The sequence below is a fragment of the Lynx canadensis genome, chromosome F1, assembly GCF_007474595.2.
Source record: "Lynx canadensis isolate LIC74 chromosome F1, mLynCan4.pri.v2, whole genome shotgun sequence".
Classification (NCBI taxonomy): Eukaryota; Metazoa; Chordata; class Mammalia; order Carnivora; family Felidae; genus Lynx; species Lynx canadensis.
In genome coordinates, this window is record NC_044319.2 from 2,340,628 (window position 1) to 2,402,580 (window position 61,953).

At 58.0% G+C, this 61,953-nt stretch overlaps 1 protein-coding gene and 1 pseudogene across 1 annotated transcript; both read right to left on the reverse strand.

The window, feature by feature from the left end:
• Positions 1-1,630: 1,630 nt before the first annotated feature.
• On the reverse strand, positions 1,631-40,034 carry PARP1 (poly(ADP-ribose) polymerase 1). Its single transcript, XM_030302223.1, has 23 exons — positions 39,878-40,034; positions 35,377-35,542; positions 26,943-27,058; positions 25,868-26,082; positions 23,793-23,892; positions 22,023-22,139; positions 21,421-21,597; positions 18,712-18,856; positions 17,973-18,113; positions 15,623-15,865; positions 15,399-15,467; positions 15,059-15,191; positions 13,228-13,423; positions 10,079-10,207; positions 7,863-7,946; positions 6,363-6,485; positions 5,667-5,795; positions 4,837-4,935; positions 4,259-4,411; positions 3,777-3,904; positions 3,066-3,127; positions 2,394-2,508; positions 1,631-2,148 (listed from the first exon to the last, which is right to left on the reverse strand). Exons 1-23 carry the CDS (start codon positions 39,995-39,997, stop codon positions 2,067-2,069), a joined length of 3,042 nt encoding a protein of 1,013 aa, XP_030158083.1. The 5' UTR covers positions 39,998-40,034; the 3' UTR covers positions 1,631-2,066.
• Positions 40,035-47,900: 7,866 nt separating this feature from the next.
• Positions 47,901-48,075, reverse strand: LOC115505767 (annotated as a pseudogene).
• Positions 48,076-61,953: the final 13,878 nt, after the last annotated feature.

Here is a 61,953-nt window from a genome sequence, read left to right on the forward strand (position 1 = left end):
AGGTTCCCTTACAGAAAAAAACGTGAATTCCAAAACGCAAATCTCTTGAAGACCTCAGTTATGACCGGGCGCCTGGGGGGCTCCGTGGGTTAACGTCTGACTTCGGCTCAGGGCACGATCTCAATGTCTGTGGGTTCGAGCCCCGCGTCGGGCTCTGTGCCGACAGCTCGGAGCCTGGAGCCTGCTGCGGATTCTGTGTCTCCCTCTCTCTGCCTCTCTCCTGCTTCTGCTCGGTCTCTCCCAAACATTAAAAATAAATAAATCCTATCAGACCTAACATCCCCTTAAAAAAAAAAAAAAAACCACCACCAGTGCTGATTACAGGGAACCCCTTGAGCAGTCACTCCAGCCTGAAACTACTCTGTCCCATCAAGGACCGTGAGGGTAAAACTGCCTTTCCCTGGGCCGCCCGGGGTGCCGAGGACACAGAACAGTCGGGATCCAGGAAGCAGGGCCTGACTGAATGGCTCTCATCGGCAGCGGGCCTCTGGTCAAAGGCGCCAAGGGCTTTCGGCTGGTCGAGGACTCTACTGTTATCAAGTTGACTTGCTCGCGTGGCCCTCAGGGAACCGTGTGGAGTCACGACCGCGGCTACCGCGGGACACAGCCCCGGCCACACACAGCCCATTACCGTGGCTCCGTGTAGCTCAGCTCCGGGAACACCTGCTTCGCGTCTCTGCCGTCGCGGAGGACCCCTGCGCCGTCTCCCTCACCAGACCCGTGTCTAACCCAAGGTTTCAGACCGCGGTCCCCGCGCCGCCCACTCCCCGTTCTCCTTCCGCCGGAGGTCCGTGTGTCACGGCCCTCCCCCCCCCCCCCCCCCCCAGCATCACTTCCGCACGCCCCGCGGGTCGGAGCCGCAGGCCACCGGCACGTCCCGCCCCGCGACGGGTCCACCGCCAGAGAAAGCAAGCCGCCTTCCGACGTCTGGAGTTTGCTCTTCGGCCACTTGGACGGGGCACCGCCCAGGCCGTTCCGGGGTCCCACGGACACAGGCACCAAGTCCCCTCCGGTCTTCGCGGACCTTGTACCGTGAACAGTAACCAGACTGTAGCCAGAATGAGACGAAACGCGCGGACACAGACGCAGAAGCTGGTCCCGCTTTGAGAGTTACGACGAGCCCTTGGGGGTGTCAGTGATAGTCTCCACTCGCCAGACGGGGTGCTTTGGGGAGGTTCGGGAATTTCAAATGCAGCTAAGTCGCTACGCTCTATTTTTAATGTTTATTTATTTTTGAGAGAGAGAGAGAGAGAGAGAGAGAGCACGAACAGGGGAGGGACGGAGAGAGAAGGAGACGCAGAATCCAAAGCAGGTTCCAGGCTCCGAGCTGTCCGCACAGAGCCCCACGTGGGGCTCGAACTCACGAACGGTGAGATCACGACCTGAGCTGAAGGCAGACGCTTCACCGACCGAGCCCCCCAGGCCCCTCTACGCTACAGATTCTAAGAGCTTCCCCGTCCGGGTGTCTCTAGAAAAGGAAAGCACTTTTTTTTTTTTTTGGTGAAAGTATAAGAAGAAATTGTTGATCTCCCTCCTCCTGGTCTCCCCACAGAACTCACACACGGGGGGGCGGGGAAGGGGGGACAAAGGTCTAAAAAAGAAAGGCAATTGATGCAAAATAAAGAAAATCTAAGTAGTATGAAATTAGTTTTTATTTTTACCTCAAAATAAACGCTTAACATTTTTCCAAAACCCGAACTAAAGGCAGACGCTTAGAAGTGGCGGAAGATTATTCTTTCCTCCCCTGGGGAAACCAGTAAGGCCGGCGTTCTGACCGGGCCTGGCTCTTCCCGCGGGACTAATCTGGACGAATACCTGGCCCCAGCCTCTCGTGTATCGTCAGCTGTCGCCACCCGGCTTCTGGCTGGCAGGACCCCACCGCCCGTCCCACCCCCAGACCCACACAAACAAGGGGTTTGAAAAGCTAGGAACATCGTTTCACACGTGACCAAACGCTCACAGAGAATCCTTTCTGAGGGGATTTAGGAAGGTTCGTGCTCTCGGCCGCCGAGCGGGGGCGCACCGGCCCCCGCCTCCGGCTGCGCCTCGGCCACACGTCCCCGGGCTCACCACAGGGACGTCTTGAAGTTGAACTTGAGCTTCAGCAGGTACTTCAGATTTACCTGAGCGACGTCGTACACAATGTACCTGGAGGGGGTGCGTCAAGGAGCACGCGGTCTCACGACGGAGCGAGCACCCGCGGCTGCCAAGGTCACACCCCGCAGACCAGGCACCCCGGACGCGGAGCGCCCGTTCTCTCCCCCAGGGCAGGCCGCCGAGGGCATGTCGGCCGGAGGGTCTCCGGTCAGGCTGCGCCCGGGACGCTGGGCGCGTGAGGGACCGCTGCCCCCTGCGCGGACAGCGTGGCCCACGGCCCACGCGGAAAAGGATACTCGTTATACAGCAGACAGGTATCGTTAACGCCCGACGGGATACCCGTCCCAAGGGGAACTTCTACGCCATCCATGGTGATGCTAGCTGAAGGGTCGGGGGTCGTCTTGCCCAAACCTGCAGAGAAGGCCGGAGTGATATGGATTGTGAGGACAGAGGCGGAAAATGTTTCCAGGAGAGGCGGTCCATGTTACGTTGGGTCTATGCGCTCGTTTTAAAGCCACACGCAAATTCCGTGCTCTGTCCTTCTTCTGGATAGAGAAGCCTGTAGGTTACGTGCCACGTTCCCGGGGCACGAGCCTTACCGAGTTCAAGAACAGCCCCCCCACCCCCCGGGATCCTCTTTCCGCTGAGCAGAACTGCAGTCACCTCCGCCTGGCAGGTGGAGGCCCCAAATCATCAGGGGCCATGAACCGCGCGATCCAAGACGCCCCAAACCCCACTGTGTGATGAGAGGTCACGAGATGCCCTCGAGCCGCAGCGGAGTCAGGTCAGAACCCAATGCCCCTGCCTGCTGCCGCCCGCGCCAAGACCCTCCTTTGCCGTCTGCGACGCCAGCCACAGAGCGTGAGCGGAGTTTCTACAACAAGCTACGGGAACACAGCCTTCTGGGGGGAGAAAGCGCCCTCCCGGTGGTGTCCCAGGCGCCCGGGGCAGTTTCGGAGCCACCCTACCTTTAACACTGTGCTTGCCCTTGGGTAACTTGCTGATATGCGCGGCATGCTTTAGCTCGTACCTATTCAGGAGAGGTCAGTGTCAGCGGCCTCCACGGCCCGAGGGCTCCCACCCCAACAGTCTGACCGGTGGGAAGCCACGTGAGAACCGACAAGCGCCCCGAGAACCCAGCGCGCCTTCGCTGCCGGAGCTCCCTCCCAGCCCGGCTTCGGAAAGCAAGGGTGTGCTTTTCGTGCATCGACTGCGTCCGCGACCACGGCTCCGGGGCCACTACGAAGGAGAGGGTCTGTCTAGAGCCGCGGCCGGCCGCTCTCGAGGCTTCTCTGCCCGGGCCACGATCCCCAGGCCCCCAGCTCATTACCGAACCCTGCTTTCCGTGTGACGTCCGCAGAATCAAGGCTGACGCCCGACCCACACGGGACCCACCAGATTTTCTCTGCGGGGTACTTGAAACTGGGATGGACTTGGACAAAAATTCTAAACACCAGTGGGGTGTGCGCGCTACGGGGTGACCATCGTCTGTGCGAGCCAGCCCGGCTTCTTGGGGCACAGGAAGGTGGGCGCCGCCGGTTCCCGAGGCCAGGCTGGATCCCCGATCCTGGGTTTTGTGAGGCGCTCCTGGGCCTCCCTAGTTCACTCGGCCAGAACTGGTTCCCCCGTCGTGGTGGCCAAGGGAGTTCTGAGACCCGCCCGAGGCCAGGCTCACTCACATGTTTCCAAGGGCAACTTCTCCCAGCAGGATCAGGCCTATGGGGTCTCCCTGGGACGTGTGGCAGTAGTTGGCACTCTTGGACACCATGTCGGCGAAGTAGATCCCTTTACCAAACATGTAGCCGGTCTGGAGGGTTGGAAAAGGGACACTGAAACCTGCCAGCCGACATCCGGAGCACCGCCGACCGGGGCCAGGCACCAGGGACGCGGGGCCGCTACATAACCTCCGGACTCCCCTCTCCTCTCCTCTGAACTGGGCAAGAACCTCACGGGGCTCTTGTGAAAATCCAACGAGTCTGTGCGCATTCGGCTCAGCGCCTGGCGCGTGTCAACGCCTCATAACGTCGGCCGTTACTCTCACCTCCTCCCGAGAGTCAAACGCGGGGCTCAGGGTCTGGCAATGGCCACCTGGCGGCCGTGGCGGAGCCCAAGCCCACCCTTAAACGAGGCCCCGCCCCCGCGCCCCGGGCCAGGCACGTACCACGGGCGCTTCAGGCGGGGCGATGCGAAGCCCCTGCGACAGGATCCCGGCGAAGTTGGTGGTCCTGGATCCGTGCCACAGCAGCCGCCGGTTCCGCAGCTGCTTGAACGGCTTATAGCGCTGGCTCTCGCCTTCACGCTCGATCTTAAAAATCTGCCCGAGGAGAAGGACGCCACTTGTTACTCCGCCTAACACACACCCGCCGGCCACTGGGCCCTCCCCCCCATCCCCCCCATCCCCCCCATCCCCCCCCCCCCCCGCCGGAGGGCGCAGCCCGTTCCGGTAGGACAGGTGGTTCGGTGGGGTGGGGCATGGGGCGTGAGCCCACCGCGGACCCTCGATGCGTGTCTGATACAACTTCCCGATTCCCAAACTTGGCTTTGGGCCAGAAAACGAATAAAAAAAGAAACAAAACAGGAAAAGAGTAAGAAGCCACCCTCAACCGTGAGACCACTACTGTCCCTGCTCGACAAACGAGTCGCTTCCTCCCGTTACTCGTTACTCGAGGCGAAGTCAACGATTCTTTCCCACCCAGACCCACGCTGGAGGGAGCGGGCGGGGGAGGGAGAGGTTCTTACGTCAACAACTTCCAGGTCATAGGCGTTGTGCGTGGTCGCGTGAGTGTTCTTCACGTACTTCCTGATGGTCTCCGCTTCCTCGGAGTCTCTGTCCACCACCTAGAACATCGTGTCTTGGAATCAGAGCGAGGGAGACCCCGGAGAGCCCCCGACGGAGTAACGGCCACATACGAGGCGCCACACACGGCTTCAAACACGCGCCGTGGGAAAGGCTGGGTGTTCTAGGAACCCTGGTTCCCTCCGCTTAATTAAAATAGAGAACGAGTCCCGCACCAAGAACCAGGCCCACAGCATTACGGTCAAGAAGGTGCCCCCGGGACCCATCGAGGGGCGTTTGGTGGCTTATTCTACCTGGCCCTACAGACGCGTTTTGTCCCAAGCGGGAAGCAAACGCTCTTTTCAGGGACGTAAACACCCCGTTCCAGGCTCACACTTACAACCCTGCCGGGCCCGAGGCAGGGGGACTTCTTCTGCCCAAGCCCCGGCCCCCCGAAAGTTGAGCGGCCTGCGGCACAGTCCCTCGGCCCCAGAGCACGGACCCGGCACCGTACGTTTGTCACGGCTGCCGTCACCTTCTGCACCTTCTAGTGGTGCGTTCACACCACGCAAACGTCCAAAACAGACCCTCTCTAGACTGAGGAAGAAGGAACTTTCTGGAAGGTCCCTCAAAATCCTATAGCAGAGGCCCTAGCCTGGAAGGCTGCCCGGCCACCAAGGTGCCTGTTTACAGGTGAGCTGCCCCGCGGTTCCGTACGGGCCACCGGCCATCTGCTTCAGGGCCCGCCGCTCCCCGGGGACAGAGGTCAGGTGCGCCAGAGGGGGGCTGTTACCTTGATGTCGGTCTTGAGCTTCTCGTAGTTGACATCGATGGGGTCCTTGCTGCTATCGTCCGAGCCACCCCTGAGCAGGCTGTAGGCCACTTCGATGTCCAGCAGGTTGTCCAGCATCTCCACCTTGGCCTGGAGGAACAGAAGGCTCACGTCGGGCTGGCACCAGGGTGGGGGGACCTTCCAGCTGGGTGTGTGTGGGGGGGGGACAGCCTGTCACCCACCCGCCGCTCCGTGAACACTACTGAGGACCCTCCGGGATGCCGGGGTGGGGTGGGGGCGGCTTGCTCCCCGGGGGAGGGGACGGCCGGAAGCCACAAGCCTGCGGCGAGAACGCATTTCCAACCCCGCACACGGACAGGTGGGGACAGGTGGGGACAGGTGGGGACCGGGGGCCGGCTCCCTGAGGCAGGGAGGGAAAGCAGGGGAGCGATGCTGTCAGGAGAGGCTGTCCTGCCCCGCGGCTCCTTCCGCCAGCCCCGCGTGGCGCAGCCAGGTCAGAAAGCCCATCTGTTTTGCCCGGGGTCTGTCTCCACTGACGTGGGAAGAAATCCCACTTTGAAGCGAGGGCCCCGAGGTCCTCCCGGCACTGCCCCCGGCCCTCAGGGGTCACGACACGGAGGAGCGGCGGCAGGGAGTGACACCCAGGTGCATCCGCGCCCAGCGGACCCGGGGCCCCCGCCGGGACCCGCGAGCTACCTGCACGCTGTCCGCGTTGTTCAGGAGCGGAGGCTTCTTCATCCCAAAGTCGTGGGGGATCAGGGTGTAGAAGCGATTGGAGAGATCCAGGATCTGGGAATCACTGCTGCCCTGGGACACCGCCTTCAGGGGAGGGAACAGAGGGCACACGGACTGAGGCGGCAGCTGGGAGGGCCCCGCATGCGGCAGGTCCGAGCCGGCTCCGGAGTGGCCCGGAAATTTCCAAGACCAGCTAGAGTTGGTGCCACTCCACCCTGAGCACAGGACCCCTCCCCACGTGAACTTCCGTTTCTAGGAAGAACTGTGCACCTGTGGACCTGTCACACCCCACCGTCACGTGAGATGTCAACGGGAGCGGCCAGGTGACGACCTCACGGGCACCCCCGAGACACTCCTCTTTCTGAAACGCCTGGGATTTTTACACTATAAAACGTTGAAGGGAAAGACCCCACTGCTATGAACTCTGGCAAACCCCCTTACCCACCGACCTTCAGCTTTAAGGCAGGGACTCGTTTCTATCACACCTGGAGGTCCAGATGCAGAAAGGCTTAGCTCCCCTACTGCCGCAATGCCAACTAGAGCCCCGTATGCAGGAAGTGCTCAATAAATGCAGACACGGAGGAGCTGGACCACTGGGACACTTGGCAGACACGGCAGGGGGGGCACGGGCGGCAAAGGGGCGACGATGTGGCCCCCGCAAGGCCCCAGGCCGCACGTGTGCTTCTCACTGGGACACAGGCTTCCCCGATTCCTAATATTTCTGTCTGTAGTTCGCTCTGCTTGGTGGGGGGGCAGGGCATCCCAGCCTTTCCACCGGGGGTTCTGGAATAGCAAACGCTTTCATGTCCCAGCCGGCGGGCGACAAGGAAAGGGGCCAGGGCTTAGGCGCAGCTGCTAGCTGGATTGAAGGGCTCCGGTTCAAGGGCTCTTTTCCGGCACTTTCCGCTCTTGGGGTCCGACTTTAGCTTCCCGGTGCTCTTCCCTCACAGGTCAGGCCTGCACCCTGCCCATCAGGGCACACAGGGAGGGACCGGGGACCAGGAGGGTGATGTCCAATGAGCACGAACGAAACGGAGAAAACATTTCGCTCTCTGGTTGATGGTTTCCTAGCAACCGCAAAACAATTTCAACTTCTCGTTTTTTTTTAGGATTTTCAGCGATCTCGTGATCTCTATACCCAACCTGGCGCTTCTACTCACGACCCCGAGATCAAGAGTCGCACGCTCCACGACTGAGCCAGCCAGGCGCCCCCAATTTCAGCCTGACTCCGAAGCGCACACAAAATCAGGTCGTTTTTATGAGGCGGGAGAACCAAACACCTAATCCGGTTTCTAGACTTACGTATGCCATCACTGAAAACACGGCTAACTCATTAGTCTCGCACCCACCTCTGGCACGTAGCAGACGCTTGTGACGCTTATCTGAAGAAACCTAAGCCCCGTGCGCCGCGGCGTGGGACGTTGCTAGCCGGGGTGCAGAGGCCTGGGAGGCCCTGCCTACCTGCTGGACCTCGCCGAGGATGGAATAGGCCGCCTGGATCTGCCTCTTGCTCAGCTTCCCCAAGGGCATCTTCTGAAGGTCAATCTGAGGACACAGGGGGCGTTTTCCCTCCGAAAGCTGCTCAGCGGTGGAGACGGGACGGTGGGCAAGTACCCCGTCTTCCCGGGAGATCGGGGACCCAGCGCTACAGCTCGCGGCCCCGCCCACACCCGGGGTCTGTGTGCGAGAAGGATCTCGCTCGCTGCAGGCAGAGCCCGGATGAGGTCCCCCCGGCCCCCGCGACTCCCACCAATCCCCGTCGGGAGGATGAGGTCCCCCCGCACGGCTAAGGCTGCTCCCAGCTGAGTGGGAACGTAAAGCGGAGGAAAATGTTTTTCCCAAAGCACATGCTTCTAAGCATACGCGTTTATGTTCGAATTAACGCTGTCCCTTTTCGTCAGTTACCCCGGAAGGTCACACATTTTTCCAGCAATACCACTCCCGCTCACACCGCCTTGGGAATGACCGACACAGGTGTTGAGCTGTCGCGGGAGGACCGGGGACGCGGCTCCACAGGGCCCACATCTAGGGACGCACCTGCCCTCGGCCCCGCTCTCCCGTCTGTATGAGGGACCACACTCCTCAGAGGGCACCCGCCCCCCCCTGTGAGACACTGGGCCTGTGCTCCTTGCTCCCGCGTCCCGAACCCTTCCGAGTCCCCAGGTCCCACCTGTGCCCGCGGGGCCGAGCGGGCATCCCAGGAACGGAGCCCCCGCGGTGACTAACGGGGTACGAGGACGTGCCAGGCACAAGTGGGGCGGCGGCCACGGCGGCCAGTAATGGCCTTCCCCCATGGCACACACTTCTCTCCCCTCCACCCTGGTAGGGGTGGGGCCGGTTTCCGGGAGGTTGAGCAGCCGGAGATGGGTCTGGGGGAGAAGGTGGGCGATCTACCCCGAGGCCAGCACAGGGCATGGGACTGAGCGCAGCATCTCCGGTCCGACCAGAAACGGGGGCTGGAAGCCGCTGAGGAAAGTGGCTCCGAGGGGGGCCGGTTCTCTGAAGCGAGCGGCACCCCGACCGTGGGGCCCTGGTGCTCATCTGAAGAGACTGGTCTCCTGGCCTGCACCCCTCAAAACCTACACCCCGGCCGTGGGGACGAGAGAAACCGGGGGCCCAGCCCTACCGACCCGGCCGGGACAGCGAGCCACAGGGGACACGAAGGCGGGCCCCCCCGGGACAGAGCTCCCAGGCCGCCACGTTTTCCCATCTACCTGGGACCCTATCCCATGTGGGCCTCCCACTCCCCACACACTCCCCACGGGCTCTCTCCTCACCAGGGGCCCTGCTCTTCCTGAGAAACTGAGTCTCCCGTGTGAGAGAAAGCCAGCCCCAAACCGGCTTTTCCCAGGGAGACGCCTGTTCCGCCCGGAGTCGAGAAATCCCACGAACCAGAGCACAGGGAGCCAGAAATGACCCACGGGCGCTTCTTTTGAAACATTAAACAAACGGAGACAAGACCCTCTTCCCTGGGCGCCTCCTTGCTCCTCCTCATGCACCCCCGACCCTGTGAGCCTGTCCCCAAGCCGCCACGCTGGCTGGCCATCCTGACAGAAGGCGGCTCGGGGGTCTACGGGAACAGGATGGGACAGCCCGGCCGCTGGCAAACCCACCAAGGAACCTCCAGGAGAACGAGACGCGTTCTCGAACAGCCGCTGGGCCGAGCCCCACAAGGGGATCCGCGCTCACCCCCGGGGCAAAGCGGAGCCAGGCTGGAGAACGAACGGGGACACCCGGCCGCACCCTCAGAGCCCCCGGCCCTGCCCCGGGCAGCGGGAACACGGCAAACCCACCCCTGCCCTCTTCTTGGAAACAGGAGGAGTTCTGTCCCGTGGCACCCGTGGAAAGTTCTCCAGCCTCCTCAGTACTGCCCGATTCTTTCGCCGTAAGCAGACGCACCCTGGGCTTGCAGGACAAGTGTGCTCGGCATCGAGGGGCCTGGCGCGAGGGGACGGGGCCCAGGGCCGGCTCCCTACATACCACAGGCCTCACAGCAAGTCAACCATCTTCTCAGGAGCGCCAGCGGCCCCGTGTCGGCCTCGGGCTGAGGATCGGGCTCCCGACACGAACGCTCCGGGGCCCCGCGCCAGCCCCTGCGTACCAGCCTGCGAGCTCCGACCCGGCGTCACACTCCCAGCGCCAGGGGCAAAGCGCAGATCAAAGAAAGGCGCGGTCACCTCGTACTCCACCATGGCTTTCTTCATGCTCTCCACGTCGAAGATCATCGTAATGAGGTCCTGCACCGGCTTGGGGAGCTTGGACTTGGTGCCGGGGTTCACCGTCAGCTTCTTTACCGCCTCTTCGTCCTGGAGGGAAGAGGACCGGTGAGAGACCCCAGGCGACAGGCCAAGAGGAGCGGCGGTGGCGTCCGAGCCGCAGAGGTGGCGGGATCCAAGCACCAAGGGCACGGAAACTACGGCGTGGGGAGGGCCGCAGCGGGAGCACTGGGATCGGACGCCCCCCAAGCGCCCCTAAGTCCCTACGGCCGCTCTAGACCCTTCCTCCGACCACCGCGGCGGCACCCAGCTCCGCGCAGCCTGACCCGCAGGCACACGCGCCCCCCTGGTGCCCTCACCCCTTCCTACTCGTCACCTCCTACCCGGGAACCTGTCCAGGGCCCGCCACAGACCAAGGGGACACCGGACCAGTGCTCCCCCCCTTACGCTGCCGAACCCCAGGGCTGAGCGCCTACAGCCTCCCACGCAGTCCCAGAGGATCACGCTCGCAGACCCACTCCTGCATGAACCCTCCGCCCTCCCCGCCTCACCCCCGCTCCCTGGGATCGCACTTCCCAAGAAGCTAAGGGCACAAAGCTTTACTCCCGCACAAAGCCTGGAGAACCCGGGCTAACTCAACACCACGCTGCACGGAGAGCGCCTGAACGCTCGTCGCTTTCGAATGAGGGCAGGGACCGCGCGCCCTGTCCGTCAGTGTCCCTAGTATCTGAGTGAGCCTAACTGGCACCGGACACCGATCCTGGAATCCGCGTCATCCGCGTTGTGTTCCTGCTCCTGGCCGCTGCTGTCCACACACGGCGGATCCACGCTTCCCGCACTCGTAACTTCACCAGAAAGCAAACCGGCCACGCGTTAGAAGCCTTATTTATCTGCATTTACTCCGTAACCCGGTGCCTCCGCCACCGACGGGAACAACCACAGAAACGTTTATGTAAACATTCGCGCAATTATAGGCGATTCGCAGCCTGTGAACCGTGACCTCTGACCACCTGCGCGGCCTCAACAGATGCTGCTCTAGATCAGCGCGGCCTCGTTCAGTAGCTGCTGGCTCTGAAATGTACTCAGTCGGAGCTGAGACAGGCTGCAAGGGCTAAAAATACAGCGAATTTCAGAACTTTAGTTTCAAAAGAAAAAAGGAAGAAAAACAAAAGGAAAATAAAGTACTAAAATTAGTTTTACGCTTTCTTTTTGCTTTTTAAAACGTCGCTACTGGGGGGGGGGGGCAGTGTGCCTGGGTGGCTCAGTCGGTTAAGCGTCTGACTCTTGATCTCCGCTCAGGTCATGATCTCAAGGTCGTGGGATTGAGCCCCACACTGGGCTCTACGCTGCCAGCCTGGAGCCTGCTTGGGATTCTCTCTCTTGGGATCCCCTCCCTCTCTTTGTCCTCCCCCGCTTGCTCTCCCTGCTCCCCTCCCCCCTTCTCCCACGCGACCTTCTCTTTGTCTCTAAATGAAACAAACAAAATGCAGCTACTGAGACAGGTACGACGTGGTCGCGCATCTGGACAGCGGGGAAACGCTCCAGGTCTGTCCAGGGAAGGAGCGGGTGGTCTCAGCACAGCTGGCAAGGCAAGGCTCCAATTTTCTGGTGGGGACAAGTGCCCATGGAGGGAGGGGAGCACGGAAGACATACACCGTGATCTTAACTGCACTTAATTCTGGGCGATCGTGATTTTTTTGTATCTTCGTCACTCTCAAAAATTTCTAAAATGTATTTCTGAAACCAGGAAAATTAACCAGTAGGGGGCACTGCCGAGTCAGACGATCTCTGCGCTCTCAACCTCAACGCGACACACCAGTTTAATTCTAATAAAGATATTTGATTGTCATCTCCACTCTCAACGTGAGGCTCGAACTCATAACCCAAGAGTCACACGCCCCACAGACTGAGCCTGCCAGGCTTCGCTAAATTCTATTTTTAATGGTGAGAGCTCATGGCACTCTCTAAGCTAGAGAGCTCCCATCTGAGACACTTCAGGCCTCAAAGGCTGGGAATCAAAATCTCTACTTATCCATAAACCTTTCCTTCTGTGAAAAGAAACGTCTTTCCTTTAAAAGTGCAGCTGACCCTTGGGATGCCTGGGTGGTCAGGTCGGTCAAGTGTCTGACGCCTGATCTCAGCTCGGGTCACGATCTCACAGTTCGTGGGTTCGGACCCCACGCTGGGCTCTGCGCTGACAGAGCGGAGCCTGCTTGGGATTGTCTCCCCCTTCTACCCCTCCCCCGCGTGCGAGGGCAGGTTCTCTCTCTCTCTCAAAATAAACACAAACAAACAAACAAACAAAAAACCACAAACTTCACGTGGATCCGTGACCGCACTGGCAGACTGCGCGCTGTGCCCCCAGACCCCCACGCTGGCCAAGGGTCAAGCGTAACAGATTTCTGCATAAAAAACAGGGTAAGGCATTTTGCCAGAACGAAGGTCCAGATGTCCACAAACTACCAAGCAAGGCACAACGGAAGACTCTCCGGTGACCGAACAGGTGAGCTACCAACACACGACAGAAACCGTCAGGAGATAACGTGGGGCCCAAACCATGACCCAGCAGAGCCCAAGTCACTGTAACTCTACCTGGAACTAAGCCAGGTCACGCAACAGAAGCCACACCCGCAATCTCCGCGGCGGCACACCGTCCTCACCTAAGCTGCACCTCACCCTCGAGGGCGTGCATTTCACCTGTGAACTGCTGCTAGGTTTTAGCAGATGCTTCTTCTGTGTCCACTAACTCGACCGCACGCCCCGACCCGTCCGATCCCTCTGCGGTCCGCCCGTCTGCGCGCGCTGCCCCGACCTCCCGTTCCCGGGGGCCGGTCCCACTCGGGGTGCCGCACAAGCCCTCCCGCGCCGGTAAGCGTGCCGCGCTCACGCTCGCGAGGCTTTTGGCGTTTCCTGGCGACTTCGTCCGGTTCTGCTCTCCATGTGACGCTGGCCGCGTCGTTCCGTTGGGGAGCGCTCCCCCCTCTTGATCGTTTGGGAAGGGCCGGTGTTCACTCTGAGCGTCCAGCAGCACTCCCCAGTGACGATGCCACCCGCCCGGGGCGTCCCTCCCTCTCGCTACAACCAGACGGCGCCGGACCTTCCGCGATTACCTGGCCGTAGTCGATCTCCAGAGGGTAGAACTTTTTGGGAAACTTCGTGAAGGTTTTGGCCTGCCAGGCGTTGCCGGTCTTCTCCTCGTATAATTTCATAAAGTGCTCGATGGCACCGTCCTTGGATGGCACCTGCTCCAGCTTGTTGCTGCCAATCACGGTGCCCACGCGGCCCCAGGACCTGAATATCCAGTACCTGGGGCGGGGGCGGGGGGGGGGGGGATCAGACAGACCTGTGGGTCAGCCACTCACACTCAGGGCTCTCCCCTTCCCTGATGTCCTGCTTGGACGCAAAACGACACGGAGAAGTAAAGGGAACTATTACAACAGAGCACCTTTATGTTTTATGCAACTGAGAATCAGAAGTTTAAACACTTGCATCTGGCAGCCAAGCTTGTGGAGCAAACCCCGGGCTTCACCAACTTTTACATAAAACGCCCGGTTTTGCTCCTCAAAGAAACACAACAAGCTTTGTCGGGGAGTCCTGCGGCTCGATAGATGCAACTGCTGCTGACGCGCCCGAAGACACTGGGACCGCTGGGCTCGGATGGGACGGCACGTGGGGATGACGGGGGCAAGCCGGCCGAGCCTACAGACCTGACCACCCCTCTCCGTTTCCACGTCAACCGGGGTACACGGCACTGGGTCCCCTGGGCGCGCCGCTTACCTCTGGGGGACTTAACTATCCTCAGGGGAAAGAACACGTGACCTAACTTTTACATCACGACATACAAAGACGTAATCAGAACCCCAAACGCAAGATTTGTATGCGCTTTCAAAGTAAAACCAAAGAATTCAAAGAAAACTTGGGGCTTCCTGGCAGTTTTCTGGGCTGTGGCCCAAAGGCAGAGAAATTCATCCTCTGCTCCGTTTCTTTCCCTGGAAACGCTTGGGAGGCGCTCTACTGAGCTGTCCTGAAAAGCCGTCCCGACCCAATAGCCCACGTGGCCCCTTCACTGTGAGCCCCAGTGAATCTGGGCCACCAGAAAAACACGTCCACCAGGGGAGGTGGGAAGCCACGCGACGTGGGGCTCATTTCTTCAGAAAATCTGAGGAGCCCACTGGTCTCTCTCAGGGTCACTCTGGGATTCACTTGGTGGGTGAGCGCTCTGATGAAAGCGGGAACGACCGGGAGACAGACAGACGGACGCCGGCCAAGATGCACTAGGGGCTGGCTGAACTGGCCCGGGGTCGCTGTGATCACAGGGCCTGCCTCCCAACCAGCAAAGCTTCCAGGCCCCCTGGAGCGCCGGGGGTCAACGGCGTCCGTGTGCCAGTAAGGACGGCGAAGCTGACCCCCGAGAGGAACCAGGGGTTTTAAGGAACACGATACAAGGAAGTTCGTGGGGCGCCTGGGGGCTCAGCCGGTTGCACGTCCGAACCTTGGTTTCGGCTCGGGTCGCGATCTCACAGTTCGTGAGTTCGAGCCCCTTGTCAGGTTCTGCGTGGACGGCAAGGACGCTGCCTGGGACTCTCTCTGTCCCTCTCTGCCCCTCCCCTGCGCGCACCCGCTCTTTCTCTCAAAATAAACGAACCTTAAGAAAAAAAAAAAAAGAGCGGGTTCGGTTCTCGCCCAACTTTACCTGCTTCAAGAAGCTTTCAAGTGCATGTAAAGGGATCGGGACTCGGGAATCTTTGAGGGGCCGTGAGAAGTCTTGGGAGATGGAGTGCCAGCTCGTCCCCCGAAGTCGGGGGCCGGACGCTGGGGGGCCAGGCCGTCTGGGGCGACGGTGGCTTCCCTCCCACCGAAGGCCTAGCCACACCAGTGCTCTCGGCGAGGAGGCTGGCTCCGCAGTCCCCGCAGGGCCTCTGTCCCGTCCCCAGGACACACCTGCTTTCCTTGTCGTCCTCCAACAGCTGCAGCTTGTAATAGGAGTTGGTTCCCTTCACGATGTCCACCAAGCCGAGGGTGGCGCTGAACACCTTCCCGCCTTTCTCCAGGACGTGCGCAGAATGTTCCAGACCTGTCATGGAGGAGAGGCGCCTGCTTTTCTCTCCGAGGGGCTGAAGCGCGCGGGGAGAAGAGGGTCTGCGGGTGTGGGGTTCACACCCACCGCCTTCAGGAGGCTCCCCATGAAACACAGGTGTCCTCAGGATCGGGGGAGCCCGAGGAGACAGAAGGGCCCAGGCACCACGTGGCCCAGCCCGGCCTCCCGCCCGCTCACGCTCACCAGAATCGGGATCGACAGCGGCACCACCTTTAAGGGTTAACTTCATTCTCTTCTCAGATTTGTTGACGCCTTGGAAAGGGACATAAAGGTTCAAGCACGAATAAAAAGTGCCTGGGAGGCGGCAGGGGCAGGGCAGGGCGGGGCGAGGGGTGGGGGCGGGAAGGAGACGGGGCCATGGGGGCGGGGATGGGGGCGAGGGCACCCAGGGGCCCGGGAAGCCTCACCTTCTTCCTTGGCGGGGCCCTTGCTCTTCTTGGGCAGTGCGGCCCCCGACTTCCCTTTGGGGGCCGCGGCCTCCACGGGCTCCGCCTTCACGTCGGCCCCCCAGGGGGCCAGGACGTGGGCCGAGAGCAAATCCTGCAGGCTGCTGGTGGAAGCGGATGCGTCCTGGAGGAAGTCCTCAGACACCACGCGGACGCCGGCTTCCCTCACCTCCTCCATCTTCTTGCTCATCTTCTCCACCTCCTCTGTTCAAGTCGGGGGAGAGACAGCCGAGGCGTCAGCGGGGACACGCACGACGCCACGGTCGACGGAGCCCGAGCCTCCGACACGGGCACCGTGGCCCCGTCCTCGTCGCCTAGCGCTCGGGGCCGGGGCCGCCTGCTGCGCGGTCGGCAGCGCCACAACCGGGCAAGGAACCCCGAGCCCGCCTCTGCCGGGCCGCCCTCCCCCAGCGCACCACCCAGCGCACCACCACGCACCAGGCCACATGCGGGACTCGGGTCACTTCCCCTGTTCTGCGGGGGCCCCCGTATTCCGTCCCGGTTTCCCATACGCACAGGGGCTTTTTTAGTTCCACTAGTCCTGCTGGTTCGTTTCTGCGTTTGGTGTCAGGTGGGAGAGAACCGTCACCAAGGCCGAGTCAAGACCCGAGCTCACCGCCTGGGTTTTCTTCGAAGACTTTTATGGCCTCGGGCCTCACGACACCGTAAACACGCGCTGCCGTCTGCGTCCCGCTAACGCCTCGGCCGTTTCTCCCGACTTGAACAGAGAAGTGGAGAAGACGGGCAATCGAACAAGACGGAGGGGAGGGAAGCCGGATCTGTAATCCACTCGGAGATTTTTGTGAGTGGGGCGAGCTAGGGATCCAGCTTTCCCGCTGGGTTGTCTTGGCTCCTCTGCTGTAGGTGAATCGACCCTTTACGCCGGGTTTACCGCCGGGCTCCCCGGTCTGCTCCGCTGACCGACCTCTGTGAGGTTTCAGGCCGGCCCTGTGTGGTTTTGCTTCCTCCGGCTCTGTCCCACGCGGGACAGCCTGAAAGCGAGCGCGCGATGCCTCCAGTTTCGTCCTTCTCTCAAGACTGCTCTGGCTCTCTGGGGTCCTTGGTGGTTCCACACAAATTTTAGGACCATCTGCTCCATTTCTGTGAAAGACACCCCTCGGGTTTTGACGGGGAACCCGTGCGTCTGTACTGCCCTGGGTAGGAGCTGAGGATCCCACGGGGCTCCCCTGCACACAAAATGCTCTCTCTGGAAGCTTCTAGCATCCTGTCTTTAACTTCTGCCATGTTAACTAGAATGAGTCTCGGTGTAGGTCTCTCTGGGTTCGTCTCTGGACCCTCTGGTCTGGATGTCGGTTTCCTTCCCCTGATTGGAGAAGTTTTCAGCCATTATTCCTTCGAGAAAGATTTCTCCCTCTTTCGGGGCATCTGGGCGAATTAGCCAGTTACGCGTCCGGCTCTCGAATCCAAGCCCCACACTGGGCTCTGCGCTGGGCAAGAAGCCTACTCACAAAAAGATCTTTGTCCCTTTCTCTTGGTCTCCTTCTGGGAGCCTCTAATGCGCACTGAGTCCCTCTGATGCCACTCTGCCGTCCCTCACGCCATCTTTCCTGGTTTTCCTTTCTTTCCGCCGCTCTGAGCTCCACGGTCCTGTCTGCTTCACGGACTCAGACATCGAGCCCGCGAGCTACCTTTCTGTTCAGATACGGCCTCCTGCAGTTCGGTGACTTCCGTTCAGTACTTTCGAGCGTTATCCCTGCTTCACCCACTCTTCTCCCAGTTCAGCGAGCACCTTAGACCCTCATCTTGAACCGCTGACCAGGCGAATTGCTCACCTCCTTTTCGTCGAGACTTCCGAGGCTTTACCTTGTTCTTTCACTCAGAACACCCCATTTCTTCCTCTCACCTCCCCGGGCTTCCAGCCGGTGGACGGACAAGAACCTCTCCTGCTCTTGAGGGGCGGCCCCCGTCGTTCAGCGCCGTCCCAGCCTCGCTCTCAAATCCGAGCCTATCTGAGCGGTCGTTACTAGGAGCTGACGGCGGCCGGGGCTGCACCGAGGCCATCAGAGTCCCCCAGGGGAGGGTCCCAGGCCGGCAAAGAGCAGCCGGCAGCCCACAGCCCCGACAGAAGGCCCGCAAACATGCACACGACCCCACGCCAGCTTCGCCAAGTACCCACGCTGGCTTCCCTCCACAAAGCACCTCGACAACAGTGCTGAGCAAAGAGAGCCAACTCGGAGTGCCCCATGCGGCCTTGCACCTCACCCCTCCCTGCTCCCCGCGCCACCTCACCACCGTTCCCAAAGCCTCAGGAGGTGCGTGCACACCCGTCCCACATCAGGATCGAACTCACTTTTGGTGCTGATGCACAGGGATGCCTTGCTGGCCGTGCCCGTCAGCTTTCCCCCGAGTTTCTCGATCGTGGCCTTCATCTCATCCTTGTTCCGGGACAGCTTCCCCAGAGTCAAGATCTTCATGTTGGACAGCGGCTTATCTGGAAGGGATGCTGTCGTCAGGTGGCAAGGTCCCGGGGGGGAACCGGACAGCCCGGGCTCCCCTCTGGTCAGCATCCCCCAAGGGCAGAGTCCGCGAAGGCAGAGGCCCAGGGCCGGCAGGGAAGTGGAGGACAGAACACAAGGCAAGGGGGGCAGCCACAGGACACTGCCCCCCCCCCCCCCCGCACCGCCCCCGGGCAGACCGGCGAGGCTGTGCGGGGACAAGGGCCCAGGAGGCTGGTGGTGGGACCACGTGGGCCCCCAACTACTTTTCTGCTTTTCCCACCTCACGTCTGAAACCGCAGCTTCTTACACGACACTCATTAACCCCATGGGACGAAGCAGCTCCGTCAAGGATGGTCACTCAAAGCTCGGCCCGCGCGACACCGAGGGAAGTAACCCTCCCACGCTTTGGGTGTCCGGCACGGACCCCAGAACGGGAAGCCCCAGACAGGGTTGGGGTGGTTGTGCAAGGCGGTGCTGGCCCGGCCCTCCCTAGGGCGCCCCTCCCGAGCGTTCCCCCTTGTGCGGAGGGGAGCAGGCCGGCACAGCACCCAAGGGACCTGGGGACCCTCCCTGAGGCCGCCCCAGCCGTACCTGATGGGGCGGAGCTGTTCACGCCAGTGGGCGCCGAGGTCGCGGAGGGTGGGGGTGCTGGCGCCGGGGCTCCGGTCTCGGGTGGAAATATTCGGTCCTGTTTTTTGATCTTCAGTTTTTTGAGATAAGAGATTTCTCGGAATTCCTGAAATCACGTAAGGTTCAGCTAAGAAACCGGTTCTCCTTTGAAACAACCACCCGACAGAACAAAGGGGATTCGGTTCGTCTAAACGAAGCAATTTTTTTTCCCCTCTCGCAGCAAGGAGCGACCTAGGAGACGTGAGGCTTCCGGCACGAAGTACACAGTTATGGCAAATATGGCACTGGCTTCTGGCGCTTCCACGTGGATGATAAAGCTGCCACGTGGACGCCGTAAGCGGTTTCCTTAAATAAAACACGAAGCACGAACCCCTCCCCCGTCAGCTGACCATGTGGTGGGGGGGCCCACTGCTGGAGCCTCACCCTCAAGGGTCACATGCCCCTCTCCCGACGGAAACCCTACGGGGACTGTCCACACTGGGAAAGAGATTACTTCCCGAGAGGAAATCAGGCGATTCCTCTCCCTTCCTAGGAAGGAACGAGGCCGGGGCACCTGGGGAGGGGGGGTCAGGGGGTTGAGCATCGGACTTTTGACGTTGGCTCAGGTCGTGATCAATCTCACGGTTCACGGTATCGAGCTCTGAGTCGGGCACCGAGCTGACAGTACGGAGCCTGCTTGGGACTCTCTCTGTGCCCCTCCCCCGCGCACTCTCTCAAAATACATACTAAAAAACAACAAGAGAAGGGACCATGGCCACAGAGAGCCCGATGACGGTGTCCCCACGGATCCTGTCCCAAGCAAGGTCCGTCTCCATCCCGGGCGACTTACAGCGGCCGTGCTCCTGCGTCACTCGCTCAAGGCCCCGTCCCTGCTACCCCCGGGTTCAGTGAACGCCCGCGGACAAGAGAGGACGCAGACCGCCTCCCACACACTGGGCACCCGGCATGCCACGTCTCACAGCGACGTTCTAAAGACCGTTTCTCTCGCCGAGCAAGAAGGTCGGTCTTGACCGGGCCAGATGCCTGAAGGGGAACTTTAACAAGGAGCTGAGCTCTACCACCGAGGCCAACGTGACCCACACAGGAGCTCTGGGAGGGCGGGCTCCTCGGAGGCGGTGACCCGCTTAGGCAGCCAGGGCCGAGAAAGCAGGGCGCACGCAAAGCCTCGTGGCCGGCGTGCTGTGGGGCTCGGGGAACGTGGCGTGCTCGGTTCCCTACTGCCGGGGGCTGAAGACTTCGTGGAAGCGCGTGTGCGTGCGGGGGCGGGGGGAACGGTACTCGAGGGGGACAAGGGCAGCGGAGAGGCCGCAGAAGGCCCACGGAGCCAGGCGGGTCCTGGGCAACCCCGGAGGGCCGAGCTACGGAGGTGCCCTCGACTCTGGCCACGGCCCTCGGGCTGCGGTCTCACTCGGCTCCGTGACTCTGTGACTCCGCACAGGCGGCAGGTACCGTCGGCCTGAAAACACGTCTTACACGTGCAGGTGGCTTCGAAAATTAACCCTCCAAAAATAGAGACAGAGGAGCGCCTCCGTGGCTCTGTTAGTTAAGAGTAAGACACTGGATTTTGGCTCCGGTCGTGACCTCACGGCTCCAAGTTCGGGTCCCGCAGCGACTCTGTGCTGACAGTGTGGAGTCTGCCTGGGATTCTCTCTCTCTGCCCCTCCTCCACTCAGGGGGTCTCTGTCTCTCCCGAATTAAATAAACTTAAAAGAAATACACAAATGCCGCGCAATTGGCATATAAAACACAAACTAGTTCCTGCCCTTACGGCCTTATTGTTTCCTCAAAGATAGTAAAAGGAACACGAATACCACAGGCGGGTGTGCAGTACTTGCACACTCAGAAAAACCGGGAAATGCTTCACGTGACCTGTGTAATCACCGGAAGGTTTTAAGGGTGCAAGAAACGATGAGGTCAGAGTTGATTTCGAGCAATCGCTCAAGAGCGAGTACACAGGACAGAGTGGGGCGGGGCGGGGCTGTAACCACGGCAGGGGAGGGGTGAGCGGCGCTCGGGGGCCGTGGGTGCGGGGGACGGTTCCGGAGTCCACCCACGGGCCTCTGTGCGCACAGCAGCGAGATGAGCCGACCTGGCTCGAAGGCCAGTCCCCGGCAGAGGCGGCGCCACTGCTCTGCCCCAGTGGCCGGGCACCAGCTCGCGCGGGTCTGCGGGTATAGGGAGTCCCAGCCGAGGGCCCCAGATGAGTTTTTTGCATCGAGGATATGCGGCTCCATTAAAACAACCAACCAACCAAGACCGAGAGGAGATACTTGAACTCTGGACCCAACCCCCCCCCCCTCCCCAGCACTAAGACAAGAACGTGGCCTCGGGAAAAGGAACTCTCGTCCACGCATCTGCCGTCCCCCCCCCCCCCCCCCCCCCCCCCCGTGTCCAGAACAGCACCCAGCACAGAGGCGGCACCGCATCGGCAGGTATCTTGGCAGGAGGGTTTTACACAATCAGACAGAACTGTCCTCCCGTTAGAAGACTTGGGAGTCTGCAAACGTACGGACCTGACAATGCCATCTTGCGTTCAGACCGCGAGGACGACCTCGCCGTGAGGGAGCCTGGGGAACGCTGTACTCCAGTCGTGGGGACATGTGGTGTGGACAAGCCCAGACGGGGGTGAGGCTGTTTTTCTGGCTAAGCTCTTGGAACCACCCCCCTTACCTTTGGAGTCACCCACTCCTTCCGGCTGGGTGTCTGTGTCTTGACCATACACTTGGTCCAGGCAGTGACGTCCCCGGTACAGTAGTAGGCGTCGCTCTTGAAGACCAGCTGGCCCGAGCATTCCTCGCAGGGAAGGAGGGCCCCGAACACCATGCCGTCGGCCACTCGGTCCAAGATCTGAAGCCGGCAAGAAGCGGGTCAGAGAGGAGGGCTCGCCCCCCCCCCCCCCCCCCCCCCCGCCCCGGGCTCCCGGCGCAGCTCGGACTGCTGTGTCCACGTGACACGCCGCAGCCCCCGCCCCTGGGTGGCTGAGGAGTAAAGGGAGGGCCAGGGCGTCCCCAGAGCCAGCGGGGAAACCAGGGGAAACGAGGCGGCTCCAGTCCCCCAACACCTGGAGGCCCCGGGCACCTGGGCCAAAGTGTGTGGTGTGAATGCACAAGGCAGACAGACACACGGCCCACTCCAGTCTCCCCAAAACCCTAGACGCGGAGTGACGTATAGAAAAGTCTTCGCAGCCCTGGAAACGGTGGCCATGTGGACGGTGGACCCCCCCCCCCCCCCCCCCCCCCCGCCCCGAGGTCACTCAGCAGAGGGCAGCTCACCGCCGACTCCCCGGAGGGCACTTGCTGCTTGTTGAAAATGAGCAGCTCTTTTAAGTCATTTGTCGAACACGCTTTCTTTAGCTCGTCCTTGATGTTCCAGATCAGCTCGTTCTGGGCCTGAGGACGAAAGCCAGGCGGCTGAGCGACTGGCTCCGTCCGGAGACCCAACCGGGGGCCCCCACCCTGCTCGGTCTCGGCGGCGTCCTGGCGCATCAGCGGAGCCGCGCCTCCAAGCTGGCGTCAGCAACAGGGAAGTGAATCCCGAGAATCCCGTTTCTACCCGGAGCCGTCCCTGGAACCAGCCTCCCGTGGACCGACTCGCTTGGGGAAGAGCCGGGGCACGGCAGGCTCACCCCCCGCCCCGACACCCACGCCTCAGGGACGACGGGGGTGGGTGTTCTCCCACCCGGAGGCGAGTAGGGACGAGCACCCCCGCTCACCTTGATGGCGAGCGGATTGCACAGAGCAGACCTACGCTCGGGAAATGGGAGTTTTCAGTCTCAGGGGCCGTATTCACGCAGTGCCTACGCTCCACATCTCGCTTATCCTCACCGCCACCCTGCCCAGGATGGCACCAGCCTCCCTACATCAGGGCACTCGGGGCGAGCCTCCTCCCTGCTAGGGCCACGGGCAAACTGTTCACCTCTTGGCCGCAGACCGCACCCCTGCAAACCAGAGGTGAAAATGCCGGCCCCTCCTGCCCCATGGGGACGCTCTCTGCACCAACTGAGAACTTTAACTGTCTTTTTTCCCCCCCTTTTAAGATTTTATCTTTAAGCAATCTCTCCATCCAACGCGGGGCTCAAACTCACGACCCCGAGATCACATGCTCTCCCGAGCCAGCCAGGCGCCCCCCAAGCGAGGAAGATTTTAATTCAACCAACAAAGCGTTCCCACACACATCAGCGCCTGCTCTCAGCTTTCCCGTCCCTGCCCTCCCTGCGCCACCAGAACGGTGTCTCCAGCCACGGACACGAGGGCATGAGCGTCATCAGAGGAAGCAGGAACCGCATCACCTCCTTGGCCCAGGACGCGGAGGCTGGGGCTGCTGGGGAACATTCGGATTTCCCTCTGACTGCACTCAAGAAAACGCCAAACCCACTGGGGGCAAATGCGAAATAAAACCCACTCTACCGCGTCCGGATTCACGCACGACAGACATCGTTTCACTGATCGACAATCGCACCGAACCGGTGATTTTCATCAAGCGGCTGGAACCACATCAGACGCTGCTTCTAATCTTTCTCACACCGGCAGGACGGAAAAATGCTCAGAGCAGAGCCGAGCGGACAGCTCATGGAAATCACGTTCCCAAAACGGGACTGACAGTTCTCCCTAGTTTTCCCAAACACCCAGCATTTTCTCATCAATAATTTTTACTCTGATTCAACACACGCATAATCAACACAGAGCTAAATCTGCCAACGGCTACGGAGTTAACAGGTGGTTCCTGCCCCTTTCATGGCACGCCTTCTACCCCCTCTTGTAAACAAGAGGTGTTCATTCAAGAAACAGGGAGCGAGTGTCTCTTCCAGCCACTTGTCCGGGCCGGGCACTCGACCTGCAACGTTCGCCAGCGGCCCCCGGGTCCAGCGCGCACAGCGCTGTGTCCCGCGCGGGGAGGGAAGAGACCCTGGGGGGAAGCCGTGCTATTAACAACTGTGAGGGGTGGGGGAATCCTGGAGGTCTCGTGAAGCGGGACGCACATATCCCTGGAACGAGGGAAGAGAATGGAGAATGATGAGTGCGGGCGCCCCGCTCGGAGCTCACCTTGAGGGCCTTCTCGAGCTTACTATCTTTGTCCTTTTCCTTTTTAGATTTCTTCTTGGCCACTTCATCCATCCCATCCACCTCGTCGCCTTTCCTCTTTCTGAAAGAGACACGGGACGAAAGAGAGCCATCAGAGCCCCGGAACCCAGTGACTCGAGGGACGCAAGACCTCCACGTCCCTGTAACGCCACGTGCCGGCCGTGATCACAGCACAGCTCACTCACTGCCCTCGGGCGCTCGCAGGAGGCCCAGGGGGTACTGGCAACTGGCCTCATGAACCTTACGGTGAACTCTGCTGCTGCAGGTACCCCAGGGCCTGGGAACAGCTGGTAAAGGACCCAGGGCTCAGGCCCCATCTGATGTCGAAAACCCATGTATCTCTAGGCACAAACGAAGCAGCCTGGCAAGTTCTGGCAGGGACCGACGGGCCAGATGGCCAAGGGGCTGAGCCTCAGGGCTGCTCCTAAGGCCATCAGGTTGTTCTCAGAGGTGGGACTGCACTGCCATTCAAACCCCAAATGGGGTCTCGGCACTGCTAACTGGTCCATCGTGGCTGGTCACCAGTTACCGGACTTGAAGGAGGCACGGGGGGTCGCCATCAGCCCCCTAAAACAGAGCAGTCCCAGTGGCTAAGTTTCAGCTGTCACAGACCTGAGTTCAAAGCCTTGCATTTTCTGTCATCCACTCCCGGGGCTGTGCTGATGGCTACACGCCCCCCCCCGCCCCCACCCCCCCCAAGCACAGTGCCTGACGAACCACAAGGGCTCGGTGGAGGCCAGGTGGCGATAGAGTGTAAATGTGAGCTCAGCATCCCTGCCCACACCACGAGCTGCACTACCCTGAGAACTTTTTTAATTTTTGTTTTGTTCGTTTTTGAGAGAGCGACACAGAGTGTGAGCGGGGACGGGGCAGAGAGGGAGGGAGACACAGAATCCGAAGCAGCCTCCGGGCTCCGAGCTGTCAGCACACAGCCTGACGCGGGGCTCGAACCTCTGAACTGGGAGATCGTGACCTGAGGAGCTCCAACCCACGAACTGTGAGATCATCACCTGAGCTAAAGTCGGACGCTTAACCGACTGAGCCACCCAGGCGCCCCTGTGCCAGACTTTTTTAGTAGGAAAGCTTTCAAGGTGGATATTCTGTCCTTTAACTTTTTTTTTTTTTATGTTTATTTTTGAGAGAAAGGCAGAGCACAAGAGGGGGGAGGGCAGAGAGGGAGGGAGACACAGAATCCGAAGCAGGCTCCAGGCTCCGAGCTGTCAGCACAGAGCCTGACGCTGGGCTCGAACCCACGAACTGTGAGATCGTGACCTGAGCCGAAGTCAGATGCTCAAGTGACCGAGCCCCCCAGGCGCCCCTGTCCTGAGGACTATTGACCCCCGATTTCCCACCTTTCTCACATACTCCACGGCTGCGTGTGCTACACAACGAACTTGTGTGTTACGACCCCAGACGGCCCAGGACAGCGGCTCGATGACAGGGAGGTCAGGGTCACCCCCATCCTCACAGCCACAGCCACGGTCCAGGGAGCAGGGCGCACACCACGCGTAGCCCCCTCCACGCCTCCCTCGCTGCGCCTGGGGCGCAGGGACCAGCAGAGGGAACGGGCAAGAACGAGCGCCACCCAGGATCGGCAGGGACAGGCTTACCGTCCCGACGTTAGCACCACGGGAAGCCCACACCGCTCCCGGCGCGGAACCAGGGGACGTGCCATCTGCTCCCCCCTCCCGGCACCATCATCAGACCCAGACACACCGGGCCACGTCCACAGGCGCAGATGCTGCGGGGACGGGGAGCGGGCCGTGCAAGGGTCACAGGAAACGTGGTGGCTGGCCTAGGCGGGAGAGCCTTCCTCTCTCGGGCCAGGGTGGGGGTGGAGGGCTAGAGGGTCCCAGGTGTCTGTGGAGCAGACCCGTGCGAGGAACGCCCTGCACGTCCCCATGTCCTCTGCCCCCGCCCATCATCCCGTACCCCTGCGTGCTGACCATCAGCAAAGGGAGGCACGGGAGTGGCCTGGAATCCGTGCGGTCTCCCCGAGCCCCCCTCCCCTCCGCCTCCCACGGCCCCACACCCACCCTTCACTCTTCACTCCCGGGAGCTGCTTCTTCAGGGTCTCTTTATCCTCCGGGGTGAGGAGGCCGAAGCCCTTCAGCTGGCCGGCACTGAACTCGGGCCGGAAGCCCAGCTCCTCCCTGTTCTTGACAAAGCAGTCTGGGTGGTACCAGCGGTCGATCATGCCCAGCTGGGGCTTCTCCGGGTCCAGCATCTTCTTGGACAAGCGAATCTGGCCCTGCAGGAAAAACCGCACACGGTACCAAGAAGAGGGACGGTGACCCAGGGGCCTGGGGTGACGAGGGCCGGCGGGGCCTCGGGTCCACGCCAGGGGCGCTGTGAGGTCTGAATGTTTTCTGCCACCGAGGACTGTGCGGTATCCTGAGCCTCGGCAGCCCCGTATTATTTTATTAAAAAAAATTTTTTTTAATGTTTATTAGTTTTTGAGAGAGGAAGGGAGACAAGTGTGAGCAAAGAAGGGGGAGGGAGGAAGGGAGGGAGGGAGGGAGGGGGGGAGGGGGGGAGAGGGAGAGGGGGAGAGAGGGAGAGAGAGAGAGAGAGAGAGAGAGAGAGAGAAACAGAATCCGAAGCAGACTCCAGGCTCCAGCTGTCAGCACAGAGCCCGACGAGGACTCCAACTTTCAAACTGCTAGGTCACGACCTGAGCCGAAGTCAGGCGCTCACCCGACGGAGCCACCCAGGCGCCCCGCAGCAGTCCCGTCTTAAATGGGGCCAGCTCCCGCCGGCCGTCTCCCTGCCCACCCACCCGGGCACTGGAGGACATGCTGACGCCGAGAACGTCCTCCCGGCCCGGAGCAGACACGAGCACAGCGGGCCTTGGAGCGCCTCCCAGCAATTCCGCCCACCCCGGACCGTGTCCGTACCCAGGAAGGGCCCGTGGGACTGGCAACAGACCCACGAGCCGGAATGCCACGTGGCCGCGCGGGCCAGGCTTACGAGCCCACGCCCGTGCGGTCTCCGCGGCACGGCTGACCGCCAGGGCCGAGCCTGCGCCGAAACCCACGCTTTCTCGAAACTTCCTCGAGCCCCATGCCACGCCGACGCCAGAACCCAGGCGGCCCCAGCCCCGGCGCCCACCTTCTCGATCTTCTCCATGCAGCCCTTGCACGTGCTTCTGCTGGACTTGGCGTATTCCGCCGCGAAGTCGGCCAGCGTCTTCTCCGCCTTGCCGCCACCTGCATCCTGGCCTTTGCCTGAAGGATGGAACACAGCCACGCTCCCGTCAGCCTCAGAGGGGCCTCGTCCACGGGCCACCTCGGGCTTCAGGCGGGACGACCGGCCCCCCTCACCCACGTCTGCTTCCAGCGGCGGCTGGCGAACAGAGCGGCTTTTCTGGCAAGAGACACCGCCCTTCCCCGGACGGGCTCTCCGGCTGGTGCCGGCTCACCTCCCGGCTCCGGCGCCTCTGGGCCCTCCCTCACGCGGCAAAGCGCTTTCTCCGCGCTTATTAGGAAAACCACACGGCGTGCTGAATTCCAGGCCCACCTTCTGGTTTCCGTTACACTGCTGTTTATCCAAATTACGTGCTGGAATTAAAGGGAGTCTCTCGACACAGAAGGACACAAGGACACGTAAGAAACACAGCGAAGGCGGCATTTCGGAGTCCGCGGGGCAAGCTGCCATCGCGCAGTAAGAAGTCTCGGGGATAAACGGCCAGGGATGCGGGACCAAGGCGGATTCTTCCATAAGGGGAATTCCAAGACTGGATGTTTCTCTCCTAAGACCGAGGACAAGACGGGCTGTCTTCTCCCACCACGTCTAAGCAGCACTGAACCGGAGGCTCTAGCGAGTGCGTTCGCGCAAAAGAAAGAGCCAGAAGGTGTACCAGTAAAGCCACCTCTACCTGTACGTGACGTGATTGCACGTGCACGATATCCTTGGGAATATACAAAAAAACGACTCCTACCATTAAGTGGATTGAGCAAATTTGCAAAACCGAAGGTCAGTATATAAAACGTTTCTAAATACACATAAACCTATTAGAGAAGAAAAGTAAGCCACGCGTCTGTTTGAGTGGCATTTAAACACATAAAATGCTTAAACATGGATTTACAAGACACCCAAACCCTCTACACTGAAAGCATTAGGAGGTTGCCGAAATTAACGAGGACTCAAGTAAACGGAGAGATACCTCACGTTTACGGACTGGCTCAATTTATTAATATACCAGTACGTCAATCCAGTTTGATCCACAGATTCCAAGCGATGCTACTCAAAATCCTAGCAAGTGTCCTTGGGCAAGAAATCGACACGTTTGCCACAAAATTTGTAAGGAACTACAAAGGACCCAGAGAGGTGAACACAGTATTGAAGAAGGACAAAGCTGCAGGACTCACTTTGCGATTTCACGACGTCCCATGAAACTAGGAACTGAGGCTGCGGAGTGAAGACACCCCGCCGAGGGGCCCGAGTCCAGACAGACCTACAGTTACGCAGTCAGCTGGTTTTAACAAAGAAGTCTTTTCACAACTGGTGTGGGCACAAAACAGTATCCACACGGAACACACACAAAACCACCCCTTCCTCACACCCGACACGAACGTTTGGTTCGCACGGATCAAGAAACCAAGTGTGAACGCTAGAGCTACGGAATTTCCAAAGAAACCTAAGGGAGTTATCTTCGCGATCTGTGAACAGGCAAACGTGTCTCAGGAGGCAAAAGCACAAACCAAAAAAGAAGAAAATCGACGACTGCTCTTCATAAAACGTCAGTGATTAAACAAAAAGGCAGGCCCCAGAATGGAAAAAGGTATTGACACGTTATTTCCATCTAATAAAGGACCTGCCTCTAGAATAGTCTAAGAACTCTTACAACTCCGTAAAAAGACAAAGGCGAGTTAAAACCACAAGGTCTCACTACACGCCCGTCAGTGGCTAAGACCCCAGAGAATGACGGGGCCCAGTGTGGGCGAGGCCGTGGATGAGCCAAAACGCTCACATCCCTCGGGCGGGGGACAACTCGGGAGGACCGTCGCCCACACCTACTGAGTGAACCCCCGCTCCACTCCCACGTCGTCACCCGGAGAAACAGAAGCTTGTGTTACATAGACACCTGGACACAAATGTTAACGGCAGCCGTACCTGCAACAGCCCAAAGCCGGCAACAAAAGAATGCGGAACAGACGGTGCTCCTTCCTGGGAGCACCCCTCGGCAATCCGGGGCACGAACTGACCACACGGCCAACCCGAGGAGGCTCACAGGTGCCATGCTGTGGGGAAGGGGCTTCTGGGAGCACGTTCTCTCCCTCTTCTTCGGACATCCTAAGTCACACAAACTTCATCCGTGGGGACTGAGATCAGAGCAGTGGTCACCCAGGTGGGGAGGGTAAGAGAGAGGGCACAGGGGAACTTTCTGGGGGAACAGAAATGTTCCCGACCTCGATGGGGTGTATGTTACAAGGGGCACGCATTTGTCAAAACTCCCTGAACTGCATGTAAATTATTTTAAAAATTCCAGATGAATAAGTGAAGAATAAGACCAAAACCAGAGACGAGCAGACAGGGCTACAGGACATTTCAAACAGGATGAGGCTTCCATGTGGCAAAACACAGAAACATGCTTCAAAGAGAAACGTCCAGGAGCACCCAGCTGGCTTGATCACAGGGTCATGAGTTCGAGCCCCACGTCAGGGGTAGAGCGTACTTAAAAAAAAAAATCTTTGTATTGGGGCACCTCGGGGGGGGGGGGGCGCAGTCAGTTAAGCATCTGGCTCTTGGTTTTGGCTCAGGTCATGATCCTACGGGTCATGAGTTTGAGCCCCACATTGGGCTTTGGGCTGACAGCCCGGAGCCTGCTTGGGATTCTCTTTGCCCTCTCTGCCCCTCCCCTAGTCGTGACGTGCTCTCTCTCAAAATAAACTAAAAAAAGGAAATCTTTGTATTAAAAAGATCTTGATAAAGAATTAGTACATTCCATTTCACTTAAAAAAAGACAAAATGCCCTAAAAGATGAGGCAAGGACACAAACACCAAATTAACAAAACTGCTGATAAACACGACGAGGTGTCCCACCCCTACCAGGAGCACAAAGCAATGAAATCCTCGAGGGTGAGGAGGCGGAGGCAGGCACGCAAACGCACGTGTCTAAGCGATGCGGGCGTCCAGGGCCTCAGATCAGGTCATTGCTTCGAGCGGGAATCCCACTTGTCAGAATGAGAGAACCGGACAGGTGCCCCAGCTGTACGAGAACTTGCAGCGGCTCAATCCGCAATGCAGCGCGACGGCTGAAAACCCGTGGCTGGACTCGAACCTGGTTCTTGCACCCTTGGCATGACCTTAGCCCGGTTACCTCACCTCTCAGTGCCTCGTCTATGAAAACTGACTCGGGGCTGCTGTGAGGGTGCCATGACATCAACATGTCAAGGGTCTTGAACGGTGCACAAAATTTAGCAAACCTTCAATAAACAAATACCGCACACCTTCACAAAATAACGATGGAACCTTACGACTCTCAACATGGAAAATGAATGCTGAATTATAAAATGTAGGTCATTAGGGACGCCTGGGTGGCTCAGTCGGTTAAGCGTCCGACTCCGGCTCAGGTCATGATCTCACGGGTTCGAGGCCCGTGACTGGCTCTGTGCTGACCGCTCGGAGCCTGGAGCCTGCTTCGAAATCTCTGTGACCCGCCCCCCCCCGCCCTCCCCCACTCGCACGCGCGCTCTCTCTCTCTCGAGAATAAACATTAAAAAAAAATTTTTTTTTTTTATTTTTTTTTAAATTTTTTTTTTTTCAATGTTTATTTATTTTGGGGACAGAGAGAGACAGAGCATGAACGGGGGAGGGGCAGAGAGAGAGGGAAACACAGAATCGGAAGCAGGCTCCAGGCTCTGAGCCATCAGCCCAGAGCCTGACGCGGGGCTCGAACTCGCGGAGCGCGAGATCGTGACCTGGCTGAAGTCGGACGCTTAACCGACTGCGCCACCCAGGCGCCCCAAAAAAAATTTTTTTTAAATAAATAAAACGTATAGGTCATCACTAACCACTAGGAAAATGCAGATCAAAACCGCAGGAGATAACACTTCATGCCTTAGGATGATCAGGAGAAACAAAAACCACACACACAGACACAAAACCCCAGACAACAGAGTGCTGGTGAGGGTGTCAGGAAATTGGAAACTCGTGTGCTACTGGCAAGGCTGTAGAATCACGCGGCCCATGTGGAAGACAGTATGGCAGTTACACAAAAATCTAACACAGAATTACTGTGTGACCCCGCAAATCCGCTTCTGGGCACGTACCTGAGAGAACAGAAAGCGGGGTCTGGAACGGGTATTTGTACACCGATGTTTGCCTCAACGCGAGTCGTAACCGCCAAAGGGTGAAAACGACCGAAATGTCAATCGGCGGGTGAACAGATTCACAAAACGTGGTCCATCCATAGTACGGATACGGCCTTAAAAAGGCAGGCAGTTCTGACCCCTGCTACAACGTGGACCCTGAGGACACACGCCAAGTGTGTGGTTCCACTCCCACGAGGCACCGGAGTGGCCAAATTCAGACAGAAAGAACCGCGGTTGCCAGAGGCTGTGGGGGTGCAGATGGGTATGGAGTTTCAGTTTGGGAAGATAAATTAGTTCTGGAGGCCACGGGGGGTGATGGCCGAACCACAGCGCGAATATACCAACGTTGCCGAAACGGACCCTTACAGGTCGTTAAGATGTAGGTATTATGCCGCGTGTGTTTCACCACACACACAAAACTAAGCATTTAATACGGATGCACTTGGGGTAGAATCCCATTTCTGCAGGGAAGAAATAACGTTAACACACGTGAAGCGACATTTGAACAGAAACTTTTCTTTCCTCCTTTTTAAAGATATTTTGTCAGACTGTAGGCTTGTCTTTTTGGGTTTTTTTTTCTTAAGTTTATTTTGAGAGAGAATCCCAAGCAGGCTCCGTGCTGTCAGAGCAGAGCCCAACGTGGGGCTTGATGACTTCACAAGCGAAACACATAACAAACTTACTGTGCCTTTTCCCATTACCAAATCACGTAAACTTGCCGTTACTCTCATTCTGGAGTCTGAGCCGGGTCCCGGGCCTCCCAGCTTCCTGCAGACCAGTGGCAACTGGAGACACATGGGCTGCGGCGTGGGAAGGACGGGAGAGCCCAGCACCGGCGCGGGGAGAGGAAGGTGGCCGGCGCCCGCCGAGGCCCAGAGTCACAAGACCGGGTTCAACGGAGAAGGGCCGGGTTAGGAAAGCAGAGACAGAAGAGCGCAGTCGGGGGAGACTTCCGACAAGCGATGGGAAACTATTTCAGGTTCAAAGGCGTCTGAAGCGAGTTAGGTTTGTGGTATCAACAAGCGGACTCGAGTTTACGCGGAAGACCCGGAACGGCCCACACGATCCTGGAGGTGAAAAAGTCAGAGGACAGACAGCATCTGACCTCAGGACTTAGGGTCCAGCTACGGCCATGGAGACGGCGTGGGGCTGGGAGGACAGACCGCTAAACAGAGCAGCGCACAGATCAGCAACACATCCGCCGTCGACTGATGTCCGACAAAGGGGCAAAGGTGACATACGGGAGAAAAACCAATCTTCAGGGCGCCTGGGTGGCTCAGTTACTGAAGCGTCTGGCTCTTGATTTCGGCTCAGGTCATCACCTCGCGGCTCATGAGTTCAAGCCCCGCGCCTGCGCCGTCGGCGACAGCCTGCTTGGATCTCTCTCTCCCTCTCACACCACCCCCCCACCTCAAAATAAAAAAACACAAAACCAAACAAAAAAAGAATTTTCAACGAGTGGTGCTGGAATAATGGACAGCAGCACACAAAAATCAATGCAGGCACTCTGCACCCTTTACAAAACTTAACCTAAAACGGACCGCAGACTTAAGTGTAAAAGACGTACCCGGAGAACAGACACGAATCAGGGCAGGATTGTTCTGTCTCAGCACAGGACACGGGAGAGAAAACTAGCTGACCTTGGCATGGCGATGGCGTTCCCATACAACACCATAACACGACCCGGAAAAGAAAGAATCCGTTAACTAGCCGGACTTCCTAAAACCGGAAACTTCTGCCCTGTGACAACCAAGAGGATGAGAGAAGGCAAGCCGGGACGAGAGGTCTGCAGAAGACCCCTGATAGATGACGGCTCTCCCGGATCTATGAAGAACTCTAAAACCCAATGATCACAGGACAAATGACAAAGGCGGAAATACCCAGCGTCCTCCCGGGAGCAGAGCTGCAGACGGCAAGGAGCTCAGGATGACATGCTCTGCGTCACTGCGCCAGGGGACTGCAAATTAAAACAGGACACCTCGGGGCGCCTGGGTGGCGCAGTCGGTTAAGCGTCCGACTTCAGCCAGGTCACGATCTCGCGGTCCGCGAGTTCGAGCCCCGCGTCGGGCTCTGGGCTGATGGCTCGGAGCCTGGAGCCTGTTTCCGATTCTGTGTCTCCCTCTCTCTCTGCCCCTCCCCTGTTCATGCTCTGTCTCTCTCTGTCCCGAAGATAAAATAAACGTTGGAAAAAAAAAAAAAAAAATTTAAAACAGGACACCTCTCCGCGCCCATCAGAACGGGCCTGACCCACAGCAGGGACACCCCCGAGGGCTGGGGAGGAGTCACCCCCCCCCCCCCCCCGCTGCCGGTGGCATGCAGAATGGTGCAGCCGCCCCGGGAGGGTTTGCTGGCTTCTTAGAAAAGTAAACAGACTTTCACCATATGATGCAGGAATCACGCTCCCTGGTTATTCACCCAAACGAGCTGAAGACACGTCCGCACAGACAACTGCACGTGGACATTTACAGTGGTTCTGTGGTTTCCCAAACCTGGAAACAACCAAGATGTCCTTCTGCAGGCGAGCGGACAACCCACGGTCCGTGCAGACGACGGAGTATTATCCAGTGCTCAGAAGAAACGGGCTATCAAGCCGTGAAGAGACACGGCAGAATCTGAAACGCGCTTTTTTTTAATGTTTATTTACTTAGAGAAAGCGTGCGCGTGCGCGGGCACACGAGCCAAAATCAAGCGCTTGACGCTTAACGACTGGGCCACCCAGGTGCCCCTGAAACGTACTTTTCTTTCTCTTTTTGAAACGTTTATTCATTTTTGAGACAGAGGGACAAAGCACGAGCAGGGGCGGGGCAGAGAGAGGGGGAGACACAGAATCCGAAGCAGGCTCCGGGCTCTGAGCTGTCGGCACAGAGCCCGAGGTGGGCGTCGAACCCACCGACCGTGAGATCACGACCTGAGCCAAAGGCAGGCGTTTAACCACTGAGCCACCCAGGCACCCCGGAAATGCACGTTTCAGAGTGAAAGAGGCCAACCCGAAAAGCCTACATACTGTGTGATTCCAACACTTGACACTTGAACAACGCGCGAGTTGGGGCGCGGACCTCCTCGTGCGCTGAAAACCCGTAACTTTTGATTCTCCCCAAAAGGTAACTACCAACCGCCTACTGCTCCTAGCCAACGGTTGATCAACACCTAGTCTTCCGCGGATTTGTGCATATTAAATACCGTCCTCACAATAAAGTAAACCACACACGAGAACACGTTATTAAGAAAACCATACAGGGGGTGCCCGGGCAGCTCAGTCGGTTGAGATTCGACTCTTGATTTTGGCTCCTGTCGTGATTTCATAGTGACGGCTCCTGAATTCGAGCCCGGGGCTGACAGGGAGGAGCCTGCTTGGGATTCTCTCTCCCCATCTCTCTCTGCCCCTCCCCGGGTCATGAATTCTCTCAAAAATAATTAAAAAAAAAAAAAAAAAAGGAAGCGGTTACGGAAAAGGAAAAACGTTTATGGTACCATACTAAATTTATCGAGAAAGATCCACGTACAAGTGGGCCTGCACGGTTCAAACCCATGCTAAGGGCCAACTGTACACCGTCCAGACCCATAAAATGCACATCACCAGTGAGTGAGCTCTTGATGTAGACTATGGACTTTGGGTGATAGCGAGGTGTCAACATAGGGTCACCAGTAGTAACGGAAGCACCGCCCTGGAGGAGACAGAGGGAGAGGCTGTGGCCAACACGCGGGCGCAAGAGGTCAACGGGAACGCTCTGCACCCCTGCGTAACTTTGCTGCAAACCTAAACCCGTGCTAAAAAAAAGGCCGATGAGAAACAAAACGGCAACGAGAAAAGAAAAAGCTACCTTTCCCGGGAGGCTGGCTGGCTCAGTCACCAAGCGTGTGACTCTTGACCTCGAGGTTGTGGGTGGGTTCGGGACCCATGACGGATATGCAGATTACTTAAAATCTTAAACACACACACACACACACACACACACACACACACACCCCAAAAAAGAAAAGCTCCATTTCCAGCATCGTGAAAAGTCAAATACGCCGCCACAGGACAATCCCAAGTCACCAAAGTGCCCCTGAAATAACACACTGGCATCATGTTCTCCACATACGCACGTCTGAAAAGGAGGGGGGGTGGGGGTGGGGTGGGGAGCAGCTAAAGGGCTCAATTCTTTGCTCTCTCAGAAAATGTCCAGGGGAAGCTCCTGAGTTGGGGCTGGGAGACCAGACCCGCTGCCTTCCTGGTCCATACGCACCTGTCACCCCTCCAGCCTCTGCGGTCTTCTTGACTTTCTGCTGGTCGTCCCACCTGAGCTCCGAGAACCCATCCACCTCTACGTCAGGGTGCCGGATGGAGTGGCCGACCTTCCAGAAGCAGGAGAAGTGGTACCAGTGTGGGACTTTTCCATCGAACATGGGCGACTAGGAGAGAAGCAGAAAGAGAGGTGAGCCAGCAGCCGACCCCGACCCCGCCGACGCCCAGGCCTCAGCAGCCGAGGTTCCTGTTCTTAAAAAGGAGGACAGCCGTGCCATGTTCTCCACATCACACACAAAGTGGGAAACGCGGCATCTCTGGAGATCCTCCCGAACCGCCTGGAAGACTGCTGCCTTTCGGTGCTGAGGTTGTACTCTCTGGATGAGGGACCCCGCTCTGCGACCTGACCCCACCTCTCCGTGCCTGCCGGGGAAGCCAGCTGCCACCCCACTCAGGCCTGGACTCAAAGGGCCCGTGTGGCCCAGAAAGGGCTCTTCTAGCACCTCTGCAGTTGGAATAATGAGATCAAGTCGCAGATCGTACGCAAAGCAGGGAAAATGTGTCAGGAAACAGTGTCAGGTTGGCAGCAGGCGCAGCGAGGGGAGTGGAATGAACGGACTTCTCTGAGGGAGGATCAGGGGACAGAAGCCCCTCCCCCCCCCCCCCCCAGCCTTCAGTATGAGGGAACTGCAGATCCGGTCACGGAGAAGCTGCTTCCCTGCTCGTGGTGGCTTCCCGATGCTTCGGGCTCCGGGCGTCCCAGAGCGACGCGACAGCATCAGGCCCCCTGCCCCGGAGCCCGAGCTGTCCGGCCTGACGGAGCGGGTGTGGACGGGGGCCAGGCAGAGCGGGACTAACGTTGGCATTTACTGGGTCCCTGGCGCCGTGCACAGGCCGTCCTCTGGGTAGAAGCGGCACCCCCGTCTCGCAGATGTCTGGGGGGGAGCGGCACACAGGTGGCAAGTGCCTCAGCCCCGCTCGAACCTGACACTAAGGTCCTTCCGCCACGCCATTCGCTCGGCAGGAAGAGCTACCTAAAAACGCACAAACGGTTCTGACCAAAGTGAGGGAGGCCCCAACCACCTGCTCTTATAGAAGATAAAGCCAAATGCCATGCGGGTGGAAAAAAATAAAAATAAAACAGCATCAAAAATAAATACCACGTAGAAATTTTCGGATGAAGCTGTCGGACAGGGGAAATATTCTGGAAAAGCAGAGACAAGTTCTCCCAAGCAGCCCCCCACCCCCCACCCCGGGGGAGTGGCCTCACAGTGTCACAGATTCAGACAGAAGGTTCTCACCAGGGCACGCCAAGGGCTCTGGAGCAAGCAGCCTTGTGTGCAGCACATCGCTGTCCTCTGGGCCCAGATGCCCCACGGCCCTACTCGGTAGGCCCCCACCTCCTCAGGCCCCCAGAAGGCTTTTCCCCAGCTCCCCGCAGGCCAGGGTGAGTATTCAGTCAATGCCCCTGTCCTGCACCAGGTAGGAACACCTCACATCCGGAGGGGAGACCGAGGAGGGCAGGGAGAATTCCTGCTAAGGAAGAGACGGCCTCCAAACCCAACAAAAGGCCCTGGAGAACGGACTTGTGTTGTGTTCTGGGTCTCAAGGCTCCACCAAAGTAGCCAACACACCCAGAAGCGTCCGGCCACCGTGCTTGCACATCGCAGTGGCTTCCACGTAGCTCCTCGGGCCCCGGTGCCCCTTGTCTATCCTCCTCTGCAATGCTGGGTGACATTCACGCAAAAGAGGCAGATGGCCCAGTGCCTTCGCCCCGCACCGGAACACGCGTGGCATTTTTTCCCTGGCTCTGGTGGGGCCCCACACCTGCCCCCTAACCTTGGTCTGGGGGCCGTGTCCCAACCACCGACGCAGCGTGGGGTGACCGAGAGGTACAGCCCAAGGGTGTGCTCACAGCACTAGCTTGAGGGGAGAGGGGGTTTGTGGGGGCTCCCATTCTCCCTTGAGAGGAAGGACCCCGAATCAAAGCAAGGCTTCACCCTAGAACTTGGGACTGATGAGGACACGGCAGGAAGGGAACCAGAACAAGGTCACCAGACGGTGCTTCCACTTGGCAGCCCTGAGAGGCAGCATCTGTGTACCCAGAAAACACTGAGCACCTCCTGAGTACCAAGGTCCTCACCGGGCCCCTCTGCTTCCATCTGCACATTGCAGGCCAGAGTGCTGCCTGCCACCCCGCACGCAGCACAGAACGACACAGCGTGTGTGACCCGCGGTTTGCTCCAGCCCAACGCAGGACGAGGAGCCCGGCACAGCCCTTTCCCTGCCCAACCCCCCCCCCCCCCCCCCCCGAAGGCTGAGAGGCCCAGTGGATCCCCGGAGCTTGTCTCAGGGCCCACCACCTAAGGTATCGGGTATCTGATAACAATCCTCCCATACAAATGGAAAAGAAAAGTATTGAAATCCAAGTGGGAGAAGAATGACTTCTTTCTTTCTGACCTCCACCAGCTCGGCCTACAAGACCAGACTTTCCATTCTGAATTAAAACTCCACCCCCAGTTACAGTCCCAGAAAACCACTTACATTTAATAATTATTTCTTTCGCCATCAAGGGCCCAGAATGCTAAATTTTATTTGGTCCAGGAATCAGTTCCTCCGTAGGGCCATCCCCCACTCCCCCAGACGCAGGAACCCTCCTTTGTACCCAACAGCGTTGCTCAAGCTTTACACTGGCTGTCCTAAGGTCTTAGGTCTGTCCTTCCCTATTGGACAGGGTCCTCTCTGGCTGAGTATAGAGAAGCCTACGAATGTCCTTTTCTCGGAATGAAATTTAAACACGCACAATGGACCACACGGGCTCACAAGAGAAATCGATTAGGCTGAAATAATCATCAAAACACAGAAATTCAGTGGGATACAGTGAGCTTTAAAGCATTAAATAACAAGATTTAGCACCCACTCTCCCAACTGCAGTAACTTTGAATACTGATGAGCATAACGGGTTATTTTGAGAAATCCCCAACAATCGTAAAGTGATACAAAAATATCTATATTAGTATTACTGCTGGTGACAAAAACCCACAGGTACAGATTTTACTTTTATTTTGCTGCTTATATACACAATTAGGAAATAAGGAATCTTATCTAGCCTTAGTAACCGCTAGAGATGTAAATTTCTTCCAGAAACGTAAATTTCTTCTTCAAACCCCAGATCTCCCAAGAGCCCCTCTGCTGTGAGGGAGCTTCTTCTTTTGATTGTTTGTAAAATGTTAATTCCCAGGTAGTTAACACCGTTATGGGAGGAAGCTTAAGATCAGGCAGCCCCTACATTCAGGTTTAAGATCAGAGAGCCTCCCGTGGGAGATAATGCTTTCCAAACGGCAGGCCTCGTCTGCTTTTCCAGTCTCAACTTCCTGCCCCTTCTGTGCGTAAGAAATGCTGACCAAGCTCCCACCCAGGCACTCCATGCTGGTGCACAGCCCTCTGGGGTGGTACGCGCCCCAGTACGGCACGGTTTGTTTACCAGTCATCTTTGGCTTAACCAAACTGGTGACTGCCAAGAAAGGGGGTGGGGTGGTGGTCTCCTCTCCCTTTGCCCCTAGGACCTAACCCGGTGATGCTCTGTGTTCACTGAATGCTTACGCATGGGGCGGCAGGCCCTGAGGGTACGATGACAACACAGCCTCTATCTGGACGTACCCACCCTTCTCCAACTGGTTAAGTACTGAAAACCCAGTGAAGACTATCTGGTTGTTCCTAAAACACGCTGCTGCCTCACTGCAGGGAAGGAAAATCAAGTTACTTGGACCGTGAGCACTGAATACAGCTACCAGAAGGTTCATGTTGGCGGGGAGGAGGGCAGGGACAACCAGCATATTGGGGGCCGGGGGATTTGAGAGCCCCCCCCCCCAACCACGCCGTGGCAGGGGCCTTAGGTCATACACCCCGGGGGCACCCCCCACGTGCCCAGAAGCCTCGAGGGGCGAGGGGCACCCCTGCAGCCACTCTTACTCAAACGAGACAGCTGGAAAGGCCTCAGGAAGAGAGCGCGCCTGTGAACGTGGAAAGTTTGGGGGAAATACGATTTCAAACCACGAATGAGGCCAAAAGTGAATGCAGTTTCCGGAAAGGACACGGACTCGCATAGTTTTGCACAATTAAAAAACCGAGAGTGAGCGAGTGTTGAAACGACACCGAAAACCAGATTAAACGAATCCTTACACGCCAGTCGCCATCACCAACGGAGGACAAAAACCTTCCAGCACGAGGTGGGTCAGAACCGGACCGGCTCCAAAAGCCCACGCGTGCATTCCCCCCGGCGGATGGCGGGGAGACGAGGACCCCCCCCCCCCGCCCCGCCCCGCCCCGCCCCCGAAGCAGAGCTATCGCGGCCCCCAGCTCTGCAGAGCGGAGGGCACCGCCTGCCCCGCCCCGGGGCAGGCTTTCGCGGGCGGGCGGGCCCCTGCGGGCAGCCCCTCCCCCTCGGGTCCCCCTCCCCCTCCGGAACCCCCCCAACGGCGCGCACAAAGCGCCGCGCGCACCTGCACCATGATGGCCATGCGCAGCGAGTCCTTGGGGATGCTCTCGCTACATTTCTTGCAGGACGCGCGCCCGCTCTTGGCGTACTCGACCCGGTAGAGCTTGTCCGAGGACGCCGCCATCGTCCCCGCGCACCGCCGCCGCCGCTCCGGGAGCCCCGCGCCGCGACCTACAACCCGCCGCCGCCGCCTCCCCCGCTCCCCGCAGGCGCCCGAGCGCCCCGAGCCGCCGCCGACCACGGCCGCCTCCGCCGCTCCCCGCCGACTGCTGACGCCGCGCCACGGGCACGCCCCCCGCGCACGCGTCCTCGGGGCGGGGCCAACGCGCGCGCATCCTCGGGCACGCCTCCCCGCGCACGCGTCCTCGGGGCGGGGCCGCCGCGCACGCGTCTTCGGGGCACGCCTCCCCCTCCCCCCCCCCCCCCCCCCCCCGCCGCGCGCGCCCTCTGCCGGCCCGAGGGGCGGTGTTTCCCCGGTGCCGGCGGCTGCGCCTGCCCGGCGGGCGGAGGCTGCGGGCAAGGGGCGGGGCGTGGAGCTCTCTCCGCCTTCCAGCCCGTCCGTCCCCGGGGTGGAGGGGCTGGCCTGCTTCCGCCGCGAGCTCTGCCCGGGTGCCCCTGCTAGTAAGAGCTCCCCAGTGCCCTGGGGACTGTCCCCGAGCGCCGGGGCCCAAGCGGACCCGCGCCGGCACCGCATCGCGAATCGGGTGCACGGATTCACCTCGCAGGTGTTTTCGCGCACCTGGCAGGTAGGCTCCTCGCCCCTCGAAGTTGCCGTCATTAGAGGACCTGCTGCTATAGAACTGTTTTTGCGTTTCTGTTTCAATCCTATTTTGTGATTTTATTTTTACTTTGTATTTTATCTTATTTTATATTTTAATTTCATTTTATTTTATTATAATCCTATGCATTTTATTGTAGCCATATAAAACATCACAGTAGCTGGGGCACCTGGCTGGCTGGATTGGAAAAGCGTGGGACGCTTGACCTCAGGGTCGTGAGTTCGAGCCCCACGTGGGCGTGGAGCCTACTTTAAAAACATAAATAATAAAAATAAAACGTTGTAGTCCTACGTGCTGTATCTGAGAATACTCAGTTCTGGTAGGGCGGACGCGAAAAATGAACAGGACCGATGAAACTCATGAAGCGTGGTCCGCATGGAGAAGAAGCAAGCTAGTAGCTTAAGACACTTGACGTTGAGCAGGCAGGTAGGTTGCGAGGCATAGGGAAGAATCTTAGGTATGGCCAAGGTAAATAGAATAACTGGGCTCTGTGATGGAACAAATCAAATAATTAGAGAGTAACCAAATCGAAAGACGTGATCGTTCCACTTCCGGGTTCGCCCCTTGGTGCTCACATGCTCCCGTTGTGGCCCCATCGGCGCTGCGCAAGAATTGCAGGTAAAACGCTTGTCTGTTCAGCAGGCTACTCGTGACCCGCCGCGCTCGTCCGTGTCTCTGTGAGTGGGCTCCAGGCTCTCCGTGGAGGGGCTTTGAGCATTCTCAGCCCCGGGATTCGTAACCCCACTGCCTGGCTAGCTGATGCAGCGGCAAGAGTAACACACCCACACTGCATGACCCAGGTTCAGATGGCGTACTCGCCTGCCTTGCTGGACTCTGTGTGTGTGATCTACCCGGTCTTGAGGCTCTTTCTGCAGGAAGGTTAAATCAGGCGTTTCAAGTTGATTCAAGGAACCCCGTAGCTCAAGCGTCTTACTTTGGTCTGTGTGGCTTTCTCTCCCGTGACTTCCGGGATAGCTCGCCCGATAGCGGTGCCCGTGGACTTCGCTGGGCCGTGTAGGGCTCCTGGGCGCACTCGAAGGTCAGGAATTCCTGTCCTGGGGCCCAAAGGAGAGTGAGCCATATCCAACTGCTTGCTCAGGGTTTTGGCTTGGATGTCTTAACATGCTTCTCCAGTGATGTCCAAAACCTCCCCGTGAGCAGCCCACTCAGGATGAGGCCCCGGTTCTCCCGCTGCTTACGCCAGACACCTTGACCCTTCTCTTCTGTCCCACACCCAACCCGTCACCAAATTCTAACTTCTGACTCCAGTGGTTTCTTCTATTTTTAATGTTCCGCTACCCGTGCCCCTGCTGCCTCCCACTCTCTACCTTCTCAGCTGCATAGGGAGAGGGGAGGCTCTGTCCTCCTGGCCTCTCCGGCTGCCACCCCCTGGCTCTGAGGGGGGGTGGTGTCGCAGGGTCACTTCCCGGCGCCTCGCAGGGGCTCGGACTCATGGAGCATGAGATCATGACCTGAGCTGAAGTCGGACGCTGCACCAACTGAGCCACCCAGGCGCCCCTATTTTGCTGAGTGGTGCCATGCACTCACAAATATTTGTTGAATGAATGAATGAGTGAGTGAATGAACGAATCCCTCACTTGGCATGTCCTCTACACAGACTGTTTCATAATAACATTCCTTCACGCTTAAATAGATTTGCATTCTTTACAAAAGGCGTTCATAAACGTTGTTTCCTCCTTACTATAACGCTCCATAAAGCTAGGTTTAAAAAACCCTAATAACAGATCGTATTTACTTGGAAGCATTCAGTCTGTCCACAAAACAGCTGCCACTCCCCCTCCCCCAATCGGTACACAGAACAACAATTATTTCCTATAAGCTTCAGGAGAAGAAAGTTGGAAGCCACCATGCGGTCGGGTATAACACACCAGGTATAGCTAATTTGCACCAACAAGAACCTGCCTTGAAGGCCGATCGATGCTGATTCACAGCCCGAACGCTCTGCCCCGTAAGGTTGGCGGCTATCGAAAATACCACCGGGGGACGCCTGGGTGGCTCGGTCGGTTAAGCGTCCGACTTCGGCTCAGGTCATGATCTCGCGGTCCGTGAGTTCTAGCCCCGCGTCGGGCTCTGTGCTGACAGCTCAGAGCCTGGAGCCCGCTTCGGATTCTGTGTCTCCCTCTCTGCCCCTCCCCTGCTTGCGCATTCTCTCTCTGTCTCTCTCTCTCAAATATAAATCAACATTAAACAAACAGACAAAAAGAACACCCTGGGGGGCGCCTGGCTTGCTCCTTCCGGCAAGTTTGCACAGAGCACCTGTGATGACATTCTCCTGTGGGCTACGTAGGGTCTCCTCCCCCACGTATGGGGGTTTCTCCCCAACAAGGAGAAGAATCAGCCCCCAACCCTGGGCAGGACTCAGCTGCCCTTCGGACTCTCTCTGCTTCTGTTTGGGACATCTTTGTCGTAGGAAAGTGACTTCTGGCACACGGAGGTCACCACTACAGTGTTTCCCGACCTGCCTTTCTTGTGTTTTCTTCCACGGTGGGGACGCAGGATCTTCTCAGTTTTGCTTAAGACTTTCCAGGTAAGAACTCTGATGAAACCATCGTGGGTCAGAGGCCCCCTCCTGGACCCACCAACAGTGACCGAGAGGACTGGGAGCTGTACTACGGCCATGTGGGTGGGGCGAGGGGGGGGTCCCCCAGAAAAGAAGGTGCCAGGCAGACAGTAGTCATTCCAGTTTGCCTCACGAGAGACTGACAGCTGGTGGCCTGAACGCCAAATTCAAACATGCAGTATTGTCTCGATCAGGTTTAGAATGGTTTGAAACCATTTGTTAACATTTCAACATGTGGATATTTTTCATAAATGTCTGGATTTCTGTGTTTTTTTTTATGTTTATTTTTGAGATAGAGAGTAAGAGAGAGAGCAAGGGAGGGGCAGAGAGAGAGGGAGACACAGAATCCAAAGCAGGCTCCAGGCTCTGAGCTGTCCGCACAGAGCCCGACGCGGGGCTCGAACCCACGAACTGTGAGATCGTGACCTGAGCCGAAGTCGGACGCTCAACAGACTGAGCCACCCAGGCACCCCTGCGTTTCTGTTTTCACCTGAAAAATGTCGAACTGTGGGAACATTGGGCCCTGTGTTCTCACACGGGAACGTGGCTGGAGCCCAACGGGGGCTGCTCATTAACAACCGGGTCCTCAGCACCCCCCCCACCTCTCCCTACGTCCCTGTTGTAATTGTCCACTGCTGTCCCCCACCCCTACTTATATCTCTGCGTTGTCACATTTTATTTCTTTCCAGTGTGTAAAGCTACATCCCTTATCCTGTAATCAACCATCCAAAACGATGGGGCGGAAGACAACAAAAATCCTTTCTGGGGGCTGGCTGGGCTCAACCACAGGTGCCTGTCACTCAGGCTCTGGGGGGCTGCAGTCGCAGGGAGGTTGGAGTCCTGTCCGAGTCTTCTTCCTGTGGGGGCTGCCGCTGGCCCCGGACAGGTGGCTTCTCCTGGCGGCCTCAGGACAGACTCTGTCGCTGTGCCCCGTGCTCTGCCTTCTTCCTTCCCTTCAGCCCCGTCCTTTCCAGGAGCTGTTCTCATTTTCAGAGGAGAGAACGGAGACCTGGAGGGGGGGGGAACACGCCCAAGGTCACCCAGTATGGAGCCTGGAGCACCGAGCCCAGCCTTTCTCTGCAGATCACAGAGCCCCTCCCCCCGGGTCTCGCTCTCCCTCATCCTCCCCACCGTCTGTGCGAAAGCGGGGGTCTCCCGCGCCCCTCCTGTACCGTGTCCAGAGCGGGCTCCCCTCGGCAGGAACTGTATCACCCAACTTTTCTTTCTCTACGCCGGCTTGGTGTCTGATATTTAGGTGACCCTCAGAGAAGAATTATCCGAATTTTGTAGGTGTCTGTGGCTCTCAGTTGTCTGTCTGGCTACAAAAGGAACCCAATTCCTGGGGTGGTGTGGGGACGGGGGTGGGGGATGGCTGAGCAGGGGACCGGGAACCTGTCCCCACGAGCTTGGCTGTCCACTGTCCCAGCCAGGCCCACGGAACCTGCTGTCTTGCAGGGGGAGGGGGCGCGAGAGACAGAGTCTGGATGACCTTAAGGAATTTACCGTGATTTTCCTTTGATCAGTATAAACAACAGAAACGAGCAGAAAAGATTAAGTGATGTGCACATAAACAGAATAAAGAGTGAGAATCTTTCCTCCTGTCCGTCCCTCCCGTTCCTACATTCGAGAGGTCACCACTGTGACCGTATTGTTTGACCTGTGTCCTGCGAGTCTCTTCCCTCCCCCCCCCCCCCCCCCCACACAGAGAGTTTGAGATCCTATGATGGACACACTGTACCCTAATTTGCTTTAATATCCCAGAGGCATCTCTTCCTGTCGGAAATAGGGGACACGTCGTTCATTTTAACGCCGTGTGCAAATTCATAATACAGATGAACTACACTTCTGTTGGTTTGTTGGTGTGCTGGGAAGGATGGGATGTTATTTGCATGTGTGTTATTCATACAGGGTTTTCATAGTTCACACGCGATAGACACGTCCTTTTTGTGAAATGCTCGGATCTGCTCTGTCCGATGCAGCAGCCATGGGAACGGCCACTACAGAGCCCGGAGGGGTGACGGGACTGAGAGGACGTGTACAGTGAGTGGGTAAATGCACATCGGATGTCTGAAGACTTGGCACAAAAAAAATGAAGGGAAATAGCTCGTTAGTAATTTCTTTAGTTTGCTCCAGGCTCCGAGCTGTCACCACGGAGCCCGACCTGGGGATCGAACCCACAAACCGCGAGATCACGACTTGAGCCGAAGTCGGACGCTCAACCGACTGAGCCACCCGGGCGCCCCAATGTGTATATTTAAAGCTACATCCATGATGGGGTGCCCGGGTGGCTCAGTCGGTTGAGCGTCCGACTTCGGCTCAGGTCACGATCTCGCGGTCTGTGAGTTCGAGCCCCGCGTCGGGCTCTGGGCTGACAGCTCAGAGCCTGGAGCCTGGTTCCGATTCTGGGTCTCCCTCTCTCTCTGCCTTTCCCCCGTTCATGCTCTGTCTCTCTCTGTCTCAAAAATAAATAAAAAACATTAATAAAAAAATTAAAAAAAAAAATAAAGCTACATCCATGATCCTGAGTTATGCTCTGACCACATTGTTCAGATTTTGTAGGTCTATTCTACTTGGTTGTTGAAAAAAAGTTATTCTATTTCCATAAACATTGTAATTGCAAAATAAAATTGCTTGTAATTATGCAAGCAATACACGATTATCGTTTGCTTGTTAAAATAGAGACAGTTTGTGAGTTCGTGCCCCGCCTTGGGCTCACTGCTGTCAGCCTGTCAGCCCAAAGCTTGCTTTGGATCCTCTGTCCCCCGCTCTCTGACTCTCCCCCGCTTGCGATCTTCCAAAAATATATAAATATATATTAAAAAAACCCCAAAAAACAAAAAAGAAGTGGGGCACCTGAGTGGCTCAGTCAGTTGTGTCCAACTCTTGATTTTGGCTCAGGTCATGATCTCACGATGGGCAAGTTCGAGCCCCGCATCTGGCTCTGCACTGACAGCACAGAGCCTGCTTGGGATTCTCTCTCTCTGCCCCTTCCCCGTGCTATCTCTTTCTCTCTCTCTCTCTCTCTCTCAAAAAAAAAAAAAAAAAAAAAAAAAGGAAGCAAGCTGTAGACTGGGTGAGTGTATTTGCAACAGGTGCATCTGACAAAGAATTTTAACCGATAAAACCTTACAAAACCCCGTCACAAATGGATACCGAACAAACGAGCCACCCAATAAAAAGTGAGCGAAAAACTTGAACAGACAGCTCGGCCGGGAAGCACATGGGAGGAGCTCAGCACCGGGAGTCAGCAGGAAACACGAATTAAAACCAGTAGCTGGGCTACTATTTCACCCCTGCTGGAGTGGTTACGCCGGAGAAGACTGTGAGGACGTGGAGTAAATCGAGCTTTCCACGCTGCCGGTGGGATCACGAAACGGAGCAACCCCTCCGGAGAAGCGTGTGGCGCTTGCCTACAAAGTCGTGTGCGTATCTGCGCCACGATCCAGGACTTCCGTTCCTAGGTGCCCCGGAATCAGGAAGACGTACTCCGTGAAAAGACTGTGAAGAATCACGGCGACTTTCTTCACGACAGCCCGACACTGGACACAAGCCACCTACCCATCGGCAGGATAACCGAGAAACCGTACTGTGGTCTCACCACGGGCTCCGCGAGGCCATAAAAAGCAACGACCTACGGATACATGCAACACTGTGGGTAAATCTTAAGCCGTGTTGAGTAAAAGAAACCAAATGCAAAACGTTCATACCGTACGATCCCCGATCCCCGCGGGAGAGGCTAGAATGAGGCAGGGAGACGGAGGATGGCTTGGGAGGGGCATGTCGCAACTTTCTCAGGCGACAGAAACGTTGTAGATCTTGTCTTGGGTTGCGGTAACTTGGATGTTTACCATTGCCAAAACTCACCAGACTGATGATCTCGTGGTTCGTGAGTTCAAGCCCCACATGGGGCTCTGAGCTGCCCGTGCGGAGCCTGCTTGGGATTCTCTCCCTCTCTCTCTGCTCCTCCCCACCCCCCAAATAAATAAACTTAAAAAAAGAATACGCGAATACGCTTTACAAAAAAAGACTGATATTCCGTTTTGTGTGTGTGTGTATATGTATATATATGTATATACACATATCACCTTTCCTTTGTTTATCCATCGATGGGTTGTTTCCACCTTTCAGCTGTCGTGAATAATGGGCCTATGAGCATAGGTGTACAAATAGCCATTTGAGGACCTGTTTCCGATTCTTTTGAGTAAATACCCACAGGCGGATCATATGGTGATTCTGTTTTGAAATTTTTGATGATTCACCGCACCGTTTTCCGCAGGAGTGGCACCATTTTCACAACGCCCAAAGGTTCCATTATAGCCACATCTTTACCAACATTTGTTCTCCGTTTTTTTCTGATGGTTGTCCTCCTGATGGATGTGAGGTGGTATCCCATTGTGGTTTTGGTTTGCATTTCCCTAATGATGAGTGATGTTGAGGCTCTTTTCAAGTGCTTTTGGGCCACCAGGATGTCTTTGGAGAAATGTCTAGTCAAGTCCTTTGCCCGTTTTATAGTTGGGTTATTTGGTTTCTTCCTTTGTGGTTGGGTTGTGGGAGTTTTGTATTTACCTTCTGGATATGAACTAAACCCATTATCAAATGTGTGATTCGCACATATTTTCTCCCATTCCGTAGATTGCCAGCTCCGTGGATTGTGTCCTTTGACGCACAGAAGTTTTATGTCGTCCAATTTATCTGTTTTTCCTTTTGTCCCCTGTGCTTTTGGGTCATATCCAAGAAATCAGTCGCCATCAAATCCAACGTCAGGAAGCTTTCCGCTGTGTTTTCTTCTACCGATGAGAACAAATACTACACTTGATCTTAGCCAAAAGGCCGAGAAGCGATTCCGCTATGTTTTCTTCTAAAAGTTTTATAGTCTTTACTGTTACTTTTAGGTCTTTGATGTGTTTTGAGTTAATTTCTGTATACACAAAATACAAAGGTAATATACAGGTATAAGTAAGGTAAGAGTCCGGCTGCATTCTTTGGCATGTGAATGTCCAGTTTCCCCAGCACCATTTGTCGAAGAGACTGTCCTTTTCCCATCGAATAGTCCTGGTGCCCTTGTTGAAGAGCCGTTGGCCACCGGCTCAAGGGTTTGATTTCTGGGCTCTCTATTCTGTTCCATTGGCCGATATGTGTGCCTTCCTGCTGGGACCACACTGTTTTGATTATTGTAGCTCTCTAATAAGTTTTGAGATCAGGCAGTGTAAGACCCATAACTTTATTCTTCTCTTCCCAAAGTTGAAACAAAACTCGGACAACCTGGCAGGATTGACCAAAAGATAAAAGAAGGTGCAAACAATGTCTTGACTGAAAAGGGGGTCCCCAGGGGTTTCCTGTCGAGCAGGTGAGCACAAGACACATGACAGGTCAGGCGCGAGGCGGGCGGGGACACAGCCTGGCCCGTGGCTGGGAAGAAGTCCGGGACAGATGTCTCCGGACACCTGCCAGTGTCTGCCGCGTTTCCATCTTGGGTCGTTGCTCTTCCTCAGCAGGAAGTGGCCTTTGCGGTAAAAATAACTGTGTCCTGGGGCGCCTGGGTGGCGCAGTCGGTTAAGCGTCCGACTTCAGCCAGGTCACGATCTCGCGGTCCGGGAGTTCGAGCCCCGCGTCAGGCTCTGGAGCCTATTTCCGATTCTGTGTCTCCCTCTCTCTCTGCCCCTCCCCCGTTCATGCTCTGTCTCTCTCTGTCCCAAAAATAAATAAACGTTGAAAAAAAAAATAACTGTGTCCTCACAAACCAAGAAACAGACTCTTAACTCTAGAGAGCACACTGACAGTGGTCACCAGAGGGGAGGTGGTGGGGGATGGGTGGGCCAGATGATGGGGATTAAGGCGGCCACTTGCCGTGATGAGCATGAGGTGATGTAGGGAAGTGTTGAATCACTTTACCCGAAGCGAATAGAACGTGTCTGTTCCCTAACTGGAATTTCAATAAAAACTTAAAAAAAAAAAAAAAAAGATAGGGTTTACACTATTTCCCACTTTATAATTATTCTTCATACAAGTTTCTAGATGAATATTATGTATTTCCATAAATTTTTTGTGTGTGTTTATTTTTGAGACAGAGCGACAGAGCGCAAGCAGGGGAGGGGCGGGGAGAGAGGGAGACACAGAATCCGAAGCAGGCTCCATCCACGCTCAGAGCTGTCAGCACAGACCCCGACGCGGGGCTTGAACTCACGAACCGTGAGATCATGACCTGAGCCGAGGGCGGACGCTTAACCGACCGAGCCACCCAGGGGCCCCATATCCTGGGTCATTTTAAAAACCAAGGCGTGGAGGAGGAAGGAAGGGAGGCAACCCGATCACCTGAACACAGAACCCGAGCCCTCACTGGGTTTGACCATATGTGGCTCTCGCGGGGTGGGTGGTCTTCAAACGTGGTGGCTCTGGGTTGTCTGCTCACGTGTGTCTTTGAGGTCGTATGTATTTGTCTTTGGTTTTGTCTTCCACAGCCCGTGGCCGGGGATTGTGCGTGGGGAAGCAAGGGTGGGCGTGCGCTCCCGTGATGGGGGTCCTGGTGGATTGTCTTCTGCCCGCGGGAGCCGCCGTCGCTCCCGGGCCCCCCACGCCGGATGTGCCCTCGTCACCTTGACTGTGGCCCGGGAGACACCCCCCGCCCCGTGGGGTCTGGGCGTGCAGCTCCCCTAACCCTCTCCCACCTCCGTGGTGAACTTCTTCCCAAGCGTTTCGTGGGGTTTTGCACGCACAGCCCGCCCTGCCTGCTGTGTGCCCTTGGAGACTCTCTGGGAGTCCCCCGGGTATGGAGTATCGTAAGGGCTGTGATCCCAGGTGCTGTCTGGACATCTTGGGGCCTCACAGGGTCTAACTGTGAGTTCCCGGGACCGCCCCCGACCCAGCAGGAAAGGCCCCCCCTCCCCCGCCTGGCTCCCCCTCCAGCTGGCCCCGCTGCACCCCAGCCCCCTGGACCTCAGTCTCGGTGTCACCTTCCTGCCAGCCTGAAAAATCACTCAACAAACCCATTGTCACCCTACCTTCTCACTACGGAAACTGCCCCCACCCCCCCGGCCCCTGCTTGTCTACCCTGCCCCCTGGTGCAGCCTGGGTGGCCCCTCAGGGCGGGCGGTGTGCCCTCCCTAGCGGTGAGTGTGGGTTGCCGACCTCAGCTGCCCTGTGTCCCCTGTTTGGCCCTGTCCTGCTTTTAGGGCAGGGATCCCTCCTTCATCCGTGGGTGAATAGGAGGTGATCGGAGCACAGTGATGGCAGGTACTCTTTCTCCTTTTCCCGTGTCGTATGGGTCTGTCCGTGTACCTTAATCATGTCTTCTCTGGGGAGCCTGGGGGGCTCAGTCAGATGAGCATCTGGCTCTTGATTTCGGCTCAGGTCGTGATCTCACGGTTCATGGGATCGAGGCCCGTGTCAGTCTCTGTGCTGACAGCTCAGAGCCTGCTTGGGATTTCTTCTCTCTCCCTCTCTCTCTCTCTCAAAATAAACTTAAAAAACTGCATTTCTTCTCTGACTTCACAGGGACTTGGTATTTTAAATGACATGAGTATTTTAAATGACATGAGGTATTTTAAACGACATGTACTCAGTCTATCTCCCGGTAATTTCCTTGGTTTTTATTTATTATTATCATCATCATTATTATGGGGGGGAGGGGCAGAGAGAGAGGGAGAGAGAGAATCTCAAGTGGGCTCCAGGCTCGGCTCAGAGCCCGAGGTGGGGCTCGATCCCACGACCTTAGTATTGTCCGTTTGTAATGTTATTTTTATTTATGTAGTGTCTGATTGCCAAGGAGACCAAGTATCTTTTCGTATGGCATGAGCTATGTCAATTTCTTCCTCTGTGAATTTCCCCTACTATCATTAAAAAAAATCCCCCCATGTTGTACTTTATACTAAGCTTCCTGCTTTTTTTTTTAATTTTTTTAACGTTTATTTTTTATTTATTTTTTATTTATTTTTATTTTTATTTATTTTTGAGACAGAGAGAGAGCATGAACGGGGGAGGGGCAGAGAGAGAGGGAGACACAGAACCGGAAGCAGGCTCCAGGCTCCAAGCCATCAGCCCAGAGCCCGACGCGGGGCTCGAACCCACAGACCGCGAGATCATGACCTGAGCCAAAGTCGGATGCTTAACCGACTGAGCCACCCAGGCGCCCCCTGCTTTTTTTTTTTTTTTTTAATGACATACACACGTTTGACTTTATTTCCCTGTTTGCTCCCAAGTCCCAAGTGCTCCTTCCCACACGCTCCGTTCGTTAACGGGGCGGCCCGAGGAGAAAGCTGTGGCCTGAGGGAGGCGCTGGGAGAGGCCGGGGGGGGGGGGGGCGTCTTCGCGAGGGAGAGGGCCCCTTTCCTAAAAACCCACAACATCCATGGTCCTGTTGTTTTCCCTCCTGATCTGTAACTCCTGCGCGCAGCCCGTAAAAACAACACCCAGCCTCATTCTTCCGGGGATGGGGAGGGAGGTCGGGGGCCACCCCAGCAGGCGGGCACCCCCGGCCGGGGCTCCGAGGCCTGGCTCTTGTTTGCCGGGTGGCCCTAATGCCGGAGCAGTGCCCGGGCGCAAGTGTGGGCACACACGCGACCACGGGTCCCCCTCCCTGGGCGGACCGCCCCCTCGGCCTCATGCGAGACAAAGACGTGTGGTTTGAGCTGCAGGGGCGCCCTGGGCACCGGGCCTTGCGGGCTCAGGGCAGGGGGACAGGAGCGGCCAGGAGGGCCCGGTGCTTTGGTTGGAAACGCAGGCCACAAGCGGTGTCGGAAGGGAGCCCCTCTCCAGTGGCCTGGGCGCTGGTGTCCCGGGGGCCTTGTCACCTCCTATGGAACCAGTGCAGTCAGAGAAGGTGGAGGGGGTGGGTGGGCGGAGGGTTGGGGTCTTGCCTGTTTCTCCCGGTCCCCCCCCTCCGCCATCCCCCTGCCCAGTATGGGGTCTTCATGTCAAGGAGAACCGGGCAGGGCGCCTGTGTAGGCCACACCTCACAAAGAGGGGGCTCGGAACTTTTTGAGTCATGGGCAACACATGAACAGACCCCTCCCAGAGGACACCTGCAGCAGGGGATTAGAAAAGACAGCTTCTCAGGGCGCCCGGGGGGCTCAGTCGGTTGAGCGCCCGACTTCGGCTCCGGTCATGACCTCACGGTTCGTGAGTTCGAGCCCCGCGCGGGGCTCTGCGCTGACGGTACGGAGCCTGGAGGCTGCTTCGGGTTCTGCGTCTCCTTCCCTCTCTGCCCCTCCCCTGCTCCCACGCTGTCTCTCTCTCTCAAAAATAAACAAACATTAAAACTTGAAAAAAATATATTAAAAAATAAAAGAAAGAAAATTGCATCAAAATTCGGTGGTTCTCCTTCCTCTGCAATGTCAGAGGGCAGGAAATTTAGTTAGAACGAAATACGCGCACATGATCTGATGTTCTAAGATCGGAGGTTTCGAATTACGGCGGAACCCCATCGTGACGTGATTTATTTGAATTATTGAGAAATAATCTAGTCAAATTTAATTCCCCGCATAGGACAACAAGGGGCAAAACCCGGGACTCTTCAAACAGGGAGGCATCTCTGAGCTGCGTCTGGTCTCCTAGATTCACAGCGGGGCAGAGGTGATTCCGCGGAGGGCAGCCGGCTGGGGCGGCAGAGTGGGAGGGCTGAGCTGTTCTGACCATTGCTCCCTCGTGCTGCCCGGACAGGAACACGGTGAACTTAGACCAGTTGAGGACTCCTGTTCTGGAAAGAGGCAGTCTCCAACTGAGAGACTGGGCAGTGGTGTAAGGACGCATCGGTGAGCGAGCCTGGGATGGTTCAGGCTCAGGGAGCAGGTCGACCTGAGACGGGCTTGGTCTACCGGGACTGTGGACAGCTTGTCCCCCTCCAGAGCCAGGGACTATGTCGTGGGGACACAACCAAAGCATCCTTCTCTCCAAGCTGATCAGAACCTAGTATAAACTCATGCACTCTCCCATCTAACCTGTGAACTCTCGAGGACAGAGCCATTATCTGGCCCCCCTTTTTTTTTTTTAAGTTTATTTATTTATTTTGAGAGAGACAGAAATAGCACAAGCAGGGGAAGGGCAGAGAGAGAGAGAGAGAGAGAGAGAGAGAGAGAGAGAATCGCAAGCAGGCTCCACGTTATGAGCACAGAGCCCGACGTGGGGCTTGAACCCACGAACTGTGAGATCATGACCTGAGCTGAAACCAAGAGTCGGATGTTTAACTGACTGAGCCCCCCAGGCGCCCTGAGTGTCTGGCTCATCTTGGAAGCTCTGTACCTGGGACAGCGACTGGCACGAAAATAACTCCATAGATGTTTGCAAAATAAATGACAACCGCCATATTTGGAGCCGACCCCGGAGCAGACTAAAATCACGGCCGGCCCATTGCCTGATAGAGTTGAACTTGCTCGTCTCCTCCGACCTACTAAGGACACACCTGCCCATTGGCGTCAGAAGACCAGACATTAAAAAAAAAAAATGCTTGTACCAGGATCGTTCACGACAGCCCCAGATGGAAACAACCCAAATCCCCACAAATGGTAGGATAAACGTGTTGTGGTATATCCATTCAGTGGAATACTATACAACAATGTCAATGAGTGAACTACAGCCCATGCATTAACGTATATGAATCGCAAAGACAGTACTCAGTGAAAAAATTAAGTCAGAGAAAAATTAATTGAGCCTAGATCCATTTATATAAAATTCAAAGTGAGGAAAAACTAAACAACGTGTTGCTTAAAGTTCCTCACGTATGTCGTAATACATTAAAGAAAAGCAAGGAAATGATTAACGCACGTTTTCAATAGTAGTTATTTCAGGCGGAATGGAAGGGAACACATGTCAGGGAGATTCGAAGTCATCGGTGTTATTCTGTTTCAGTCGGATAATGAGCACATGACCATTATTATTCTTTAAAAAGGTTATACGTGAGGGGCGCCTGGGCGGCTCGGTCGGTTAAGCACCTGACTCGGTTTCGGCTCAGGCCACGATCTCACGGTTCGTGGGCCCGAGCCCCGAGTCGGGCTCCCGCGATGACAGCGTGGAGCCTGCTCGGGATTCTCTCTCTCCCTCTCTCTCTCCCTGCCCCTCCCGACTTGCGTGCTCTCTCAAAATGAATGAACTTAACAACAACAAAAACATCTGGATGGCAATTTATTAATTTACCATGGGAAACTGGTATTCAGTAGACCTGAACTTGGAATTGACTGGTCAAGGTTGTTATCCTTTTAGGAAAGAAGGTAGGGTGCCCTTTGAGAATCCGAAGGGAGAGCAGGACCCTGTGTCTGTGGCTCGGACAGAGGGTCTGCAGGGCCGAAGTCCGCAGGCTGTGGGGCCACAGACTGCCCTGCGCTCCGGGGTCACCGGGGCACTGCACTGTCCCTGTGCACTGGCCGCGTTTGGAGCCTCAGCAGCTCACCTGCAAAAGGTGGGCAGGGATCCTGCGTTCGCCGCTGACTCCCCCTGGACAGAGGGCAGGGGTGGAGCAGAGGTGGGGGGGGGTCCTGAGAGGGACGGGGGGGCCCTGGGAGGGGTGGGGGCCACAGCCAGCTCCGGGAACACCGCAGCAGGGCCCAGACCTGTGATCAGAGACCCAGGGTGGCCGGGCCGGCGCGTTCCCCGTGGCCAGGACTGTTCTAGCCGGCACCTCCAAATCCTCGGCCTGCTGACCTTTTCCCATCAGTTCCCAAATTCGCTTTGCGCGTAGGGGAAAGACACCCAGAGGAGCACTGAGGGCCGTTTCGAGGGACTGCCAACGGGGGGGGAGGCCAGATGCAGGTCGGGGGGGGGGGAGAGGCAGGAAACCACAGAACCCTCATTCGGCCTCGGCCTGCTGTCTGGGTGTCCAAGGGGTTCCCCTGTAAGTGCCTCCCCTTCTCTATGAAGAAATAAAACCGGAGGAAAGAAAACCGTGCCCTTTCTTACAGATGCGGGCCAGCGTGAAGGACGGCGCTTTGGGTCAGCGGCGAACACCCGACCGCAGGAGAAAGCCCACTCTGGGGGTGCGTCTGGGACCACCCCAGGGGCGATGGGGACAGAGGGACGACTGGGAACCTCCATCTCCTGGGGACAGGTGAGTCAGGGAGGGGAGGAAGGCGGGCCTGGGATTAGAAATCTCTCCCGTGGGCGGTGGGCAAGAATCCGCCCCCGTCACATGACCGGTGGTGCGCTTGTGGGGGGCGTGCCCTCCTGGGTTCGTCTTATGCTTACAACCCTCGATCTTTCGTTGTGCGTCAGGCCAGGCCATCTCTCATTCTTTTCTTCTTTTCCCTGGAAACATTGCCCACGTGGTCCAATGACACCTTCCCCGAGGCCCAGAGCCGCAGACTCTGGGGGCGGCCCCCCTCCTGTGTCCTCCTCTCAGCGCACGTCCTGCCCCCCCATCCCAGCAGCCGGCCCTGCTCCCTGCCGGAGGGCCCCCCACTCTGCTCCTCTCTCGAAGCTTCAGCACTGCCTCGCCCACCTGAGCGGGAGCCTCTGCCCTCCGAGCCCCCAGCAGTCGAAACCGATGCTGGCCGAGGATGTGTAAACCCCCGGGCCCCCTGACCCCCGGGGTGGGGTTGTTCTGGAATCTCCAGGGTCTCCCATCAGGATTAAGCTTCAGCTGCCCTCGGAGGCGACTGGCCTGAGGAAGTGGCCCGTGTGGTGACTGTCCCCCCCTCCCCCTCCTGTCCACAGTAGACATGAGGAGCATCCTTCCGTCAGGTCTGCTTCTGGAGAAAACTGTAAGGTGCTCTGGACAAGGGACTGTCGCCCTTCCTACGCTTGGGACAAGCGTGGGGCGCGTGTGGCTGTCACTGACGGTTCCAAAGCTGTCTCTTTACAGGTGGGCGGCCATTCATCCTGGCTTGCCCGGACCTGCGCTCCTGGTGTCCGCCTGGCTTAGCGTTTCCCTTGGAGGGAAGTGGCCCGGCTTGGGGGATCAGGTGCGCCATTCCTAGGACAGTTGTGGTTGGGCAGGGGAGCGGGGTTTAACAGGGCCCCGGAGGTTAGAGCCGGTCGTGACGGATGAGGCAGCTGAGGCCCAGGGCACACGAGGGGGACTGCTCCTGGCCAGGCCCCAGAAGCCAGGTGACGCTGGGCATGGCGTCCCCCTCGTCCCCCTTCCCCTGGCCCACCACTTTGCAGCAGGCCATCACTCAGCGGTGCCCCGTTGACCTTACCGTGGGGTCACAGCATCCTTGCTTCGAAAATCTGGCTTTGTTCTACGGGCGCCCGGGGGGGGGGGGGCTCAGTCACTTAAGCCTCTGACTTCGGCTCCGGTCGTGATCTTATGGTTTGTGAGTTCGAGTCCCGTGTCGGGCTCTGTGCTGACAGCTCGGAGCCTGGAGCCTGCTTGGGATTCTGTCTCCCTCTCTCTCTCTGCCCCTCCCCTGCTCTCCCCCTCTCAAAATAAATAAAGTTTATAAACAAATAAAACAAAATCTGGCCGTGTTCCGAAGGAAGCCTCGCTACACCTTGGCGAGTTGGTGCCTTAGCCTGGAAAGAAGTTGGGCCCACTGACCACTAGGTGGCGTCCAACACACGCGCGCTCGTCCCCTGCACGCGCGTCCCGGGGGCGCGCGTATAGACGAGCCGACGTCACGCACACACGTCCCCTGCTCGCACACATCTCCAGCACGCGCGTCCCAGGCTGCGCAGACCGCTTGACGTCACACACACACAGAGACACACACACCCTGCACGCACATCCCAGGGCCGCACAGACGGCCTGAGGTCACTCATACACACACACACACACACACACACACACACACACACACACCCTGCACGCGCGTCCTGGGCCGCGCAGACGGCCTGACGTCGGTGTAAGGACCCGCGAGGTCCGAGTCCCGGCACCCGGGGCCTCACCTCGGCTCGCAGATGCACACCCACATCCGTTGGGCACACTTGGGGTGGAAAAGGTGAGGTGCGCCGTGCTCACGGGGAAGGGAGGTGAGCCTCCGAGAAAACATTCAGGGAACCTGCTGCCCCTTACAACTCGGCTCAGTGTCCTGTCGTCCCGGGAAACCTCCAGCCCCCTTGGGCAGAGCCTGGGTGACTTAAGAGCCACCCCCCCCCCCCCCCCGGCACAGAGAGCCCTGGTTCCCGGCGTCCCGCTGCCCCTGCCCGCGGGTACCTTTGGGCAGAAACCCTGTCTCCACTTCTGGCTCTAGAAACCAGGGCCCCGCGAACAGCAGTGCTTGTATTTGCTTGTTGGAGGAACGGCAGGTGCCGTCTGACCTGGGCCTTTGTGAACAGGGAGGAATGAAGGGTGGGGATGGCCGGGTGCGGGGAGGGGGACACTCATTAGGAAGACAGGAAGCAGAAGCAAGAGGCTGCTTCCCACCCCCTCCCCCATCACTCTCTGGAGCATCTGAGCCACAGGGACCCCTTCTGGCTCCGGAAACCAAGAGCTTTGCAAGGCCGTCTCCTCCTAGGCCGGGCTCTGCCACCCCGTCTCCTGGTTCTCTGGACATTTGCACGGCCTTGCAGGGGAGGCGTGTGGCCAGGGCCACCACGATGCTCCCGCCCCCTGGCGGCAGCCATCGCTGAGCCCGTGGCTCTCTTCTCCGAGTGAACTTCAGGATCACCAGGGAAGCTTTTCAAAAATACGGATGCTTTATTTAATTGGCCTGGGGTGGGGCTGGGGGGCATCGTGTGATCCTGGCGATTGGCGACACTGAGAAGCCCTGGGCTGCTTCCCCCAGCCTCCTTCCCCGCAGGACGTCCCAGAGCCCTCTGGGGGCTGCGTTACATGTCCCTGTGGCCGGCCTGCTGCTCCGTGGGTCCCGGAGACCTCTCCTGGGCAGATAAATGGAAGCGTTCAATCATTCGGCCAAGAGCCACACGGAGAGACTCTTGGCCCCCGGAGAGAAGGACTGGGGGTTTGCGGGAAGCGCAGAGAGACAAGGGACAGTGAGGGGGGTGCATTGAAACAGGGGACAGTGAGGGGGGCGCCTAGAGGCAGAGGGAGAGAGCATGTGCGGGGGCTGGGCCACAGCGAGAGAAGAGTCCCCTCTCTGGAACAGAAGACCCGCGGGGGGCCGTGGGGGCCACGGGCAGGTGGGTGGGCAGCCCAGAGGTTGGGCCGACTGGGTGGTGAGGCCTCTCAGGGTGGGAAGGGAGCTTTTAGCCCCCACAAGTGGGGCAAAAGAACGCCTCTGTCCATAGCAGCCCTTCAGGGCCCCAGCCAGAAATTTCCTCCCTGAGGACCGAGGCCCCGGCCTGCCAGCCCTGAGGACACAGACCGCTGGGACTTCTGCGGGCAGGGCTCCTGGAAGCTTGGCTTCTCAGCGGGGGGCCCAAGCCGTGGCCGTGGCCGGGCCGGGGCTCCGTGCTGCCGGATGGAGCCTTGTGGAGCCTGAGGCTCGTGGTGCGGGCGTCCCTGTGGGGCAAAGGGACAGCAGGAGGGTGGCGGTGGCGCGTGTGCTCTTACTGGGACAAGTCTCTAGAGACAGCTCTCGCGGGGCGCCTGGGTGGCTCAGTCGGTTGAGCGTCCGACTTCGACTCAGGTCACGATCTCGCGGTCCGTGAGTTCGAGCCCCGCGTCCGGTTCTGTGCGGACGGCTCGGAGCCTGGAGCCCGCTTCGGATTCTGTGTCTCCCTCTCTCTCTGCCCTTCCCCCTTACGCTCTGTCTCTCTCTCCTTCAAAAATAAATAAACATTAAAATAAGTAAAAGAAAAAAGAATCTAATACTCCTGTGTCCACGGATTGGACTAGCACGGCTGGGAAGGACACACACGGTGTCCGTCACGGGAGGCGCGCGGGGCTGCGGGAACACAGCTTGGGGTGAGGCCCCGACCCGCCTGTCCCTCACCCGGAGGCTGTCATCAATTTTCAATTAGCCGGCGGCCGCGGGCTCCAGACTCCCGCCCGCTAATGAAGGCGCTGGAGACAGCGCTGGACCAGGACGGGCCTCAAATTAGGTTACCCTGTAGAGGGACATCCAGGCTTCGCTTTGGAGCTGTTGGCTTACCTCCGGCAGGGCGGGGCATCTCTCTGGGTTCGGGGGTGGGGGGTGAGCTCTGTCCCCCGTCTTCCTCCGGGCCCCAGTGTGCCGGGGGGGGGGGCGGTGCTGGTGGTCAGAGACTTTTGTACCCCAGGGGCGGAGTCTTCCTTCTGGAAGGGCAAGCAGGAGCTGAAGACAGGGCCCACGTGTAGACGAGGCCGGGGGGAGCGAGGAGGCCCAGGCTCCACGACGGGAAGTCCGTCCGCAGGCAGAAGCGAGGCTGTTGCCGGAACGGGGAAGGGGGACGGGGCAGAGGGCCGGTCAGAGCACCGAAAGCTGGCCATACGACCCGGAACGGTCGCTGGGGAGCCCGGGCGGAGCCGTCCACGCTCCCGTCTTCCCGGCAAAGCGCCCGGGGAGTACCCGCTGCCCAGACCCGCTTGCCCTAGTCTGTCTAGTCTACCGTCCAGGCCAGCCACAGGCGGCCCGCGGTCGGGGCCGGCCCTCTGCCCTTCCGCCCGGATCCTCGGGAAGCTGGAAACAGGGGACGGTCCTGACGGGCTGGGGACCTGGCAGAAGGGGTGGGCGGGGGCTCGTCGTGACCCTCGGCACCCAGGTTGCCGCCTCAGGGCTTGCTGGGTGTGTCCCGCCCTGGACTGGGGGACCCGGGAAGGAGGCAGAGGGTCTGGGGGTGGGCGGGGGCTCCCCGACCTCCAGGAAGTTGAACCGACATCTGTGAAACACCTTTCCCCGCAAGTGTCATCGTCTTTTCAGCGTGTGTCCTGGCGGCTCGGACACGGGCATGTGGGGGGGCGCTCGGAAAGCATTTGGGGGGGCGGATGAGTGGGGAAGCCTCTGGGTGACTCCTGCCTTCTCTCCGGCTTCAGGTAAGGCTCTGGGGTTTCAGGAGCCCGACAGCGTGCTGGTGGCCCGACACCAGCCGTGAGATTTGAGAGCCGGTCGGAACCCCACCTCTGCCCCCCCACGTCCCCGAGAGTGTGGAGTCATGGCCCACGGCCACCTGCCGGGGCCAACCTGCCCGTGCCCCGGGGGGGCCGCTGCTGGGTCAGAAGAGGGTCGGGTCCAGAGCCTCAGCCCCGCCAGTGGTGGCCGTCCGGGCTGCAGCAACAGGGCTCCCGGGGCCATGGTGGCTGGAGGGGCCTTCTCCTGGAGAGCGGGAGACAGAGGAGCGGCAGCTGGCACAGGACAGCTGGGACAGGTTCGGAGCACGCCTGCCAGATCCCCGGGGAGCCGCAGAGGTAACGCGTGTCTGCAGGTGGCGGGTGTCTGAGCCTAACAGATGGGACGGGACGAGCTAGCAGGGCTCGGCTCTTGCCAAAGGGATCCGACGGCGCCTGGGGTGGGGTGCGGGGGGAGAGCACGGCGCACAACCCTCTCTCCTAGCTCTGCGCCCTCCCGGAGGGAGGACTCCCCACCGCTTGGACACGCAGCCCGGGGAAGGCCAGCCGGAGAAGGCCGGCCCAAGCCCTTCTCTTTGTGCGAGCCTGGTGTTCACGCCGGCTGTGGTTCCCGGGGGTGGTGCCGGGACACTCCCCTCCCCGCCCTCCCCATCCGCTTCCATTTCTTTTTAGCAATTGTCAAGAAGTAGAATTTCGGAGTAAACGTAAAACGTGGCTGTTGCACTTGATAAGGAGCCGGCCGACCGCTTTCCAAAGGAGGCGTTCTGTCTCACGCTCGGAGCGAGGAGCAGATTTCCAACGGCTTTGCGTTGTCATCGACGCTTTGTACTCTACATTTGAGCCACTCTGGTGGGGCTCCAGTGGTATCGAATCGCGGATTTAACCTGCACTTCCCTGGTGATTAACGACGTCCGGCGTTCTCAGATACTCCTCAAGGGAGAGGAGGTTTCGGCCAGCGTGCCCGCGGCCGTGTGGAATAGGAAACACGGCTCAACTCGCTTGAACCACGAGGACCGCTGTCGTCCCGCACGTTCTGGTCCCTGGGTCCCCGGGTGGGGCGGGTGTCGGGGTGGACGCCATCCGCAGCCTCTGGCTCTGTTTCTGTCGCTCGACCCTCCTCTGGGCTGGCTTCGTCTTCAGGCCGGTGCAGGCCGGTAGCCCCAGTTCAGTCTCGGGGTCAGGCCGGAGAACATTCCATGGGAAGAAAGTGAGGCTCATTTCGCAGAAGCCGTATGCCTCGCCGGCTTCCATGAGGTCACATGCGCTTTCTAGAACCAACCACCTCGAGGGAGATGAGAATATCCTGAGACGGATGGGACCTGCTCCGAATGCTGGTGCCCCCAGATCCTTCTCGTTCGTGATTACCCTCTTCCGGGTCTTGCTGAAACTGACCTTGAATGACGAGAACAGTCGAAAGCCCAGGGAAGGAGGTGGAGAGGGGAACCGTTCTGTGACTCTGTTGGAGCGGGTGCCCTGACCTGAGGAAATGACCATCTGACCACCGCACGAGCTCGGTCATCTGGCGATTCCAGCTTGAGGGAAAGAAGCCACGTGATCTACTCGTTTCGTATCTCTCCGCTGGCTTTCGTAATTCAATTCCTCAAGTAGATTTTCTTCCCAGGAAGACAGTGTGCCGAGTGGACAATGTGTCTGACCTTCTTGTCAATTAAATATTAAATATTATAGCTCTCATTCTAAACTAATAAATAGTCCCCTGGTTCCTCAAATAATTCCTTTGGAATTTCAGTTAAATCAGTTGGCCAAGGCCTGATCACCCCTGGAGAGCAGGGGACATTAGATCTCCTGGACTGAATAACTAAACCCTACATTAAAATACCTGGGGGGGAGGGGGTTGCGCCTGGGTGGCTCAGTCGGTTGAGCGTCCAACTTCGGCTCAGGCCACGATCTCA

Bases quoted from the DNA above. Each gene is read 5' to 3' on its own strand.
- PARP1 (XM_030302223.1), bottom strand. From the start codon at position 39,997: ATGGCGGCGTCCTCGGACAAGCTCTACCGGGTCGAGTACGCCAAGAGC. The intron at 21,598-22,022 runs GTGAGCTGCCCT...TGCCGGCTTCAG, and splicing joins TGCCCTCCGGGGAGTCGGCG to ATCTTGGACCGAGTGGCCGA. The intron at 15,866-17,972 runs GTGAGTTCGATC...CGACTTGAACAG, and splicing joins CCTGTGCATCAGCACCAAAA to AGGAGGTGGAGAAGATGAGC.